At 39.0% G+C, this 60,948-nt stretch overlaps 1 protein-coding gene across 2 annotated transcripts; it reads left to right on the top strand.

Annotated features, from left to right (window-relative positions):
- The first annotated feature begins 9,111 nt into the window (after positions 1 to 9,111).
- Positions 9,112 to 42,663, top strand: Grasp65 (Golgi reassembly-stacking protein 2). 2 transcript variants are annotated; one of them, XM_083129805.1, is made up of 7 exons: positions 9,112 to 9,312; positions 9,837 to 9,917; positions 14,871 to 15,074; positions 20,409 to 20,626; positions 24,903 to 25,035; positions 34,012 to 34,277; positions 41,885 to 42,663. In XM_083129805.1, the coding sequence occupies exons 1-7, from the start codon at positions 9,250 to 9,252 to the stop codon at positions 42,081 to 42,083; spliced, it is 1,164 nt and encodes a 387-aa protein (XP_082985931.1). In that variant the 5' UTR covers positions 9,112 to 9,249; the 3' UTR covers positions 42,084 to 42,663. The 2 variants fall into 2 exon arrangements, with proteins under 2 accessions (XP_082985931.1, XP_082985922.1); XM_083129796.1 differs by having other exon boundaries at positions 9,114 to 9,312; positions 34,012 to 34,273; positions 41,881 to 42,663.
- Positions 42,664 to 60,948: the final 18,285 nt, after the last annotated feature.

Genomic DNA, 60,948 nt, shown 5'->3' with positions numbered 1-60,948 from the left:
GGAATACCTCTGTAGATTGTTATTGGCATTGCATTGCCTTTTGTTAAGCAATACAGTTACTGAAACGTTGAATTTCAATTGGACTTGTTTCCTTGCACTCGTTGTTTGTAAAGACTATTTCCCCTCTTTAAAAATGAGAAGTTGAGGGTCATGTAAGAATATTTCATGTGTTATTAGGAAGTCAAGACAAATTAAAATTGTTGAAATAAACAGGAGGTTAAAATTGAAGTCTTCTTTCCTTTATCTTTTGCTTTACCCGTTAGAGTTAAATTGAACACATTGAATGAAAAGCATTATATATGTACGTATAAATATGTTTTCTTGAATAGGAACCAGGATACTGTCCTCGAATGGTTAAAGTCATTTTTACATCTTTTTGACTGTTCTCTCTCTCTCCCCCTTTCCCCTCTTTATTCAATCTGTTGGTCAATTAGTATTAAGTGAATTAATAGTGAATAAGTATTTTTGACGTAATCATTTGTTACAGGAACATTGCTGTTGACAATATAAATAAGCATTGTAGTAATTGGAACGGAATCTTCGTGATTTTGACCGTTCCTCGGATTCCTGCGTTTAGCGGAACGCGACGTTGCCTTTCCGTTGTTGGTTTGCATATTTTGGAACTTGTTTACTCAACGGAAACGTAGCGTCGAAAAGTGTTTGTGACCCTTGTTTGGAATAGGCACTAACAGGGATATAATTACCACGCGCTTCCAAATAACTACCATTAACTTATCGGGTTTGTTAGTTGCCTTATCCACACGAGCGTCATAGATTACCTAGAATTAAGATCAGAGGAACATAGGTTAATATATGTGCAAAAAAGAAATGAGAGTAAATTGGCTGTAGAGGAGGCAAAGCGAAAATCATGGGAGAAGTTTGGAAATGATATTGAACAAAGTTTTGTAGAACATAGAAAGCAGTTCTGGAATATGGTCAAAAGCTTGAAAGGAAAATGGGGAAAAGCCGCAAGAGCTATAAGAAATAAGGAAAACGTACTAGTCATAGGAAGGGAGAATGTGATGGAGGAATGGAGAAAATACTATGAAGAAAAGTTTAAGGATAGGACAAATGAGCAAGAACAAGATGAGGAGCAGGAACAGGAACAGGAGGAGGATGAGAGAATAAGAAACAGTGAAGAGGGGGAGCATGTAGAAGAAGATATGATGATAACAGAGAATGAAGTGAGAGAAGCAATTAAACGGATACGAAATGGGAAAGCAGCAGGATGGGATGGAATAGCACCAGAACTTATAAAATATGGAGGACCAAGAATGGCTGAAATACTACTGAATATATTAAGGGAAGTATGGAGAACTAAGACTATACCAGAAGAGTGGAAAAGGAACATAATTGTGCTAGTACACAAGAAAGGGGGTAATAAGGAATGTGATAATTATAGAGCAATATGTCTATCATCAGTGGTATATAAGATGTATACGAATATATTGGAAAGGAGGCTGAGAAAAATCATAGAGGGAAAACTTGAAGAGGAACAAGCTCGATTTAGACCTGAGAGACAGACTCAAGATCACATTTTTATATTAAGAACAATGATGGGGAAAATGCTGGACAAAAATAAAAGAATATACTTAGCATTTCTAGACTTGAAAGCGGCATTTGACTCGGTACCTAGAAAATATCTATCGGAGGCATTAGAAAGTAAGAAAGTACCTAAGGAACTTATTAAAGCAATAAGAAGTGTATCTAAGGATGTAAAAGGAATAGTAAGAATAGAAGGAAACGAGTCTAAGGAATTTCAAATAGAAAAAGGAATTAAACAGGGAGATAGTCTCAGTCGGTTCAAATCCGGGAACTTTTCTAACGGTGGAAGCGGCCCCGGCGCCTACCCAGCGTCGAATAACATGGGTACCTGGGGGAAACCCTGGGGGGTAAAGGCGGTCAGGGGCGTGATGCTGATCACATCACCCCCACTCACGACCGGATCAAGAAAGTGTGGGGCGTTACCCCCACACCCCCTATACGCCTTCATGGCGTGGTGCTATGCACAGGGGAGCACTTTACCTTTTTTTTTTGATAGTCTCAGTCCTTTACTTTTCATTAATGTAATGGATGAAATAACTAAAATTTGCAAAAGAAGAACCCCAAGAGTACAAATAGGATATTGGAATATGAGAGTAGTACAACTGCAAGTACTGCTATATGCTGATGATATAGTCTTAATTGCTAGCAGTGAAGAGAATTTACAGAGGAGCGTAATAGAATGGGGAGAAGAACTTGCGAGAAAAGGGATGAAGATTAATATTAAGAAAAGTAAAGTTATGCAGGTGGCAAAAGGAGAAAAAGATCATGAAATAGCAATTAGATATGGAAACGAGAACTTGGAAGAAGTAGACGGATATGAATATTTAGGAACCATCATAACAAGTGATGGTAGGTGTGATGAAGAAATCCTAAATAGGAAAAGAAAAGCAAATACAGTATACTATCAGTTCAGTAAAACAATAATGGGAAAGAAAGAAGTGGCAGTAAAGACAAAAATGCAGCTATACAAATCAGTATTGGTCCCTACATTAACATATGGAATGGAAAGTTTAATACTTCAAGATAAACATCTGAGTAAAATACAGGCTAGTGAAATGAAATACCTGAGAAGAGCTGTTAATAAGACTAGGAGAGATAAAGTGAGGAATGAAAGAATAAGAAGAGAAGTGGAACAGGAGTCGCTAGAGAAAGTAATTGAAAAGAGACAGCTAAAGTGGTGGGGACATGTATTCAGAATGAATGAAGACAAAAAGGTAAATCAAATTCTAGAAGTAAAGGTGCAAGGTAGGAGAGGTAAAGGAAGACCAAGGATGGAAAAGATTGGAAGAGAAAGGAATAAGACAATAAATATGATGAAAAGAATGATGAGAAACAGACAGGAATGGAGGAGATGGATCGAGGCAACCAACCCTACGCTATGATGGCAGAAGGGGACTAGAGGAAGTAAAGTAAGTTCTCCTATATGTAGTAGTTACATTAGTTATTCTCTGGTAGCTTGGTTTGAGCAATCAAGCACTTGTAATGATCATATCGTTAGAAAACACTGAGTGGAATTTCGGCAACAGTGTACAGTATGTTAAAATTAGCACCACGACGATACAGCACTTCAAAAACCATGAACATAGCCACAACTTTCTGAAGAAACGAAACGTTTTCACCTTTTCACATAGTATTTCAGGTACTTGCGGCTGGCTAAACACTGGATTCCGTGTTTCACAACAGAATCTTGCTTACTGGTCATACAAGACAAAAATGCACCGGTCTTGACAAGAACAACCACTCCAACCAGCCCTGGCCCATATCCATAGTAACTGTTGAAGTTTTTGCGTGCGATGACGTGTAACCGGCCAAGTGAAGTCACGTGAAATGACAGAACGACAGTGCTGCAGTATGCAGATATTAAACACCAGAACAAGAACAATGTCTAGATGAGGATGTGTACTACAGGCTGTGGAAAAGGAGATATGATAGCCACTAACGCCGTCAAACGGTTGGGCGGGAACTTTACGTCACATACCATGAAGAAGTAATAGGATCTGAGCTGATTATGTCCTTTGCGATTAGTCCACTCAGAATTAGTTCACTTCATCAAATGATTTACTAAATCTCATCAATTTACATTGTCGAGTTCATTATTTGTGTTCTTTTTGGTTTAGGTTCAACATCTTCTCCGAAGAGAAAATTATGCTCATTTCTTTGTTTTCCTTGTCCCTGTACATCCAGGGTCAAGGAAGTCAGTAATAAGGTGTGTTATATACAGTGTACACCTATAGATTGAATTGTATCTTCTCCAAATATGATGCATAAAGAAATAAACTGCCGGAGAACTAAGTGAGGTGAGTGTACATTTTTATATTACTATTATAGTGGAACCACAAGCAAAGAAACCTGCGCAGACTCGCGACTCCTGTGCACGGTACTCCAGTGTGGAGGGGAGGGGAGAGTGGAACATGCTCTTTTATAGCCCGAGTTGAACGGAAGAGGAGGAAGGTGCGCGGGGACTTTTCGAGGAAGGTTCTTTTTCTTGTGGTCGCTCTTATAAGTAAGGGGAACTGTGATTGGTCATTCATCTATTTTATCACTTCTTCATCATCTCAATTGACTTAAATGGCCGGAAGAGCAAAGTAAATTTATCAAATATAAATGCAAACACGTGCAGTTTAATAAATAACCAAAAGAGAATGAAAAATTAGCAGTTTGTATTTTTATTGCTTTATGTGAATATGTAGGGAAAAGCGAGAGAGAATTGTACACCAATGGCAAAAGAAATGGTAGGCGAATTGCCCATCACCATTTTCCTCCAGTCTGTTTTCCCCAATCTGGTGATCACAAAGTGAAATAAGCAGAGGACAACATCTGCTTTCCATTATTTAAAACAACACAGGATGTAGAACAAAAAAATGAAAATAGCGATGAACAATTTGCCTACTATTATCTATCTCTTCAAGAATAAAAATACATCTAAATTTAGAAGCACAGTAAAGAGCTTGCTAATGTAACATTTGTTTTATAGAAGATTATTTGTGTCACATTTTCCATTAATGAACATTAACTTTAAAACTTTTTCTTATTGTTACAAAATACACTACATTACTTCTTAACTTTCTTAAAGTATTATTGTCTTTACTAATTTAATATATAACTAGACTATAGGTTAATTTCCTTGTATTCAAAATTAGACATTAATATTATTGGCATATCCCATATCAAACTTCGTGTATATTTTGTGCTTATAAAATATCGACACGAAAGTTGTCGTATTAATCATTTTACACATCGGTAAATTTCTACTGCAGAAATTAAAGACTACACATCGAAAGGTGTAAAAAATGTGCCCTTGCATGTTAACCTGAGACGGCAATGGGGATTGGCCACAAGATTTCACGGAGACTGTTTTGGTACCTCTGCAGAAGAAAAGCAATGCCAGAAAATGTTCTGAGTACAGGACAATCAGCTTGATATCTCACTCGGCAAAAATTCTTTTAAGAATTTTGAACAGACGCCTAAACTCGAAGGTCAGTGGCGAGTTAGAGGAAGAACAGTTTGGTTTCAGGAAAGGAAGAGGTACAAGGGATGCAATTGATTTACTGAGGACCATTAGGGAAAGATATTTAGAGAAAGGAAAGGAGGTGTTTGTAGTATTTGTAGACCTGGAGAAAGCCTTTGATAGAGTGAATTGGGTTAAACTTTCAGAAATTCTGAAGAAAATTGGTGTAGATTGGAAAGAGAAAAGACTTCTAAGCAACTTATACATGAATCAACGAGTTAAAGTGAGAACAGGAGACGAAATGACAGAAGGGTGTGAAATTGGAAGAGGAGTACGACAAGGATGCTGCCTATCGCCTACTTTGTTTAATATGTATTTAGAAGATAAAGTGAAAAATTGTTTCCAGGGCACAGGAGGTGTCAAATTGGGAGGAAGAAGAATAAACTGCATAAGATTTGCTGATGACATGGCATTATTCGCTGAGGATGAAATAACCATAAATAGTATGTTAGAAGAGTTAAACAGCAGCTGTGAGCAGTATGGGATGAAGATTAATGTGAGAGCAAACAGTGAAAGAATCCAGCAAGTGGATAGCTTCAAGTACCTCGGATGCACTATAAGCAGTGACATAAACTGCAAACAAGAAGTGAAAATGATAATCGCAATAGCAAAAGAAGCTTTCAATAGAAGAAAAAATGTTTTTTGTGGACCCATGGACATAGGTCCAAGGAAGAGATTAGTGAAATGTTTTGTGTGGAGTGTAGCACTATATGGTGCAGAAACCTGGACGTTGAGAAGAAATGAAGAGAAACGACTCGAAGCTTTTGAAATGTGGACATGGCGAAAAATGGAGCATGTAAAATGGACGGACAAGGTAAGAAACGAAGCCGTACTGAAAAGAGTTGGTGAAAAAAGATCTGTACTGGAGACCATCAAGAAGAGGAAAAGAAACTGGTTAGGACATTGTCTAAGAAGGAACTGCCTGCTAAGGGACGCCTTGGATGGAATGGTTGAAGGAGGAAAAGTCCGTGGAAGAAAGAGATATCAGCTTATGGATGATATTAAATTAACTGGGTCGTATGCTATTACGAAGCGTAAGGCAGAGAATAGGGAAAGCTGGAGATTACAGTGAAAAACCTGCCAATTAGGCAGAAAACAATGAATGAATGAATGAACAAGTGGTGTGCGTTATCTCGAAAAGTCGGGACCGGGATCGAAAAGAAAAATTCCGTCCCCATCCCGACTTCAGCAAATGACTACCCTACTTTTCTGGATCCCGAGCAGTCGGGAAATACCGAATGGTCATTTTAAAACGATATTAATTCTTCACGTTTTCTACATTGCAAGTGTCTGGAACTTATCGGAAATTGTTAGTTTTCATTCCAGAAATGCAAAGACAATCACTTAAGGTGAAAATGACGTGTAGAATTTGAGATTTTCAGAGCCTCGGGAAATTTCAGAAATTTCCCGACTAGTCGAGAAATTGCGAATATTTCCGTCCCGAATGTCGGGATTTAAAAAAATAACGTTCCGATCAATAATATTCTGTCCCGCATAACAATAAGTACCCATCGATATTTAAGCCCCTATCACACGGAACTGGATTTCTAGTTGGAATGCCCTAGTTGGCGATGAACTGACTTCCTGGGTAGTAATCATGGCCGCCTGGCTGACTGCTTGACTGGTTTTGAGGAATAGAACATGTTCTAATTGCTACTAACTTTTTCGACTAGATTCTGTGGAACAGCCAATCAGAGCAAAGTTTGGCCATGTGAAGATAATCTGTGAGTTTGTAAAGTAGCGTTTTTTTGCCATGGCTTCCGAGTGCATACAACACGAAAGGCATGTGTACAATTGAAAAAGCTAAAATATTCTTCCATACGTGTAGAGTAAACGTTGTAAAGTATGTATTTTATCAGCGCCGTTCTTCTCTACCTAGAGCCCCTATCACACGGAACTGGATTTCTAGTTGGAATGCCCTAGTTGGCGATGAACTGACTTTCTAGGTAGAAATTATGGCCGCCTGGCTAACTGCTTGACTGGTTTTGAGGAATAGGACATGTTCTAATTGCTACTAACTTCTTCGACTAGATTCTGTGGAACAGCCAATCAGAGCAAAGTTTGGCCATGTGAAGATAATCTGTGAGTTTTCAAAGTAGCCTTTTTTGTCTGTGGTTTCCGAGTGCATACAGCACGAAAGGCATGTTTACAATTGAAAAAGCTAAAATATTCTTCCATACATGTATGGTAAACGTTGTAAAGTATGTATTTTATCAGTGCCGTTCTTCTCTACCTAAAACCATTTAATACGAAGCGATATTCCTCTCGGTTGAATAGTTATCGTATTTTAAAAGTGTGAAGTGATACGTTGTTTACATCTCGCGCGGCCGCCATTATGGGAACGAAAGACTATCGACAAGTACGGTGTAACAAGTACCGTGTGAGGCGAAAACTAGCAAATGGGTAGCCAGTCCAGCGTCAACTAGAGCGTTCCTACTAGAAATCCAGTTCCGTGTGATAGGGGCTTAAAACCATTTAATGCGATGCGGTATTTTTCTCGGTTGGATAGTTATCCTATTTTAAAAGTGTGAAGTGATACGTTGTTTACATCTCGCGCGGCCGCCATTATGGGAACGAAAGACTATCGACAAGTACGGTATAACAAGTACCGTGTGAGTCGAAAACTAGCAAATGGGTAGCCAGTCCAGCGTCAACTAGAGCAATCCAACTAGAAATCCAGTTCCGTGTGATAGGGGCTTTATTTTCAATTTGTCTGAAGGCACAAAATGTAAATGGGTGCAAATGCTCATTTGTGTACTTGATTTCGTGTGTTCAGTTTCTGGCATGGTTTCCTATCTGCATAGTGCAACACTAGCGTATAGATTTGGAATTCATTTCATAGATAAATTCACCTCTTACCGTCGTTTCGTCATCACGCGTAAACAACGGATTGACCCAACCTATACTTCTAATAACCTTGACTCCAACGCCATCTGTAAGCAGCAGTTTGAACATGACGGAGACGTTATATTTTCTGTTATTTTCTTAAATACCTTTAATCTTAACAAAATTATAGATATTCCAGGTTCTTGTGAATAAAACAAACTTTCATATCGGAAATTTTCTTCCTTACCGAATCTATATTAGTGCTACGGATGTGTCTGGGAATTTGGGCCTATTCTATAACATGGCTTTAGAACCCCCTTAAACTTGCAATTTAATGTAATAACAGCACGTTCGGCATGAAATTCTCCATGTATTTAAATGGAAGAACCATTACCGATGAAAAGCGTGGGGACGCAACAGGGGTGCTGCCACCTACAATAGTTTGCTTTGACCAGGCCCAATGCGAGAACGCGCAGCAGGGGTGTGCGGGATCCCCAAAAGTCGAGACCGGGATCGGGAAAAATATTTCCCGTCCCGATCCTGACTTCGGGAAATGAATTCCCGACTTTTCGGGATCCAGAGTAGTCGGGAAATACGAATGGTCATTTTAAAAAGTCATTGTAAATGTCTGGAACTTATCGAAAATTGTTAGTTTTTGTACCAGAAATGCAAAAACAATCACTTAAAGTGAAAATGTCGTGTAGAATTCGAGATTTCCAGAGCTTGGGGAAATTTTGAACATATCCCGTCCCGAAAATTTCCGCACTTTTAGGGAAATTGCGAATTTTTCTCGTCCCGAATGTGGGGATTTAAAAAATTTCCCGTCCCGGCCCAGAAAATTCTGTCCCGCACACTCCTAACGTGCAGCATCGTTTTTGTATGGTGTCGTTTCTAAATTGTTGAAAAATATTAATTGGAAATCAAATATCCATTGCATTGTCCCTCCATAATTGTTATATAAACGCTAGGGAAACTATTAAAATGTTTATTTGTATGACGTGGAATTTTCTTTGCTTATTTCCATCAGAAGAGGACGGGCGGCGCCCTGGTGGCAACGCCAATGAATTTGAGTTGCTTTTCTTATTTCTGAATAACGTCACGATAACTTTTCAAAAGGTGCATTCATGTTTGAATAGGGATTAAGTAGGTAATGTAATAATTTTGTGTGCCAGCAAAAAATACGATGTAATATGAGCATAAGTTGTGCGGCTTACAACGTTGTATAAAATTGAAGAAACTGTAGTGTAGAGCCATCTAGGAGAACGTTCATCATATCATATTCATACAACAACTCCGTATGCCACGTAACGAAATGCCGAAGAAAACAGTATTGTGAATTCTTAAGTTTTCTTTTTTTATATAAAAAAAACATGGGTAGTGCTACTAGTGTAGAAATACCCGGTGGTGGCACAGAAGGCTATCACGTATTGCGTGTAAGTTACATTACTGCCAAAATCCATTGAACATGTATAAAAAATATTTCTTTCCAAGTTTAGATATAACTAACCTAGTATAAGATAATATACATGAATACATACTTTATTTTCTCTAATTCTGTATTTCATAACGAGAAACTTTTATTTCAGTAGCAAGAAAATAGTACAAGAAGCACTGCACGTACATTGTGAATCCTTTTGTCGGACATAAGTTTGATGATTATACGTTTTCTCTGCAATGAAGTGTAGATTATACCGATAATACTATAGGCTATGTTGTAATTAACTTCTTTTGTCTTCGTTATTAACAAATTCTGAAAGACAAAAAGGAAACTGCTTTTTATGTAGGCTCCTTCATAAAAAATAGATTAGGTGAAGTAATACCCAATGGTTTTGGACAGTTGCAAACATCAGTAACTGTCAACAGCTATGGGAAAATATTGTTAAACATGTTTTCATGATTCAAAGTAGGGTTGCATACTTAAATATGTAATGTTGTGATGCCCTTTGATTTGTTTTAGGTCCAGGATGGCTCGCCAGGAATGAAAGCTGGCCTGGAGGCCTTTTTTGACTTCATTGTAGCCATAGGTAACACAAGATTGGTGAGTAGTTAACTAAGTTAGTTAACATAAATCCGTGGTGTAGTAATTGTCAACAATGGTGCTTATCACCGAACAGACAGGTGTGAAATCGTTAGAAGTCAGTTTTTTGTCTTTTTAATAAACAATTGTCAGTAAAGTCGTTAGTTTTTGTTATGATGGTGTGCAATTTGTGATGCTGACTCTCGTGGCCAAGCAGTTTTTAATCTTGCCACAGAAATTCTCAGGTTTGAATCCCAGCATGGATGATCTTTGTGATTAGTGTTATTTCTGTTGTCATTACTGTATTTTAGAGGATACCAGAAGACTCCTAGTGAAAGTAATATTCCTTTGTTAGGGCCTCTCCGATAGCGCAGTGGTAGTATCATTGCCTTGTAATCAAGGAGTCCCAGGTTCAATACCCGATGGGGGCACATAGTGGTTCGGATCCCACTTTAAACTACCCCTTTCTACACCCTCGATTTCAGGGACATTTAGAATATTTTCGTGAAAATATTTAGTTCCTCATAACAGTGTTTGCAAATAGCACGGAAGTTATTTCTTTCTATCTACGTCCTACGAAACTTGCATTTTTTATGAAATTAAAATTCCTTGGGCTAGAGTCTAGTTTACGTCCTTCTTGCCCACTCCTTCTTACCCGTATACGTCTTTCTTGCGCATTCCTTCTTGCCCGTTTACAAAACCGTGCTAGCAGACAGCCGGCGCTCCGGTCCTTAGGGTAAGTAAGTTTTTCTTTTTTACACTTTCTGTCACTAACCATTTACGGGAACGAGGTATGCCTACAAGGTTAGGTTAGGCCTGTTAGGTTAGGTTCCATTAGCACTCATTTCACCCCTAAATATGTGCTTCATCATCGAAAAATGTCCTCAGTACGTTCAATCACTCATATCCGGACAACATCGGTTTTTCTCGATTTTCTCCTCCAGGAAATTTTTCCTCGCCTTGGGATTTACTTTGTTGAATTCCTTATAAAATAACCTTTCCAACGATATATGACACCAATTCCTTAGGAAAAGGACGTAAACTAGACTCTTACCATTCCTTGCGTAGCGTCAAAAAGGTTTTTCAGATCTTCTATGATGGCAAATGATGGATTCATGTCACAGATGCAAGTCTGAAGATTTCGGATCATCGATTCATGTCACAGGCGCACGTCTGTTTTTTTCTTTTTCTTCTTATGATTGACTTGTGCAATGGGAACATTTGCGATTGCGATATGTTATTTGTGTGATATATTGGCGGATTGGACATTTCAGACATTGGATTTCATTTATGCGACTTCAGAAATTGAAAATAATAATTTTCTTTTGGCAACTGCAGGCCGTAAAGGGGAGGGTTGTTTTTTCTAAATGACTTGTGGAAAGGGATAATTTGCGACTTCTTATTTTTATGATGGGAAGGGAGTGGAGGGTGGTATTCTGTGGAAAAGGACAACAAGGACTTTCAACGTAGGAGTTACTTCATTTATGGACTTACAAATTTAACTTCGACCCACAATTCAATACCTGGCCTTGGTAAAAAGAGTTAAGTTACCTTCTTAGGTTTAATTTTAGCCTTCATTTTTTGGTATCTTCATGTGTCAATGCAGAAAACAGTGAGAAATAGTGTTGGGGCAGGTGATTCCGGCCAGTTTCTAACATGCCTTTAAAAGGAACTCTACAGATAAAGGCGGGGCCGCAGTTGCGGTAGGGGAAGTAAGTCAATTACCCCAGGGACGGAGCCCGGAATCGGTGGGAAATTTGGACTCAAAAATTTCAAACAACAAAATCTCAACATTAAACGTCTGTACAGTCGTAAATACTTCTTTCCGCGCTCCAATTTTTTTATATTCACAATTAGGATCACATAATCTTCATAATGAAAGAAAAAAAAATTGAAAATTCAAGGGTGTAGAATAGGGTACCTGATCCTAGGTCCCATCTTGATTAGCCTTACTGTGCATAAAGTGGACTTAAAACTTCAATTCAATTCAATATTTCTTTGTTCAAACACAATACATAGCACAAAACAGAAACAACAAAGTAAAAGATGCACTGAAATTGATCTGTGCTTTCAACTCGTTCATTGACTGCAGTTTGTGATTGCAGATAATGTATAACTTTGCAAGAGTCAATGTGGCAAAACTTGTGCTAGGAGTAGAGATATCAATGGAATTACATGTTTTGTTTTTATAACAATTAAAATATATTTTAATCTTCACAGAAACATTAGTGTCATTTTCAATGAGAAATGTGTGAAGGCTGGCTATGGAGATCTGGAGGCCAAATAACATTTTTTTTAAAAAAATAAAATTCCTGTTTTTCTTTTGAAATGCTAATTTATCGGTAGGCTGTAATTAAATTAGTCAGTTTTTTGGTATTCAGTCAGAAATTTTGTTGCTTCGACTGTTTCCAAACCTAAGCAGATGAACAACTGCAATATTGTAATTTTCTATGTTGACAGTAGTAGTTTTGATAGTCTGTTATGCAATTCACTCACAGACTGCTTTATACAAGGTAACCAAAAAAGTTCTTGCCGTTTTTACATCCCATTAATCAGGAAACGAAATGATGCACGTGCCTGCCAAGCGATAGGGAGTTAGTCTGACCATTGACTATCAGTAAAACAGGCACGTTGCGCACACACAGCACTCATAGCTCCTCCAGTGTCGAAGAGAAATGGAGGTATCAAAGCAGCTTGTTCGCGTGTCTTTGTTGTATGACTTAGAAGTGGGCCTGTCAGCTGGTGCACCAAGTTGCCACATTTGCCAGGTATTTGGGGAGAATGCCGTGACCGAACGCACTGCCAGGCATTGGTTCCAGAAGTTCCGTTCGGGAGATGTGAGCCTTTTGGATGAACCTCGCAGTGGATGACCACATGTGTTGGATGACGATGCCCTGAAAGCAGCCATGGAGGAGGACAGTGGTCTAACGTGTGATGAACTTGAAGAAAGGTTCCATGTTTCCGCTGAAAGGGTCAGACTGCACCTGCATAGGATAGGGAAGTCATACAAGTTAAGCAAGTGGGTATCCCACACATTGTTGGCAGCCAACAAGGAACAACGAGTGACAGCCTGTTTGTCCTTGCTCACTCGGCACCTGAACACACCCATATTTGATCGCTTGCTCACTGGTGACGAAAAGTGGGTCCTCTATGACACTCCCAAGCATACCAGACATTGGTTGTCGCCACGTGACCCTGTTCCTGACACCTTAAGACCACCTCTGCACCCGTGAAAGGTTATGCTCTCTGTATGGTGGAATTGTCGGCAAGTGGTGCATTATGAGCTCCTTTCATCTGGTCAGACCATCACTGCTGACCTCTACTCTCAGCAGTTGCAAAGGGTGCAGCCGCAGAAGGAGCCGGCATTGGTGAATCGCAAGGGTGTGCTGTTCCTGCACGACAATGCCAAGCCACATGTGGCAAAGAGGGCCCAGGAGACCCTTCAGCAACTTGGCTGGGAGACACTTTGCTATCCACCATATTCACCAGACCTTGCACCAACAGATTACCACCTGTTTCATTCCCTCGACAACCACCTCCGTGGGAGATCCTTCGCAAATGAGGGAGACCTGCGGAACGCACTCACGAACTTCTTTGCATCCAAGCCAATCAATCAATCAAAGCCTTATGAGGTTGAGTTGCGAGGGTGAGGGCAAACCTCGCAGATGAGATATATAGCTAAAAGTGAGAGTCAAAATCTTCATCGGGGAACACTGAACCACATTTGCGTAATACCCTGCCATCTCTTCATCAGTTATATGTTCAGTTGTTGTACTTTGAACAGTCATACAGTTTTCACGATCCACAAGCATTGTGGAAGATGGGCAGATTGTGTACAAAATTTTCCATTTATTTTTCCTAGAATACCCAAGGTGTTCATCCTCATTCTCCAGAAGGCCTGTGAGGATGAGGGAAGTTGATACAAAATGAACAACTCTACTCTGGAGTGATCATTTTATTATGTAACAGGAATCTCACCCACGCTTTCAAGTGGCTGCACAAACCAATAAGCAATAGTTGTAAGACAGAAGCCATAAATTAAGCGATCATTGTGTTTTAAGAAAGCAAGATGCTGTTTGTACATTTTTCTTGTCCGAGGTACTGAGCAAAGGAGTGGGTTTCATGCCAGTTGCTCTATCCTGTATACATAATATTGAGCTTGGATAAGCCTGGAAATTAATTTAATATAATTTATTCCCATTGTGGTAAGGAATTTTATGGCTTTTATCTGTCCATACCGTTCGCCAACTCGCCATATCCTAAGATAAGAAAAGAACGGATGCTGTTTCCACCAGTACTGATATTGTTCAGGAGTTCTGTATCTCGTGTTATATATGTTTTCCAATACAACTGTGTCAGATCATGCATCCCCAGCCTCTCTGACTATGACCTGTATCAGAACTTATTAAGGCTGCATATTTATGGTGAATAAAAGATCAGAGTTTCTGTACAAAAAGTGAGGACATTTCAGGATAAAAAGTAGTATATAAAATGGCATTTCGGTGTTAAAATGGTGAATATAATTCTAAATTTGATTTGAAAACTATGCTTGTTTCACAAAATAAGTACTTAATTTGTAACAGCACATTTATGGAGTTACCAGAGTGTTAAGTTTATTCCTGTGTAAAGGAGTCCATTTTGCTTCTGAAATATTTGCAGCAGAATTAATCAATTTTCCATGATTTTGCGTAAGTCTCAGGATAATTCAGACTTTAGAAAGTGTTGTCAGTAAATAACTAAATTTCGCGTTTAAAAGTTTATTTCGCATTTTTCAGTTCATGCTGCATCATTTCATGAGAAAATATGGCAGGAAAACTTACGTCCCACCTTTCAAAACCATGAAAAATGAACATTACAGCATGCTATTTCACTTTTCGTATTTCCATCAAAAACAAAATATGCATGTGTCTGGTAATTATATTTGAGCATAACTTGCTGACACTGTGAGTTCTTTAATTTCCTTCCTTTTTGCAGGACCAAGACAATGACACATTGAAGGACCTCCTGAAGGCAAACATAGATAAAGAAGTGCGAATGACTGTTTACAGTAGTAAAACTCAGAGCGTTCGTGAAGTAACCATCGTGCCAAGTACTACATGGGGAGGACAAGGGTTGCTCGGAGTCAGTATCCGATTTTGCTCCTTTGAAGGAGCCAATGAAAATGTGTGGCACGTTCTTGTAAGTATGTGAATGGTATTTGCTGCTCTTTGTACTTCGATCGAGATTTGTGGTGGTGTTCAATACAAAAAGCTGGCTTGATAGCAGAAAATGGCCAAAGCTACATTAGTGAATTAATTTCATAGAAATATTGATCACCTTTCTTAGTTAACGAAATGCAGTAGTTGAAAAATTCGCTCGCTCAAGTCATTGACCTGTTACATGGTGATATCAGGTTGATGCAAAGATAGTGGTCAATTTTGAACGGCAACTTTGAAATGCTATAAATTAATTAAAGAAGCTTATTTTCATTGACCGAAATAAAAACCATTACAATCAACACAATTTTACCAATGGCGGAACAAGTTTATTTATTCCGGTAGCATAAATTTCTGGGTTTCTTGAGTCAATGAACTCTGAAGGCATTTTTGGCAACATCTTGGTTGTTGAAGCGATTCTCTCATAGGAAATTGTTGAGATGCTTGAAGAAGTAGTAGTCTGTTGACAAGAGGTCCGATGAGTATGGTGGGTGAGGCAGACTTGCTTTGTTCAATTTGTTCAGCTTCTACTGTGTTGGTTATGCAACATGTGGGCAAGCATTTTTCTGCAGAAGGATTGGTTCTTTTCTGTTGACTATGCCGGATGTTGAAGTTTTGGGTGCATTTCATTGATTTCTTGACAACAACTCTTCTGTGATAGTTTTGCTGGGCAGACCACCAAACAGTCACCATGATGCAATTTCAGCCTTGGGGAAATATTTCGGAGCTTTGTCTTGATCCAACCATTCACGTGCTGGGTTTTCCACCTTTCCACTTTGCTTCAAATGGCGTACAATGGTCTTCTGCAACTTCCCGTGTTGTTTTCAGCAGGTCAGCTTCGATTATCACCTTCAGTTGTTCGTTGTCACGTTCCGATGGATGCCCATGTCCCTTCTCACATTTGAGAGTCAAATCACCGGCACTCGAAAACACTTCCTTCACCCCAAGCTTTAGTGACATCAGGTTACTTCTACGGCACTGTGACCAAGTTGAACTCATGATGCAAAATGATGTGCATTTCTTGCTTTGACAGCGTCATTTCAAGTAGCATAGAATCAAGATAAATCAAGTGTTAGAAAAGTTGTTTTATGGGAGATAGATTAATCAATAAACAAGCTTTGAAATTATGTATCACAAGTGGTATAATCAATAAGATGTCTTGGAAAAAATATTTGCAAAGCACAAAGTGAAACAATTCAGCTATTATTTTTGCAGATAACACTAGCTACGTACTAGCTTACAGATATCACACATGTACACAACAATTCATAAATATATACATCAAATCAACCATCTGCATTTTGCAGACTACCAAAGCTGTTGTATCTGGACCCACAGCCAGTATAATCCTTTTGTGGGGTTCCTGTCGTTCATTTGTGTTTCGCAATTAGCCAAAGGTGGCAGAAAAGAGAAGTTAAAAGAGTGTAAATCAATCAAATCAAGACAGCCATACATTTATGTTTTACATTATATGAATTTGGTACATGCCTATGTGAAATAGGGCTCTAGAATGAAGTTTCAAGAAAAACCTTGAAAAATCGATTGCGCAAACAGGGATTTTGCAAAATTTTGTATTTTATTTTATTTTTAATAATGTGGAAAGTTAAAGGTTCATTTTTGTGTTTCCTCAATAAACTAATGGCTGGTACTAGTTAAAACAACCCAACCAGCAGTAGCGGCTCGTGCCTAAAATAACAGGTGAAGAAGTATATTTATAGGCAATGAAAAACAAATAGTAAATGCCAGTGCCCCCCCCCCCCCCAATTTAAAACGTCTTTTTTGTCTTCATCCGTCCATCTGGAAAATGGTGTCTGCAACAAATTACACACAGTCATTTACTGGGTTCATTGTAGAAACCACAGCTCAACACATGAACACAACACACGATAGGAAACGCGAAACACACACGCGGAACAAGATCTCGCGAGAACGCAAAGATTTTGCCACAACCACTGGATGCAATGTTTTCTCCGACGAGACAACTGCTTCATCTAGGAGGCGACACCCGTTCAAGGCCAACGCTAGGTGACGTCACCGTTGCCATGACAACCGGCTAAGTTTTCCGCAACCTGGCAGTGTTTGCTCTTGGGTTGGGACGAACTCTTCACGTGCGTAGCGCCGAGAGGCGTGTTGTTTGAGTATTATCATGTGCGTTCTGCTGGAAAATAGTTGAATTTAACAAGCAAATGAAAAATGTCAATATTAATTTGAAAATTAGGTGAAAACATCTGCACTTGTTGCACTTGGCCAGCCGCCACTGCCAACCAGTGGTGTATTCTGGAAATCATTGTACTGGTTTACCACAATTCTTATTTACTGTATATATTTATTACACATCTCATCTAGATTAATTAGATCTAATAAAAATTAAAACACCAATGCAGGCATGCAAGCAAAACAAAAACTGAAGTTCGACAGCTTCACATTTTTCTGGCAATTTCGTTCTACATCGCAGCCTTCTGTCATCAGAAGGATGCTTTGGAGAATGATAAGTGGCATACATAAACTAGTCTTTCAGTTATTTAAATAATTTTCTTAAATTCTGGTTTAGAAGCTGGTCTGCATAATATATAATGAGCAATTGCCCATATATTAAAGCTAAATCTATGTATGTATGTGTGTGTGTATGTTTGCTTTCCGGCATAACTGTGGAACGCCTGGAACAATTTCAACCAAACTTGATACACGTATCACTTGCAACCTAGAAAGAAATACTGTGGGGGTAAGACACCCCTGTCACCTCTAGGGTTGGGGGCTTGTGAAGGGGGTGACATGTAAAAATAATTGAAAATGACCAATGTTAGTGTGGAAACGATACTTTTCGAGGTCGCTAAGATGAATAGTGACACTACGAATGCCGTTCAACTCCAAGACACCTCTGGCACCCCAGGGGGTGGGTGGGAAGGGGGTGACATGTAAAAATATCTAAAACGACCGATATTAGTGTGCAATACATAGTTTTCGGGGTCGCTAAGATGAATAGTGAAACTACGAATGCTGTTCTACTTAAAGTTCATCACCTATCGACATGGGGGTGAAAAATAAAATTTCAAAAATGACCTACATTAGTGTCGAACCCATAGTTTTCGGAGTCTCTAAGCTAATTGGTGACATTCACGAAGACATTTGAGAGAGAGAGACACACTTGCTTTGTCAATCATGATCAACAAGTCACAGGGGCAGTTTATTAAGTACTGTGGAGTGGATTTATGATCATGTTTCTCCCACAGACAACTTTAATAGAAGATTGTAAAAGGTAAAGGGTTCCCCTGTGCTTAGCACCATGCCATGAATGCGTATAGGGAGTGTGAGGGTAACGTCCCACACTTTCGTGATTCGGTCGTGAGTGGGGGTGATGTGATCAGCATCACACCCCTGCCTGCTTTTATCCCTCAGGGCTTCCCCCAGGTACCCACGTCATTCGACGCTGGGTGGGCACCAGAGCCGCTTCCAATGTTAGAAAAGTTCCCGGATTTGAACCAGCCGGGGATCGAAACCGGGACCTTTAGCATGGTAGTCAGATGCGTTACCGACCGAGCCACCGTGGCCACTTGTAGAAGATTGGGATTAATAAATACCCAGACAACATCAGGTAATCAGCTAGTGTATATTAATACATGATAAATTTTGGTTTACTGTGGTAAATGCAGTAACATTGTGAAGTCAATTCATAGCTGGATTTGTCAATATCCCAAGAGGATATCTTAACTAGTATAATTTGTTGATGTGAATATCAGTGCGATAAACGGAAAAAAAGTGTAAGATAGCTGAACCAATGGGAATAAGTAATCCGTAGCACAACAACCCTAGAGCCCACCCACCTACTGCCAGTTTCACTCCCACATGCCTCAGCAGAGGTGGGCAATCATCCAAGTTGACGTGTGTTCAGCATGACAAATCCCCAGTCGTTGTTGTAGGTTTCCATGAGCATGTTACGCTACTCATTTGCAACTCTCCAATTTCCTCATGATGGTGGGTGGCCACTGGTTCCATACACTGGCTGAAATCTCTGGAGAAAAGTTGTTACGCTTCCGCCAGGAGACTCGAACTAGTGTGCATGCTGTAGCCCAATGCCTGACACCTCAGACTGCATAACCCATGGTGCAGGATGTACCAATGGGAATATGCAAGTGATAAGATGCAAATTGAAGTTCAAGGAACCTAGTTTCAACGTGTAATATTCTGCTCATCCTGAAGCTGGTGTCCTTTATATTCTTAAATGCTTGCAGATTGTCTGTGCAGTCATTTTCATAGTAGCACTGATCAAAACTAGACACTTTTCTTCTAGTTACTAAACATTTTGACCCAAAGACAATATGACATGATCTGTTTCAAGAATTATACAAAATTGCAATGTAATATCAGTAATATAAAAGAAATAATTCCTGATGTATCTATCCTTAGTAGCTTAGTGTGGAATAGAATAGCTTTTATTGAAAGAGCATGTTTTAGCCTTGGGGGTTTGAAGACAAATCCTTGTCAAAGTGGAAAGCACATAGTTCCTATTTCACATTACACTTTCTCAAGATATACAGGGGATGGACAAATATATGGAAAAACCACGACATAAAAATGGGTGATATCGACGTGATTTTTCAACTTAAAATTGGATGCGGTGCGACATTCTTTCGTTTTGCGCCGTGAGATAGGACCCTGTCGGACTGGCAGGAGTCGACAGTTGCACTGTAGCTAGCGTGCAGTGCAGTTGATACTGAATCATGTTGGAGCTGACAGTGTTTCAAAGAAGGCAAATTGTGGTGTCCACCTTGGAGGGACCTCTGTTACCAAAGTAGCCTATTTGGCGTATCGAGTGGGACTCTATCCAAGATCAGGATGACATAATAGTGTGTCCGGAAAGACATCATCAGATAAACACCTGCGTGGACGAAAATGTACACTGCGTGACCGAGACAGACGGACACTGAGAAGGATTATGACCATGTTTTGCATGAAGAATAGTGCAAGATCCCATTATCCACCATCCAGGTCTTGTATTTGTCCATTCCTCAGAGACTACAGGCTATTGTGGAAGCTAAAGGCGGTCTTGAACCTTATTAGCTACAGCATTCAGACTTTTCTTTGCAGGTGTTTCCATATTTTTGTCCATCCCCTGTATATGTGCTTATAAATAATTAATATGCTATTAAATGAGAGCTAAACTAAAACTCATATCTTATTCCTGTTCATTTCAACAATGCTAGGGATTTGTTTTGAAACCCACAAGGAAGGTGGGCAGATAAAATGCTGTTTAAAAAATTGCATGTCGCCATGAATAAGTTAGTAATAATGTCTTCATGTGTCCCAATCTTCTTTCTAGGAAATAAATCCACGGTCGCCAGCAGAGATTGCTGGCTTATACCCATTTGATGACTATATTATTGGTGCAGACTCTGTTCTGCACGAAAGTGAAGATTTGTTCACCTTAATTGAAGCCCACGAGGGACGTCCTCTTAAATTGTATGTGTATAACACAGAGAATGATTCGTGCCGGGAAGTTTCAATTACACCAAATTCATCCTGGGGAGGAGATGGAAGGTATGTTTGTCGTAAGAGTGTGTGTAACATGTATAAACTTAATCTAATCTCATAACAAATTACAAAATTGAAAATAGTATTTGTTCTCTATAAACTTGACTGTGTTGTGTTACGAAGCACCAATCACAATTGTTGACACATGATAGCTGTTATAAGTAGGGCCACATATGTATGGTGAATAGAAGATAAAGATATTTGTACAAATAAATAGGTACATTTCGGGACCAAAAGTAGCATGTAAAATGACATTTTGATGTTACAATGGTGAACATAATGCTAAATTGGATTTAGAAACTATACTTATGCAAAATAAATGCTTAATTTCTGACAGCACATTTATGGAGTTATCAGAGTATTAAGTTTGTTATTTCACATTTGGAGTTTATCAAAAACTAAATATACATGTCTTTTGTTATAAGGTATTTTCAAATCGTCCACTTCCCATGATGCATCCTGTATAATAAATACATGCAAACAAGTTACTTTTTCCACGAGACTTACTTTTAAAGGTTCCATTGATTTGGATAGCCCCTGCCTCCATCAACTTGTTTCTTCACTGCTCAGCTGGCTTCCAGTTACCCTCCTTGCCATTAGGAAAGTGGTGTTGTAGCCAGTTCGTGTGCTATGTTTGCTGCACAAGCTCGGTTTTAGTTTCTGCAGTAGCGGGAACCAAATGTGATGTGCCTGACTGCTGTCAGTGTTTAGTTCATGAAAGTGCGTAATTGCGAATGTTACTTTGATTTTGGTGTCAATTAGCATGTGCAGTGTATCCCTGACAAACTTTTTTGACCTAGTGTTTGTTGAACTTGAGGTGCCTTGCTAGGCTGGTAGTTGGCTGTGATTTTTTAGCATCTGACAAGTGCTGTTTGTTTATTGTGGCTTTGGTTGATCTTCCAATGTAATGCGTAGGGGCACACATATTTCGTTTTTGACAAAAAAACGAAATTTCAAAACACACATTGTAGTGTTAATTTTTTAGTTTTTGAAAGGTGCGAGATGCATTTTGCTACTATGTTTTGTCACGAAATAATGCGAAATGAACTGCAAAATGTGAAATAAACTCTTAAACACGAAATTTAGGGTTTATTTACCAACGCGACACCTTCTGAAGTCTGAATTATCCTGTGAGTTATGCAATTTTCGGAAAATTTATTAATTCCGCTGTTAATATTGCAGAAGCACAAATGGGCTCCTTTACACAGAAATAAACTTAATACCCTGAGAACTACATAAATGTGCTATTACAAGTGAAATGTTAATTTTGTGTAATAAGTGTAGTTTTTAAATCAAATTTAAGATTATTTCACAGTTTTAAAACCAAAATTTCTTTTTATATACCACTTTTCATCCGATTTTTCACTGCTATATCACCGAAATTTTATTTTATTTACCGCTTTAGAACCCGAAATTTTGCTTTTTTATTTACCAAAATTATGTGACTCTAGTAATGCGAATTGCACTCACACTGGGCATCATATACTCGTGGGTTGTCCAGGGGTGAGAGAAAATATATTTTGTGTTTAGAGCACTGGTGTGTGTGCTATCACCAGCAAGCAGGGAACAATAAAATAAAATGGATTGCCTTCCCATAAATTGAACCGCCTTGCCAAGACCCTGAAACAGTTTTGACAGCACACAGTACCATAAAAGTATTAGCCTGGTATTGGTAAATAAATTTCAGTCTACACTTTGCAGAAGCTATACATATAGGTATTGGCTCAGTTCTACTTGTGAGTGACACTTGCGTTACAAGATAACTGGTGTGAATCCTTTTAAGCATGCTCCCAGTCCACCTGGTCAAGTAATCACCACTAAATTTCATCGAATGCTGCTGTGCAACCATATAAAGTGCCATGTTGGACAACGCCAGTATTTTGAAAATAGGGAGCGATGCAATGCTTCAGAAAGTAACACTTACCCTTTCTTAAAAGATGTTAGCTTCTTTCTCTACATTTGTGAACACTCACCTGCAAAGAAAGGAACAGAATTGTGTGAAAAGATTAAGAAATAATTGTGAAGATCTGCTTAAGTCTCACTATTGAATTAATGCATAAAACATATAACTATTGTGAAACTGACAATATTCACCCAGTTTATTATTAAGAAATACACAATAATATTTTTAGTATTTGTTAATACTATCGGTTGCGATCTAACTTCTCACATGCATCACTTCCTTCTCGACTACATACAGACATTACAAAAGTTGATAGCAAATTTATTTCTCACCTTACACAGGTACAGTCATGGACACTTCTGGATTGTAACAATCGCATAGCAAATCAATGAGACCGTTACAAGGCAGATGTATCCATGACTGTGCAACATACACCATCAGCATCGGCAACTGTCCAAGTTTCTCATGCTTACTGGAAGGCTGCGGAGTCGGTTTCCAAGATGGCGTCACAGCAGAAGAAGGCTTTTTGTGTGCTCCATTTTGAGGAGTCCAGATCTGTGATTACAGTGCAGCACGAGTTTAGTGCATGGTTAAAAAAGGCACACTACACGAGAATGACAACCAGGTGTCAGCATCAGTTTGTGCAAACTGGATGCTTGTGTAAAAGGCAAGAGTCCTAGCCGACCTCGTGTTCTAATGACAACATTGAAAGAGTGTGTGAGGCGTTTCAGTGAAGTCCCTCCAAGTCAGTGACTAGACTTCAAACACTGTCGCAGGAATGTATGAGTGCTTCTCAGTGGTGTTCTTCCACAGCTCTGGATCGGATGTGCAGCAAAAACCTTCTCCCTTGGCCACCCCTTTTGCCTGATCTTACACCATATGATTTAATTCTTTGGGGGCTTGTTTAAGGTAGAGGTTATGTACCACCATTGCCAGTGTCCATCCATGAACTTCGTGATAGGATGACGCATGCACTGCAGGCCATTACAGTGGACATGCTACGCCGAGTCTGGGATGAGTTTGATTACCATGTGGATGTGTGTCATGTAAACCAGGGTGTAATTGACGCATAAGAAACTTTGACAATTTCCGCCGCTGACGGTGTATGTTGTGCCCGTGTAACATGAGAAATAACTTTTTTAGTAACTTTTGAAAACACACCATTATTTTGTGTATGCCCTGTGCAAGCACACAAGATGTGGTCAAAGCTACATCAAAAGAGCACAAGTCTGCATATAATTTGTCTTCATCATGTTATTAGTGAGTGTATTATTATCTACAATGGCTGAATGCAAAGCTGCCTCTGGCAGAGCATGTTGAGTGAATGACTCAAAAGTTCACTGGAGGTTTAGGGTTCTAAGATCTTGCTTGTGAGTATCTTCATCAATTTCATTGAAACATCTATGACCTCATGATTGTGATTAGACTAAAGAGTTTTTTTGAGTTTTTGTTTCAAGTCCACTGTATGCCCATATAGGCGAATCGAGACTGGGCCAACAGTTGAAAGTGGGATTTGAACAACTGTGTGCCTCCACCAGATTAGATTAAAGAGACAGATAAGTAATTCAAAATAAGGAAGATACAAATACAAATGATTGAATGTAGAAAATTTGAACCGGAAATGCAGGCTTGACCAGGACTAAAATCTGGGTCATACCGAGCTACTGATCCAACCCTGGTTTTGCCTGATTTTTTCCTGTTTTACCTGTGTGGAATTGTCTTTGTTTGATTCCTGGCCAAGCCTTCATTTTTCGCTGAAATTTCTCCTGTGCGTATAAAGATGTGATTACTAGAACTCTGACTGCATGCATGCACACTTTTGCAACCAGCTTACAAATTCTAATCTTGGTAACTAGATCCTAAATATATTTTTTTATTTTGTGTTGAAACTAAATTCTGTGGTGCTAACATCCTGTTGAGGATCGAGGCCTGCAAAGTGGCATTTTGTTGGGCGATATGTGGTCAGTGGATAGTGTCCCATTTCTGGCTTTTGAGGCAAGTCTGCCACTATTAATTTCAAGTAGCTTCCCAATTGTAGTAACAATGCTGGTATAACACCAAAATTGTGGAGCTCCCACAGGTAATCAAACCAACACTAACCATTAGGCTATCAGGTAGCTCTTTTTATTTCATATGAAACCACATCTTTTCCATTTTTTCATACATAAATACATATTTCTTAATGTTTGCTTGTAAGAGCATAAAACACAAATTTCGTCAAGATTAACACCAGAAAAATATTGAATTGCTGGTATTAGAATTTTAAATATACACCCATACTTAAAGGGTATGATAGCATTTCCTTGACAACCGAAACATGGTTTCAAGTATTTTAGCCTAACTTTCAATCTTGCCTAATGTTTTCATTCTTTTTTCCAGCTTAGGGTGTGGAATTGGCTATGGATATCTTCATAGAATCCCAGTACGGAAGCATGATTCAGTCCTTGAAATAAAGAAAATGACTATCCCACCTCCACCTCAAGCTACAGCAGCTAGTGAAGGATTTTCTTCAGTACGTATTGTTTATTGTTAGATGTCTGTGATGGATATACATCTTACACCTATGAGAGTATAAAATAGCATTGGTCTCACACATACAAACTGCAGCATTCTCTTAGTGTTCGTAAGTTGTATACAGAGTTGCATTTAGTGTCTTATTCTTATGTATTTCTAGTGCATTTTACAAGTTAACAAGTATGGAAGCACATTGGTGGCTGATTTTCGGTATCGTCACTGAAGTTTCTGCATTTGAGTCCCATTTTGAGTGTGTCTTCATCAATTTCATCTAATCATCACTATCTGTGAAGCCTGAAGCCTAGAAAGTAGAATACTGAAGAGAAATCTCTTAGAAACTGTGTGAATTAAGCTGATTTGAAATAGAAGATACTGGCGATTCTGAAGTTGGCAACCTGAATTTTTATAAGTTTGCAACCCGACTACCGTTGAGATGGCAACGTGGGTTCCTTGATGAGTCTAGTCTCCTCCCTTCCTCCATAGCCTAGGACCAGGTGTCATAGTGATATAGCCCAGATTTTAGACTCGGCATACGCCACTGTCTTCACTCATCCTCATGTTTGGTATTAGCCAAAAGTGGCAGAAAAGCAAATGCTAAATAAAAGTACAAATACAAAATACAAGATGACTACATTACACATTTTGGAATTATAATATGATAGGAGCAAGTTTAGGATTTATCCAGTAACATCTAACAATACTCAGTGGGAATGAGATATGCTAATTCTAAAATATGCATAAGGATGTTTAGATATCTGTTATCATTTAGCATCGTTTTTCTGTCACTTGGCTATGATGAAAGTGATAAAGGGACAGTAACAACATGCCCAGGCTGGGACATTTGGTGGCCTTAAAGTTGACTGTTTAATGTACTCGGCAAACAAGCCAACATGAGGATCATTGTGTTTTCTAATAGGTGAAATATCTCTGCACAGTTCTGGTTAATATAATGGTTCACTGTGAAATATACATTACAAGTTAAATATATAATTTTACTCTTTGTCAAATGGGTAAATAGAAAGATAAGATATTATTGAACTGAATATAAAACACTTGTAAAACTGTATTAACAAATGTTCATGTACACTTAATTTCAAAAATATTGTTACAGATAATATACGCTGTTTTTCCTCTGTATCCCTTGAACCCCAGCTTTGATTCCATCACTGATAGTCTAGTGTGGAGACTGTCAGTGACTACCAAACTCCTAAATCATGGAGCTACTTCTCACATTTGAAAATACATGCCAAGGAATGAAGGGTGGATTGGATTTTTTTATGATAACTTCTTGGTTCATGGAATGAAATTCTTCTTAACCCATGAAGTCCCAGAGAACTTTTTTTGCTTGGATTTTAATTTATTTTTGTATATATACTTCTGAAGATGGAATATGAGCTACCTAATCGAAATTTTTTGTTTGTCATGCGTTATTCCCTAGGGAGTAGGTGATCTCATATGAGATCACTGGGACTTCGGGGTTAAAGTTAAACATGAGAAATAGAAAATTTAACACAATATATATATATTGACATTTGATTTTTATGCATAATATACAGTGTGTGGGTATGTGTGTGCGCACGTGTAGGGGTGTGTGCGTGCGTTCGTGCGTGTGTGTGAGTATGCGCGCGCGCGCATGCGTGCTGTTACAAAAGGACAACTTAGATTAATTTTATTTTATGCATTTTAGAATTTTATTGTTTTTATTTTATTCAAATTAGTAGCACATTTATGGTATTAATAATTGGAATAGTAACAAAAGAATATTATAATGTTATTTTTCATACCTCATCTACCCAATATTTGATGTAATTTGAAGTCTTAAAATAATACAAGTCATACAATACAGTATATCTATGACAAAGTAAATTAACACATTAGATTCATTTTAGAAATAATATCAAATAAATTTTCCAGCTTCACTGAAACGTCTACAACTTGGTATGATATGGCACATTGCATTCCACGCATAGGGTAACATTACACTTCATGCAATAAGTACGAGGTCGTCCAGAACAACCTTGCCTCTGGCATCGTCGTTGTTGATCTCTTCTCGTCAGCAAATGGTCCTTCTTGTCGAAGCATATTTCTGCTAGAGAAACCAGCCTGGAAGTGACTCTTGATGACAGAGCGATTGGGCGGTGTTGCTTTATAAGAGCCAATGTCACTTGCCTGCGAAATTCCAAAAGCGAAATTTCTTTTTTGTTAACAGTTCTATATATAAGCCAGCTGTTTACCACTGCCATATCCAGAGCTCTAATCACGAGAGGCCAGTACCATTTTTTCCCTCGAACACTTACTGCATGTTTTGCACACAACCAGTCATGGAGGTCCACCCCTCCCATTCCCTTGTTGTAACTCCGGATTAGTTTTGGCTGGCGCACAGTAATCCTTTGCTTCTCTTTCCTGGAATATCGAACTACATTACCAAGTGGTTCCACTGTATCAAAGTTTGTGGCAACAGTAACTGGACTGTTGTCATTCCACCTGACAACCAAAATGTCATTGTTCTTGTCGAAACGATAATCAAAATCCCCACGTTTCATCTTCTTCATATCGTTAACATTTGTAATTGGGCACTTGTGCATCTGTTGCTCCCTAACTGTACAACTTGCTCGGAATCCTATTTCTTTTAACTCAATCAGAAGTGGAAATGTTGTAAAGAAATTATCAAAATAGACTTCATACCCTTCTGGTTCATCAATGGTAGTAAGCAAGAGTGACTCCACAACACTTGGTCCAAGAGGAGTTTTATCATAATTGTCTCTTCGTCCTTGGTAAAGTTCAAAGTTATAGCAGTACCCATTTCAACCACATATTGCCCACAATTTGTATCCAAAACGCACAGGTTTTCCTTTTATAAATTGCTTCAGCGTGTTGTGCCCAAAATATTTTACAATCATTTCGTCTATGGACAATTTAGCCTGAAAGACACCGAACTGCCTGAAATTTCGGTTCAGTATGTCTTGCAGGGGACGTATTTTAAAAGATTTGTCAACAGTTCTTTGATTTGTCAGTCTGTCATTATTTCTTTTATTTGTCTCTTCACTTAGTTTGCTGTTTTCATTGAAGTGCACAACAGATTTCAATTTCTGAAAACGATTACGAGTCGTGCTTTCCCTAATCAACGGAATGCCTAAGTCTTCTTTCTCACTCCAATAATGTTTCAAGTTTGGGAGCTTATGGTAGCCTGTAAATAACAAAATGCCAAAGAAGACCTTCATTTCTTCTACACTACACTCAAAACCGGTATCATTTTTAAACGTTGTTGCATATTTGACAGTCTCACGTACGATATGATCAAACAAGTCAGGAGAAAAAAAAAGTTCAAACATTTCTACAGGAGACAAATTCTTACACTGAGATACTAATGCAGCCTCCTTCTGTGATGCAATATCAGATTTACGTGGCAAATCATTATAATTGGGGCTGCACTTCCTCCACTTCGCACAGGTTAGGGTGTCAACGCATTTCCTCTTCTTCACTTGCACTGCGTCATTTTCAACAGTTGAGCCATCTAGGTATAATGATTGAACTGGATCCCCTAAAACTGCATTAGAACCATCTTCATTGACTTCCTCTTCTTCATTGCACGTACCAGCATGATCTCTGTTAACAGTATGGGTATAACACACTTCTAGTGGCCCTGGCACCTCACTGACATTAGCTGCACCAATCTCATCATCGTCACCTTCATCTTCATCAGTAAGACAATCTACTTTGTCCGGCGGAAGAACGACAACTTCGGTATCACTAACTGATTCGTTTTCACTAAGATCACTTAGGATAGCCCTTATTTCGTCAATTGTACATGCTTGTATGTGCGAAAAACACGACATTGTTCTTCGAACAATCACCAACAATAAATGCAACAGCTGGCTGTGTACATAAACGCAGCAGTACGTGTTGCTAATCGTTCGACGAAAACAACTGCGGAGTATGATAAACCAAACATCATTGTTGCCAGTTCCGAAATGTCGAAGTCCCAGTGATCTCATATGAGATCACCGTTTTCTTGGCGAGGAAATATCTAGGATGTTTTTAATATAGAATGACCAAAATTGCTTTATATATACTTCAAACTACTGATGATAAAATAAAAGCAGAAATACGTCAGTATACCACATTAACAATGAATAACAAAAATTCTCGGTAACCCTTCTGTGAAACTTAATAGAATGAAATTTTTGAACACTAAAAATCATTGTCTTAGTAGAAACTAGTAAATTATATTTACATTATACACAATTCATGGACCTTTGAAAAAGATATGAAAGAGCATTTATAAAAAATTATTGCAAAATATTTACTAAAATGTCAGTTTTGTTAGGTGATCTCATATGAGATCACTGGGACCTGATGGGTTAATAGATGAATGGAGCAATAAAAAAAAATGGCTTTCAACTAGTTCCAGACGTATTGAAAATTAAGTTACTTGTTGTCTCTTACAGTCAGATGAGTCAATTGAGTTAATTTTCATTGCATTAATTCTTTTTTTGGCCCACCAGTCTACCAAAATTTATCTTTATAGCTTTGGTATTTCTGAGACCATAAGGATCGACATGACTGGAAAATAACAGATGTTTTTTCCCCCTGACTTGTGCCATAAAATTCGTAATTTTTATGGGTAAGCGAGTGATCATCAATTCCAGCATTTAGATGCGTGTGATGCTGGGAATGCTTCTTGTGTGTTGGAGGATTCCCTTTATTTTTACTTCTAAAATTTTTACGGAGCTATCAGCTGCGTTTGGTGGAAGAGCTATCAATTTAAAGATGAGGCATAGCCGAAGTTTCTATCTGCACAGGCTACTGGTAGCTTGCGAATGACAGTTAGGCGATTCCAGATCTAATTTCTACAAAAATCACCAAGATCAGGCCTCTCACAACACCTCAATGCCACAAACCATTCAATCTCCTCCAAATCCATACTTCACCCAAATGACTCCCATCATCAAAGAGACACATGCCATCATCCAGCAGAAACCAAGGGCAAGGACACCCAACCTGACACCCCTACTTAGCAAAATCCCAGACAGCCAGAACACACACAGACCTCGCTTACAACCCCCTATTACTTGCCCAAGGGAAGCAGGCTGTGCTAAGTAGCACAACACAGTAATCAGTCCAGCATGCCAATCATCACCAGACTACAGAAATCTCAACTGCCTACAGAAAGCATAGCCAGAAGCACCCACCAGTCCTGAGAGGTTGGGAAGAATTTGAACCACCACCATCTGGGTGACACACTACCATCTCCATCGCAGATGCCAAAACCTTCATTAATTAACCTTTCTTCGAAATTAACCAATTAAATTTGCTACGCAGAAATACAGACCATCACCTATAAACTTTCCATGTTTCAAGTTTTTCTGGACCTCATAGTTCAGATATTTTCCTCAGTAAAACTGTAAAATATTACTTTGGTCCCACCTTAGTAACATAACAAGTCGCTAAAAGTCACATGCTTACAACATTCACACTTTCAGGATAAGCCACTTTGGTATAGAATGAGTTTTCATATCCTCTATTTTGCTCTACTGAACAAAGCTTGACATAACAAAGTGACCTTGATGTCTTTCATTTAGATACCTGTAAGAGACTAGCATTGTTCATTGTTCAGTATTATTATTAGTACAATAAAGTATTAGGATACTTGTTGACCAAATTTGAATCAATTTTTGCTGCACTTGATTAGTTTAAGTCCTGGGTCCTTCAACAGCACAGGATATTTAAACCCTTCGTCACCCATGTTCTTATATCACAAATGCCCCACGTGCTGCACTCGGTGCCACCCTATCAAAACCAACGGTATTTACAAGAATTACTGATGCAATTCAATGTTGAATTACACTAACATTTACTGGAAATCAGGTGAAATATATATGAACGCAAACATGCCCATTTCGGACATTTTTATTAGCTATTAAAGAGAATAAACTTTAAAAATAAAAGAAGTGTCTCAGAATTACAAGCTTAGACTCTTGAAGCAAATGCACAAAAATATTATTCTAAAAATAATTAAAACCTTACCATATAATGAAGGAACTAAAAAAAATGAACTCACCATTCACAAAATTTTTAACGTGTTTTTCAACAAGTTTCAACTTATTTTTCATAAATTTTCAACGTATTTTTCAAAACTAATTGAAATTGTACAACGTATATGGGCGTAGAAATGAAGCATTTGAGTGGTTTCTGAGCCAGGTGAATAAAAAGAAGTCACGGGGCTTGAGGAACCACAGGAATGCTTTTTTCTGCCAAAAATTCATTGATGGAGACTGCTGTGTGACATGGGTCATTGTTGCATCATCCAAGTGCTAAAATTTGATGGATGGTAAACCAGTTCAAATTTAACTACTGAACATTCTCAACGTCAATCGACAATCTGACCTAACATGAGACTTCACTCTTTCCACTTTGTCGTCCTTTTTGAGGTTGAAGGTCTTCTTGCACGAGGTTTGTCTTCCACTTGTTCTCAACCTCCTAAAAAGGACTTGTGCCATCTGAACACTTGTTCCCTCGATAGGGAATGTTCTCCATAAGCCTTTGGTATTTTTTTATAAGTGACAGTAGCAAAATAGCCAAGCTTTACACAAAATTTGAAAATGTTGCTCAAATTTTTTGCCAGTCCATTTTCGTAACACACCTCACAAACACAACTTCACTGCAGATGCTCTCAACAATCACATAGCAACTGTAGCAAGTTCAAACTTGTAATGAGTCAACGGCAGGGGTTAGCCTAACTGCCATATGAAGGGGAAGGCAGCAGCGTTGTCTATTTGTGTGCAGTGTTGCCAGTCTCATTACTTTTCTGCCACACCTTGTAAGAACCACTGATCTAAGATACATGGGAAGTTCTGTTTCATATTCTGTAGCATTTTGATAGAATTGAAATAAACGTGTACTAGAGCTGAGCTGATTGTGATGCCTATGTATCGTTATCGGAAAGTATCAGTTGGATTTATTTACTGATACTTTCGTGAAGTCTAATTATCCTGGAAATTATACAAAATTTGAAGTCTCCGTTAAATTTGTACTAATATTGTGTGGAAAAACTATTTTGTGATTACTTGGCAGTTTAATATATTCTTCAGAATGGTAAATTGATGCTTACAATTGTAGTGCAATGCTAACATTAATCAATATTTTGAACAACTTTTAATTATTACTGTTTTCAGGCATCGGTGCCAGTGGTAATCTGTAAGAGTCCCAGCATCAGTATAGTTATTGGCCTAGCCCTATATGCACACTTATTGTGAAATTGTTCCTCATGCCCTGAAATCCATTTAGTGAGTAGTAGTAGTTACTTAGAAATCAAAAATAGCTGTAAATCTATACTACAGTACCTGCCCAAATTATATCATATTCAGGTTTTCTGAGGATAACTTTTTGGGGACTTATCCGATCCGTATGAAATTTTCACAGCACTTTGAACTGTCTATTATGTTACCGTAGCCCAGCGTGGTGTGCAATGGTAAAAAGCAGAAGTGATTATTTCGGCGATTTTCTGTATTTTTTGAATCTTCATTTTAGAGATGTGTTTTTCTATCACAATCTGTAATTGTTTTGTTGAAATGTATTATAATAATCATTTCAGTGATGGATAAAACAAAGCAAGTGCTCGATCTCATCAAGGCGCAACAAGATGTGATTGTGGTAGGCCATCGCCAAGGGAGGACTCTGAAGAAGCTGGCAGAGCAGTTTTCGATCAGCCAGTCAGCTGTGAGCAAACTTCTGAAGTGGTGGCGGGTCCAGGGAGGATACTTGAAGAAGGAGAAGACTGGGAGACCACGCATCACAGACCATGTCACAGATAGGAATATACTGTGCTTGTCTTGGTAGAATCCCCGACTTACTGCAGTGGATATTGGACGGGAACTAGCGAGTCCAGAACATCGCCAGTCATCCATACAGACGATACAGAAGAGGCTGAATGCTGCCGGACTGATTGGACGTCGGCCAGTTAAGAAACCGCTTGTCTCCGAGAAGAATAACAAGGCACGTGTCGAGTGGGCCAAGGCACATCTGAACTGAACACGTCGTGAGTGGAATACCATCATCTGGAGTGACGAATCGAAGTATCTACTGTTCAGCACTGACGGCATACAGTGGGTACGGCATCATACAGGTACCAGATTGCACCATAAGTATCAGCTTCCTACAGTCAAGCACAGTGGTGGATCGGTCATGGTGTGGGGATGCTTCTCTTCACTCGGCACTGGCCCCCTGGAGCGCATCAATGGAATCATGGATCGGCATGTCTATAAGAACATCCTGGAAAATATCATGCTGCCGTGGGCACGTCCCAGCATGGGCAGAATATGGCCTAAGCACCGATCGAAGGATGACACGGGGTGGTTTGCACAGTGCAGAGTGCCAGTTATGGAGTGACCCAGCCAGAGTCCCAATCTGAACCCCATAGAACACCTCTGGAAGGAGCTCAGCCGACGTCTCCGAGGCACCAGAGCCACTTCTGTGGATGAGAAGTTCAGACAGCTGAAAGATGAGTGGGAGAAGATTGACCAGTCTGTCATCGATACTCTCCTCGATTCTATGCCACGTAGATGTCAGGCTGTGATTGATAGCAAGGGATTTCCTACGAAGTATTAACTAATTGTTCACGTTCAAGTTGTTAGAGCACAGCAGAGTAGACATAGTAGGCTAATTTTGAGTGTAATAATGATGACAAGTTTTTTTCTGCTTTGCCCAAAATGACAAAATAAATTCTGTAAAATTTGAAAATGAGTTTTGGATGCTGTATACCTGTTTCAACTGTGTGATATACCTCACTAATAATATGTCGAAATTAGCAGATGAATTGAAGTCTACTCAAATAAGTTATCCTCAAAAAACCAAAATATGATATAATTTGGGCTGTATGTTCCTGTATTACTTATTGCTATAAATACTCGCCTCTGAACACAGTGGTTCCATTAATAATTATATGAAGTAATGATTTACTTTTGTATTTTCACAGGTTCCTCTGACAAGCAACACTGTTAATGATATTACATCCAATATGGCAAATCTTAATCTCCATCCATCAGATGGTGGGGCCATCGCTCCACCTCATCCAGCAATGATGGGTGCAACGACTACAGTCTCTTCTACTGTCATGCCCCCTGTAGCTTCAGCACCGCTGGCAACACCCTTGCCTCCTAGGAGTGGAATTGAAACAATCGCCACCGCGACGGGAGTCGTTCCGTCTGTTGCTAATTCAGTGGCAGCAATCGCAGCAAGTAAGTGAGAGACATTTTGAACCAAGGTCTTACTATGCTAAACATGTCCCAAAAGACAGAAAATTCAAAAATCGCTCACTTACCTTCTTTTCAAGGGTGAAAATACCATGTTTTGACATCCCTAGCAATGTCTGTTTCCAGGAGCAAGAAAATCCTCACAGATTATTCTCACAGATCCATATCATACAGATGAAACAATTACTAGTTAGAAAACTTGCTTCAAAGAAAGTGACATCTACATAAGATTCAGTCCAGAGATTATGCAAGCATTTATATACAACTTAGTACTCAAAATATGACAATAGCTACATCCTGGCTATTGTAACAATACTTTCCTGTTTGCCATGTTTGATGTTGACAATGGAATCAGACATTGCTAGGGAACTTAAAAAAAGGTTATTTCCAGCCCAAAAACTATGGTAAGTGAATTATACTTGAATTTTTTTATTTCAAAATATGAGCGTCTGAATTTGTTGCGGAGAATGAAGGAAAGCAATTAATTATTTTTAAAAATGTAAGAATTACAAATCAAGTAAATCTTGTTTTTCCAATTTAGTTTGACTCTATTTAATTTGTGTATATAAAACATCGAACTATTTTGAAACAGACAGTACTTACCCAGTTTATTATTAAGAAAATATTTTCAGTATTTGTACACAATTAGAGCACGTACACACAAAACATAAAGCTAGGTTCTAAACTTTACAAATTAGGGAACGTACTCACTTGCTACCCTTCCTCCAATACTATGTTTTGCTCCTTTTTCCTTCTGTTCGACAGTAACCTATCTTGGCTCTACCAGTTACTTGTTCCGATACTGCCACAGGCGAATAAGATGCAAAAACATAAAAAAACTAACAATACGGTTCATTCGGAAAAAACACATCTTAGAATAACTACCATACATGTTTCTTGTTATTATTCTGTACCATGGATATAGGGGAATCTCAGTTCTTTCTTATTTTTCTTATAATAGATAGTCCAGATGTTCCGTTAAATATATGAAGGGCCAGGGTGAAAAACGATGAATGTTCATTCGAGACAATTTGCCAGGAAATGAAAAACAAAGTATTTCTTTCCATAAGAACGTTAATATATGCCAAAATAATAATGCGTTTTTCAGGCACTTCTCATCGTTTCCCAACCAAGGCCGTTCTCATTCTTATAGTACAGCTTCTGAACTATCAGATGGCGTTGCGATCTCAAAATGGGCGAAAATCGACATTCATCGTTTTTCCCCCTGGCCCTTCATATATGAACACTATTTATTTCTTGCTTAAATATGTATAGATGAATTACAAAGGCAACCCCCTCCACATGATCCAAATTAGTTGAAATGCGATATATAGAATAGAGATTCATTCGTTCGCCTAGACCATCAGAACTATCTCTATTTAAATATGGTTACCCAGTGACCGCTAGCCTTCTAGACTAGCCACAGCCACTACTAAAAATGCAGTTTCTTTAATACAAAATGAAAACTTGGGTGCAAACGAGATTTGTACATTGGTCGAGACCATCAGTACTATCTCCATGAAAATGGTTGACCCGTGACCGCTAGTCTTGTAGACTCGCCACAGCCACTACCGGCACCGAGAGAACTTTCCTACGTCTCTCCTCTTGCCCAAGCAACGAAAAAATGCCAACCCCCGCTACTCGATAGAATCCATTATATAGGTGATTCGAAAAGAGCCAGTAAAGGACTTCTTTTTTTTCACCCTTCCATGTTTTGAAAGGACAAGTTTTTAACTACCCGCCTTCTGAAGAAAACTGGCCTTCCCAGACACGTAGGCCAGCTCTATAGTTGCTTACATTAGAAACTGCACGCTGCACCAACCCATAAAAATAACATTAATGAACATATACCAACATTTAATAAAGAAAAGGGTCATGTACTGGTTCTACCATTACAACTACATGCTGACAATTTCAAAGACATTAAGCCGGCCCCTGTAGTGGAGTGGTTAGCACATCGTGCTACGATGCCATGGGTTCCAGGTTCTAATCCAGGCCTGGACATGGATGTTTGTTAATGTCCATTCATCAATTTCATCACATCATCACTCATCCCCATCTTCGCAAATTAACTAAAAGTGTCACAATGGGCGAAGTAAAATTAAGCAAATCAAATCATAGGCATTACGTAAAAGCATTGAGGAACCCCATCTTTACAACAGATTTGAACGATCGGTTACATGGATTCGGCCAGGAAAGTTAGGGGAATGTATAAGCCTAGAGCTCAACCTTTACTGCAACTGGTCTTGCTTACCCATTTCTCTTACGATGATCAGATCATAATTTCTACCTCTTCTACATGAGGGAAACAATTTATAGATTTTTAACATATTTAATTAATGAACAACTCAACCTAGCATACTTACATAAAAAGGATACACTTGTCACACATATAAACCGAAACTCACGCCAGTTTACAAGCCCTTCACACCTTAATAAAACTGCCACTTTTTACCACACACGCTTGTACAACTCCGGGATTTGAACTCTCTTGCACACACACTACCGTATAAGTTCCTGGCGCACTCTCGTGTTCTTGACGCATACTCTGTCCGGTAAAAAAATCTTGATGAGAACTGTTTATTTCGAGCCTTGTTGTACTGTCCTGTCTTCAAACAATTTCCAAAAGCTGTAGGTTTTGGAAGAACCCCTTGGCCCAATGAAATCATTGTTGTTTTGACCAAACTATGGGAAAAGCATATCATGGTCATTCTCTGGATCCTCCAGTTTCTGCCACATGTTACCTAAATTAGTTCAGTGGCGATGCACAGTGTCCAGTCGAAGGGATACAGGGCTCCTTTGTCACTTCTCGCATTCCTTTGTCCTGGTCCCTGGCTGGGGAGGGAAGAAGCGCAGCCCACATGGAAATAAACATAGTCCCCATATTTCCGAAGGAAGGTATTTTCAACATGAAGCAAAGCATTGCTATATCGTATAACATGAGAGTGCACATAACATGCCTAAAGATCACGTCAGCGAGTGCACAAGACGTGACCAAAGGCCTATATGTAGGGCTAATGTTCAGTAAAATAATTAGTCCATTTTATTAGATACTTCATGAGCAGAAAGAGCCAAACCAGATTGAGATTTATGTTGCCTGGTGTCAAAAAGTATTAATTTTTACTACATTGAATTTTTAATAATCTGATCTTCTGTATAAATCGATGCTGGAAGTGGAAAATGTTAGCTGGGGGGGTTAGTTGAGCCTTGAGAAGACACTTGACTCTTTCTTTAAAGTGCGAGTTCAGTATTGCTTAACTGTTCTTTTCCTTAACTGCAAGCGGTGACCCTTTCCAATACACCGAGTTGTCAACCTCCCTTCCACATAGTACAGCCTGGAATGCATTTTGCAGACTAGTGAGACACTGACGTCTGGACTCATGACCTCTGTGGGGCTCGTGTTGCATCATCCATATATGTTTGTGATCGTCCCTTCATCCTCATCTTTGTCTTAGAACTGGCTGGTACAAAAAATGCACTACCATTGACATGATTAGTGAAAAGATTTAATTCTCCACAAGTAGTTAATTCTCCACCTGTTCTCTTTTTTTTCATGTGAGAATTTTGGCAGGATTGAAATAAATGTGTACCTCAACCCACACAATAGCGAAAAAAGTGATGCTGATTGTTAACAGAAAAAGTGGTTACATATAGAAATTTTGAAAAAGTCATGACATTTTGTAAATAAAATCCTGGATTGTACATTATACACCCCTCATAAAAAGTTTGGAATGTTGTTACATTAGACAACAGGTGATAGACAAGGCCTTGGAATGCAACAACACATGGTATCTGTCTGCTGGACATGTGCCACGGTGCCTATCACTTATTGCCTAACATAATAATATTCCAAAGTTTTTGTGAGGAGTGTATTAGGTTGTCTCATAAGTAGCGTCAGAATTGTCGAGTCTTTTTTCATGGTCACATTTTTAGTGCTCATGCATACAAATTGAATACTCTATTTTAGTTTTTAACAGTAAAGAACCTTGTATCGCTACTTTTGCAAATTTTACAGGTAAATAGAAATGCTTGAAAAATTTGCAATATGGGATTTATTGCATTGTTGGGAAAAGGCCTTTCTGCACATGCAGAAAAACTCGTGCTGTGGATGGCCATGGTTAGGTTAGGCTGAAAGATGGCTAGAACATTTTAGAGATGGGAAGACCAACATCTAAGATGAGCCTTACTTGGGAAGACCCACACAATGGATCAAACCAGCCTGACCGGAAACATCTGCAGATTGTTGGGAACTGGTCAAGCTTTGCAAAGTCAATAGGAGCTGTCAAATGATACCCTATGAATTGATCTGTTCAGGTCAAGAGTTGAAACCTATTATCTTCTGCTAGAAAAGCAAATCAATCTAACAAGGAGAGGGCACAGCTTGGGCAACTGAGTTCGGGATGGGCCTTCTTGTAGTGGTAGGGTACCGTATACAGGGTGTCATTTTAATGGCAATCACGGAAACCTATAGAGGACATCAAAACAAACAACTTTTCTCAGTAACATTTTTCTCGTTGGTGCATCGATTCCACGCTAACAGCCGTTCAAAAAGACAGTTTTGCCACCTGGATGCTGGGAACCCAACACAACATTATTTGTATCTCTGACGTCATTTCCTGCAGGGAAAAAGCACACTGCAGGGTTGCAAGGAACACACAAATTTTGTGAAAATAACAAACTACCAACCACATTATTAGCTGTAAAACCAAGCGAGAAACGCGTCCAGTAGACCGAACATCATAGCCTACCAGCCAGAAGATCAGCAGCCATCTCAGGGAAAGGGGGAAATGAACCAACGATATGAGAAGTGGTAAAATCGTATTCAAAATGAAGTGTCAATATCGGATTTTAGCTCAGCCTACATGTCAAATATCAACAACAATAAATTTTAAAATCTCATTGCAAGGTTGATATCTACAGGTTTGTGTCCAGATGCCTTTTGGTACTTTTGTGCTGATAACGGAAGTATCCGAGGTTCGCGTTGTTACATTACGGCTAAAACACGTACAACCACAGTAACAATCTAATGATGAATCGGTAGCGAATATACTGCCCTGTTCACAGTTGCAAACTATTACGTGTGTATCCGGTGCATAGATAAACACAGTTATCACGTCGGAGAGTTTGTATTACTACTACTTATATCCCTGAATTTTCAACCATTTTTGCCACTCGCCTCATAACGTCCTGAATATACATTATATTATGTGTTGCTTACCTTTAGAATTTTGAATTCTTTCATTTCTATTTTGTCATGTGTTCAGTGTGTCACAGACAACTAGTATCAGAAGGTAGAAGTGGATAGACTAAATTGTAGATGCCAACTTGGTAACTAGATTTGCAATTATTTGACACATAAGCTGAGACAAAATTCGATATGACCACTTCCACTTGAATTCTATTTTCTTTCTACCCTTTTTCGTATGGTTTGTTTACTTCCTGTCAGGTTACAGAATGTGTTTTCTCGTTTTGTTTTACGGCACATAACGTGGCTGATTGTAGCTATACCATTTTTCACAGAATATGTGTGTTGCTGGCAACCCTGGAATGCATCGCTTTACGACGGGATATGACGTCACAAATGCAATCAAATGTTGTGTGTGGTTGCCAGCATTCAGGTGGCAAACCAGGCTTTTTTGAATGACTGTAGCACCAAAATGATGCACCAACGAGAAAAATGTTACTGAGGAAAGTTGTTTGTTTTGATGTCTTCTATACGTTTCTGTGGTCCGTGGGTGCCATTAAAATGACACCCTGTACATATTGATATGCCCAGGTACTAGCATGCACTAGCTAGCCATTTATGAGAAAAGGCACTTCAAACTTTTGAATCTTTCCAAGTGCGTCTCATGAGGCGATGATATTGTTTGCGTCCCAGTGGCCCCGTCGTAGCAAGTTTCACGTGCTGAAGGTTCTGGGTTTCATTCTCATTCAATTGACCCTACCTTTTCTGTTATCTCAAGTAACTATTTATTGCATTTTACTTCATAATTTAAAGAAATAAAGTTTTGTTGCATTTTTTGGAGAAATGGCCCTTTCCATGTTTTTACAATTTTATTTATGAAAATTATTCTTTCATGATACTTTTTTAAAATTTTCTCATCATTGTTCATAGATTTGCATATTTAATTATCCATGTGTTATATTAATTATCCACTTTTTATCAGGCCCGTAGCTAGAATTGATCTCCAGGGGGGCTCACGGATTATCAGGGGGGCTTTGTAAACCAAGTCCATTTTTTAAAAAAATTAATGAAGATGTGTGTGTGTGGGGAGGGGGGTCATTAACTTATATAAAATTTATAAATCCCGTACAGATACTACATTTTTTAAACCATCTCTTGAAGTCTTTATTGACTGATACTGAAATCATCCCACTCAAAACTAATTTAGATGATACAGATATGTACACACAAAAGAAAGCACAATATTCAATCGCATTGCCTACAGTACATTTCACCCATGTCCAAAGCAATGAAAATCCCCTTAGTTCCCAAAACTTGGGAGCTGTTGACCTTTGATGCAGATATGAAGGAAATTTGCATGATGAAATCAAAGTCACAGATTTGTGATGGAGGCCGCAACAGGGGCAGTGAAGGTACACATAAAGAAACTACCCTGTGAAAGAACTTACAAAGTTTAGATAATCTTCTAAATACTTGCAGCTACTAAGACTTCTGCTCATAAACAAGATGAGCAAATGTAATAGCTGCTGTTCACGTTCTGTGGATATATCCTTAAAGTTGTGAGCTGTCTACATTTTCACTCTTCACTGCAAACAAATTATTGAAAATAGTTTGACCTAATGTCAAGGAGGGCTGATGTCAGTGCTGGGGGGGGGGGGGGCTGAGTTACTGGCCTGCTTGTTATCTTCAACAAAAAATATGTGTAGCAAAGAGTTTGTTTATTAGAAAACATATACCCTTCCAGAAACAAAACACGAGAATACTATTCACAATTAATGCTTTTATTTACTTTTTTTTATTTTGTACTCAATCCAGACTGGTAATTATCGTTGAGAAAATTTTGTTTTCCATGTGGTGGCTCAGTCGGTAACGCGTCTGACTACCATGCTGAAGATCCCGGGTTCGATCCCCGGCCGGTTCAAATCCGGGAACTTTTCTAACGATGGAAGTGGCCCCGACGCCCACCCAGCGTCGAATAACATGGGTACCTGGGGGAAACCCTAGGGGGTAAAGGTGGTCAGGGGCGTGATGCTGATCACATCACCTCCACTCACGACCGGATCAAGAAAGTGTGGGGTGTTACCCCCACACCCCCTATACGCCTTCATGGCATGGTGCTATGCACCTTTACCTTTATGCTTTTACAATAATTACCAGTCTGGATAATTACCCATTCTGACGATATTGAAATAAATGAACACTTCATTGCTAGCACATCACTTGGTGCTAAACTGTCACTTTTAGTGTTAAGACAAGGGGAATAATTTCATAAGAGGTGAATTTGGTCAGTGCAAAATCCCATAAGTCCCCACCACATTTTGTATACTATTGACATAATTTATAAGTTGCGTAGCTGAAAACATTGAAGAAAATTTGAAAGTACTAATATTTTTTCTACTTCTTCCAGGTAGCCCCTCATCTTTTCCCATCCCTAACATACCAGGAATGCCGGTTACAACACCCATCTCCTTACCAGGCATGCCACCAATCACTGTGAGTGCTACGCTCCCACCTGGTGCTTTCGAGGGGCTTAACGTCGGCGGAAACAGCCCGGAACTTAATTCACCTCGATCAGCAGTTCCAGTGTCAGCAACAAATAACAGTGCCTAAATCATTTCACATTGTGCTATCTATAGCTCCATTACTTTTTCGTTTTGGAAATAGTCTTTGATTACACGTTACGGAAAGAGAGAAAAAAATATGTGACTAATTTTTAAAATGGTAACATAGGATATTGGCTAAGTGTGTGGTGTGCGTGTCAACTATGTTGTTATATGCTTTTGTTCTGTAAATATTCTCATCGAAATATTATTCTGTATTTATATAAGGTGGTAAAATCAAAGGAGCAGATAACCGTTACTATTCTTTTGTGTATGAAAGTTGTGTAAATAACTGGAGATTTTATTAGTTTTACATTATGTATGTGTACAACTGCAATCAGAGCTTTGACAGTTACTATCATTTAAGTACGATTCAAATGAATTTACTTCTCTTTTTTAATGAAATCAGAAAGACTATATTTCCTATGTTGTAATGCTGATGAGAGGAAAAGAAAACTACAAAGATACATATGTCCATTTGTTTGATTTAGTATCCCACAAATGTGATTTTTAAAGAAACAATGTCCCGTAAAAAGGTTTATACAATGTTATGTTACCAGTTTACTGCACATAAATCTGGATTGCTCTTCCATGGTTTTATTTTATCTACCTACTGAATTTTAGAATATTCCATACCACAATTAATTTTCCTATTGATGCTAGAAATGTTGAGATATATCAGTTGTATAGATACCGTATTTATTCATGTATAATTTGCACTTTTTTTTCCAAAATTTTTGTGACACTTGCATTGATTTTTCATGATTATTTAACCCTGTCATGTTATATATCATTGTAAAGCTTAAATCCTGTTTCTGAATATGGCAAGAATATTCCATTCAAGATGGTGACACTAATGTTGAAATAACTTCATCACAAAATGAAGGAACATTCTGATTTTTATGGTACTTTGGATGAAAGAAAAGATTAGGAAGAATAAAATAATAATTAAAATGTATTACTGGCCAAATAATATTATATACAGGGTGATTACAAATGATTCATCGGGTTTTGGATGAATGTATTGCACAAAGTATTACATAAAAAATAGTGAATGATACATTGTATGAAAAAGCACATTTTCAAGTTTCTTACACATCATTACAAATGTTCTATGTGCTCTCCTCGTGTTGCAAGACAAACATCTATGCGGTAGTCAAGTTAGACCTATACACGTTCGAGCATGTCCCTGTCAATGTTCACCAGCGCATCAGTGATGCGATCCTGGAGTTCAGGCAATGTTACGTATCCCCAAAGAAAAAAATCACAAACTGTAAGGTCAGGACACCTTGGGGGCCACCTGAAGAGTGCCAAATCATCCTGAGCGCAGCGCCCAGTCCACCGGTTTGGAAGTTCCTCGTTGAGATGGCGACGCACTTCTCTATACCAATGAGGCGGAGCTCCGTCTTGTTGGAATATGAAGTTGGGGATATCAGCTATCAGTTGAGGAAACAACCAGTCTTGCAACATGTGTAGGTAGAGTCCAGCGCAGATAATTCTGCCGTGCAATGCGCGACAGAACTAAAGAAGCAGTGTTGCTAATGGAGCAGATAGAAAAATCGCTGCGGTGCGCCGATGCACAGCTGTTACGTACAACAATAAAATTAGAGAATTCAGGTCTATCTAACGTTGAGTTTTAAACGTCATGCATTATACCAGGACTAGGATTAATATGTACTAACAAGTGACTATGTATGTAGCTACATACATATGGACTAAAAATTCGCAAAATATGAACTAACACATAAGTAAAATTACCAAAAATGCTGCAAAGAAGACTTCTTCATACGATTCCTTATTTGAGTGATTTCAAACAAAATAAAAAAATATATATATTATTTTTCATTGCATTAATGCACTGGTGGCGTTCTAACTTTTCACTCCCAAAACCCGTATACACTGGTATGGAACTGCAACGGCAGATAATAACATGCCAACGTGTTAAACCGCTACAATTGCACCATAACACTCCTCCTGAAGCAGTATTATTATTTCCTCTCTGAGATCGGCGACAGTCGGTTGCCTTTGTTGTACATTTACAAAGGATGCCGGCTTCCACAACAATAACAAGTACATATACTGCCACTAGACGATAAGCTGCGCGGCTTTTTCTTTTGTTATGAACCAGGGCCGGCGCTAGTAATTTTGCCTCTCTGGGAGGTGGCGGCAGATGCCGCTCTATTTCGACCCCCCCCCCCCCCCCGGTCATTACGCAGCAACAGAAAATTGAAAATCAATATATTCCTAACTAAAACATCAAAATATAAAATAAATAATGAGACTTCTTATGCTATTTCAATACTATTCAGCGCAAAAGAATATCTCGCTCGATCACAGTTTTCAATAGGCTTATTTTTTTCTTCTCTTCAAATTTTGCCGCTCTGGGCGATGGGACGGTTCGCCCTCCCCTTCCGCCGGCCCTGCTATGAACTTGGTCACCCATCAAAGCATGGCAATTTTAACACAGAAAACAATATGTATCGCATTAAGCAGCAAAAATGACAGCCTCCTCTATGCAATTTCTAGAAGAACACGTGCCGGAGCCATAGTTGAAATGATGTTGGAACCACATAATTTATTTATTTTGAATAATTCCAAAATTATGAAATATGAACAATTTGTTGCTGCTGTTCGCTGCTCTCTTGCCAAAATGCTTTATTGGGATGCTAACACCATGACTGGCTTCCTCCTTCATGAACTCGTGCACGTTGCTTAGAATTTTCCGAGCTTGGCTATGCAAGGTTTTTGATTTCAACTTCGACAGAACTGGAGGCATTATGGAATTTAACGTTCATTAGCAAACACACACTTTTACATACACACACGCAATACACGCACACAACGTCAAACCGGTCAAATACTTAGTATAAAATAAAAATATGGTGCTTCCAATCCAACAAAACTCACCGCCACTTTACCTGCCTTTTCCCCTTCCGTGACAGAAATAGTGCTTCATTATTACAGTTGGCAACACTAGTTACTAGCTAGCCAATGAACATGCACTGCATAAAAGAAGCAAGCACTACGCCGTGCTATATTGCCACATTAGCGTCCCTACCGAACGGTGGGAACCGCGAGCTGGAGAGCTATTCAATTGTTTTCAATGATGTTTGCGCGAGTGTGTCCAGGAATGGAATGACAATGTGGCAACAATAGCGAAGGTTTTCGAGCAGGGTAGAACACATGATGCTAAGAGAGAGGGAGACGAAACGAAAATTCGTTTCTACGCAACGGCAAATTTACGTGTGTGGCACTCTACTTTGCTACATGAAACAGCACAGAAGATATTCACCTTTGGAGAATCTCTTTCAATCTCCACTGTAAAATGGGGATTTGCCGTGCCCCATATGCGGACGTTGTGATGATACATGTGACCGTTTACGTGGAACGTCGCCTCATCACTGAACACGAGTCGGGGGGGGGGGGGGTATATTCGTCATCTTTCTTCCATTGCTTCCAGGAAAAGTTCACAAAAGTTGCATCTGATGGTGCGGTCTCTTGGCCGTAAACGTTGCAGCAGCTGTATGCGATATGGTTTCTGATGTAATCACTTGCGCAGAATCTTCCACAAAGTTGGCTGAGGAATGCCCAGTTCGCGACTTGCACGACGTGTAGATTTCTTTGGGTTACGAAGGAATACCTCTCGGTCACAACTCCACTGTTTCAACTGCAACACCTGGTCGTCCGGAGCTTTTTCCTTTACAGAGGCAACCTGTGTCCTTGAACTGTCGATAGCACGGCAGAATGCTTTGGTGGGTTGGTGGCTGTATGCTGTACTGTCTTCGGAATGCACGTTGCACGGTAGTGACAGATTCAGTCTTCTCATATTGCAACACACAAAATGCTTTCTGTTGATTAGTCGCCATTTGCAAACTGTTATCACCCTGCCGCAGGTGCATCACAGTGAAACCTGCAATGACATAAACAAAACTTTAAAATATGCTCTTTTCATTGGTTATTAGTACAAACGGATGGGCATTATATGTTTGAAGCTATAAGACCGCAAAAGCCGATGAATCATTTGTAATCACCCTGTATATCATAATGCAAAGTGTGTAAATGCTTTAATGGACGAAATCTTGTGCTGCTAACTGCTAATTTAAGGGTCCTGAATGTATCTCATATAAATGTTATGTTAGTCAGGAAAAAGTACATATTTTGAAGGTTTTTTTTATTTTAGAAAAAGTAAAAAAGGAATGAGCAAAACCTCATATAGAAGTTTGAAGGCCATTTCCCACAATTTTTTGCTTTGTAATGTAATGAATCTTCTGCGACCTCAAGAAAAGCCGTGCCATTCTGGCAGAATTCGAGAATGCACCTCCCGTCACATGGGATGTGTATCAGTGGTATTTGTTGGGCAAGAAATAATAGAAAACAACTTCCTGAGCACTGGAAATCCATAACATAACTTTGATCTTGCTGTCTACTATTACAGAATAAATAAGGTGGTTAAAGGGTGAAAGCTTTGGGATGCTAAACACAGTGGAGGGAGAGGGGGGGAAGTGGTGTGGGTTTATAACTCATGGCATACACAAATGATATTCTTCTCCTCTTGGTCCACATAGCAACAAGTGATTCGTTGAATAGGTGTGATGTCATTCACTCTTGATCAACATAACAATAACTTTACGACCTACAACTAAGAAAGCAATTTCTTGAAACTGGATTATACTGCACATTATATAACATTATAATTAATTGTTTGTCACTTTTCCCTTTCAAAAAACAGGGTGCAGATTATACACGCATAAATATGCTATTCAGCATAATTGCTAAGGAAATTGACATAAATCAAGTAATTTTTGTAATGTATCACTAAATATCAACATTTTTATTATTATTGAAGCACAACAATGAAAACTTTGGTTCCTTTACATGAATATGTTGCTTATAATCTCAGGCATAACATTCTTGGCTCAATTTTTGTGTTATAAGATCCATCAGGATTTCTCGTAATAATAAAAGGTGAGCATTTTTAAACAAGGGATTTTAATGTTATTTTCATGTTTATTAAAACATTGAAAATACATTGTTACCTAGGGAGTTTCCAATGTTTCTGTATTATTTTTGTTCATAAAAAGGTACACGGGAGGCAAAATTCACATTGTGGGCCTATAGCAGTCAAGGCTATACTACGTGAATGAAGGTTGACATTTAGATGCCCTTGAAAGAGGTCAACCATCACACCCCAAAATGCTGTTCGAGTATTAGATGTGACCAGGATCGCTATGGTAGTATTGCACTTAGATGTACAACTACAGAGTTGCAATATTATGGTCCATTTTAATAAAAAATATAAAATTCCACGAGAGAGATCCCTGCCTTGAGAATGAAAATGAAAAAAAAACGTTGCAGACAAAGGCTGTCATGTGGCATACAGCTTGGTGTGTATTGTTTACATTCCATTCTAGGAAGCATTCGAATAATACTGTATTCCATAAATTAACAATGTTTTCAAATTTCTTCTAATTTTCTTGCACCAGAATCATTGGACAGCGATGATAGTTCTACATTTATAATGTAACATATGTACAAATTAAATTATATGAATTAGCAATTATTCTTATAATGAAGAACATTTCTAAAAATGGGACATTTTTACATGACTGCATTCGAAAAAGTCTCAAGGCAGGGATTAAAATTAATGTGTGTCTGGTAGCCTTGCATTAATAGTTATAAAACTAAAATTACCAGATATTGCAGACTTCTGGAGTCTACACCTCTCTCCTCAAACAACTCATTCCTTTATGCAAGGACAAAATCGAAATTCTTGCAAAACCTGAAAAATCATCAATGTTACTTTTGTTTTTATAGATTCGCCTTAAAATTGTTCATGGTTCGATGGAGGAGGGTCCATTGTCTCCTTGTGGCTCCCCTTGGGTATAGGCCTGGGTCAATCACTTTGTTCTTAATGGCATGTCGAGGTTATCCGTTTCACTGTTAGGGAGTACTTTAATATTTACAATATCGAACATTTAAGTTAACACGCGTGCTGGGAGGAAGGGGCAAGTGCTGACAAATAGAAAGCGTGCATTAATACAAATTTTGGTAACCTATTGACTACATCTACTTTGTTTTAAAGCTGCATGGACTATACATAGGCGTGTGCACAAGGGGGCAGTTGCTCCCCCTAAACATGGACGCCCACAGATTTTTTCCACGGAGGGACAGTCAAAAAAAAAAAAACACTTGAATTTGAAATTATCGCATTAATGTAAATTACTATGACTGAAATCAAATTATACGTGTGAAACATATACTTTTTAGCTTGACATTCGGTTTCTAAGGGGGAGGTGTGACCATCCTTGCTCCTCCTTCCAGACGTCCACGACTTTAACCTAGAAATTTAGTGTAGAGGAATCTTATCGCTGTTATTGAACGATATTGTACTTGTAAAGATGATAAGGTATTTTCGAGCCAATTAAGTTCAAAGCAACCACAGGGAGGGGGGGGGGGCATCCCCAACCTTGGATGGAAATCAATTGTAGGGGTTCAGGAGGGGGCAAACATTGAGGTAACTGAAAGCAAGACTAGTAGAATATAAAGGTAGCAGGACAAAAGGATACTCAATATGGAATTAGTTTTCACGTCTTTCTTGCATTATTCCTTCCAGACGGCCAAGAGCACCTGCAGGGTGGCACAAAGGGAAATTGCCCCCCTCGATATCAAATTTTATACAAATAAAAATATATTTTGTTCAATGGGATTTGGCCCTGGGCGCTGAATGATCTAAATGAAAAAAAATTGTAAAAGAGAATGTCATGGCGCCCCATGAATTTTTTTGTGCCATATGAAATCAGTATTTTCAGTTTGAAAAAATTTGGATCTAAAAATTTTCTTGCTCTTAATTTTGTTCTTTTCTGTAATGCATTGTAAATTACCAGAGATGTTATAACTACTAAGTACTTCGGACTCTTGCTGCTAAACAGTTTTGTCTTAAATGCATGAACACAATTGTTTGGAGGAAAGGAAGCGTGGCACATTTCAGAGACAATTTATTTATTTGTTATGGTGCCTCTATGTTGCTGCAGTTTGTATATACCCATCAATGCAATGAAACTAAAACGGTGATACAATGAGGTTTTTCTTTCCCGACTGAACTTTCATCAAAGCTTTTGCCCCCCCCCCCTAATTAGAGGGTCTGAACATGCCTATGGGACTATAGTAATCAACAGGGGATGTTTGAACACTGGTTCTGAGTGCCATAGGAAGTTGAATTTTAGACAACTCATTTCTATTCCATATACTATTGTTCATTGGTAATGTGCATTTGTTTTACTTGGCATGTCCAGTATTCAACACAGGTGTCGAACTTTAGAGCACTCAGAATAGGTGGCTCAATGATTGAGGGAAAGGTCGCCATGTACGATCCTCCAAAAGACCCCATAAAGGCTCAATAATGTTCAGGGACTTTGACTGGACGGCCCATGGCAGATGTTCAATCTCACGTCCATGCTTATCAAACCATTCTGTAACCTGATTAGCAGTATGCATCAGTGCATTGTCATCCTGGAATACTGCACCACCATCCAGAACAATATCTGAACCATAGGGTGCAATGGTCCTCCAGGATGGCCCTATAGTCCTTGGCAGTGGCGGTCCCTCCATGGAACAGAGGGAACAGGCTGTTCCCTCCTACCTACTGCGCTTTTTGGCTATTTAAATTATTTATATTAACATAATAAGAACACTTCTTTCTCCCGAAATCAACGTTTCCAAAAGTAACACTGAAGAAAATCTTTCACCGTGGCTGGACGTTTGTTGACGTCACCTACCCCCAACGCATCATGGTTCTCACCCAAGGTTCTCACCCCATCCTCTACCATGGTCTCTTAGTATCATGCCCTCTACTGACCGACGCCGAGTATTTCGGACCACGCGCGAAGGTAAACGATCCCCACGGCACCACGGAAGCTGAACAATCTAGCTGTTCCCTCAGAGAGATATTGCGGATTCGGTTTTCTTCCAGTTTTTGCTATGTGCTGAAGTTTAATCGCGTCATAAGTGATACTTTTTAGTGTAGAAAGTCCATAAGTTCCTAATCTCGTTGAGAACTTGCGTCTGACATTCATAACGAACTGAAAAAATCTTCTACAGTCTAAGCGTCTGCTAAATGCCTTGGCTAAACGCTGCGAAATAGATTCCGAGGGAACAGCTCACATCCACCTGTTCCACCAACCCCAAGACCAAAGTTTCAAGGCACGCAGCGGCAGAACAAGAAAGCGAATGTTGCGAGTGTTGTATGATCGACCGGATGAGTACGAAAGCCTGTAGTTCATTGAACTTTGCAGAAAATACAACAAACCAACACACATCCTAACTGAATTAAAAACTAAAACGAAATCATACACAAGGCATTTTCAAACGAGTTACTACAACTCTGTAAAATGATTAACTGGATTTTCTTCCAGTGGCAAATTATATTGTTGTCCTTTTTTAATCCTGAGAAGGGAGTCCTGAACAGGTCGGGTTTTGTCACATTAACAACTTCTACTATACTGGAGCCCAAGTTAAGAGTTCAGTATGGGCCCTTATGGGCTTTTACTTTTGAGATCACCACCCCTAAACAAGTGTGTTTCTGTCAGAAACAAAAGTCGTTATCATTCGAAGAGAAAATAATAAACAGTGACGTGCACTGAGGAGTAGCTAGTCTAGCAGAGATAGATCAATCAATCTCACATCTCGAATTATATTCAAATCACAATATTTATTGTCTTGTTAAAGCCACCACAGCTCATACGCAACACTTTCTTTTCCACGCGCTTCTCGCCCATCGGTGTTCTCCGCGGGCAAAGCTGGCTGGATATAGTGGAACCACGAGCAAAACAACCTGCGCAGACCCGCGACTGCTGTGCACCGTACCCCCGCGAGTAGGGGTGGGGGAGAGTGGACATTGCTTCCTTATGACCGGAGGTGGAGGGAAGAAGGGAAAGCTGCGCGGGGACTTTTCGTCCCAAGGTTTTTTTCCTTGTGGTCGATAGCTCGCTCTTCTTCCGCCAGACCAGTTTCCAGGTAGAAACGGCCGGCCCAAGGAAAAGGAAGATTTCTCTCTACCTCCCTTGTCCCCTCGCCCCCCGCTGCAATGGTTGAAAGCCCAGTCTTTCAGGTCACCCAGTCTATCTCCTATAGGACAGATAGGGGATTGGTTTCTCATATTTTTTTTGTAAATCCTCTAAAGAACACAGGGTAAAATTTTCTGCAGTACTTGTGTTCTCTGTATTTACACAACCTTTTACACGTTGTACAGTGTCTCTCAAAAGTTTTAGGACAACGACATTTTAAACTAGGCAACCCAATTTACACAAGCCGTTGGTGGGTTGCGTGAAGAGTTAGGCTCAATTTCAGGGTTGCCACATTCACAATAGATATATATATAAAATACGCGAAAGAAATATAAACAAGTATTATTGTATAAAATTATTAAAAATATCACTATTATTTCGCAAATGACAAAATTCTTTCTGAAAGAAAAAAATAGGTTTTCTAGTATTTCATCGCTGATGAGTCTACAGTAAGGAAAAGAGGTGAGAGGAAACGAAAGTTTACAAAGGAGAGGAGAAAGAGAAAGCGAAAGGAGAAGAGGAAAAGTAGAGGAGAGAAGAAAGATAGGATAGACGAGGAGAGGAGACGTAGTGAGGAGAATGGAAAAAGATTCGAGGAGAGTTGAGGAAAAAAAGAACAAAGAAGAGAAAATAGTAGGAAAACGAGAGGAGAGGAGGAGACGAGCAGAGAGAAGTGGAGAGTAGAGTAAAGCAGAGAAAAAGAGAAGATCGAAAAAAGAGAGTGCAGTGGAGTCTGAAATCTAAGACAGGAAAGGAGATAAGAGGAGTGGAGAAGAGTGGGATGGAGATAAGATGCGAGAAAAGTAGGGAAGGCGATATGAGATAAAAGCAGAACAGAAATAGGGGAGAGAAGAAGGAGAAGGAACTGGAGAGAAGAGGTAGTTGCAGAAAATATCGTCTGAGCGTCAAGAATGGATGCATTGGTCAAATTATCGACATGAAACATTCAATAACATTTTGAAATGTATTGGAGAATATATTAGATCGGTACGAAATGCATTTTGGCTGAGTTCAGAGCAAATTAAAATCTTCCATGTAAGATCTTTGAATTTACCTGCGATTACACCACTAAAAAAATGAACGTAATTTTTAATATTTATAAGAATTATTCAATTTTTCTCCACTTCTCGGTTCGTTGAAATTGAGATTTTGTAATTCAATATTTCACCTCCCCCATCGTTAATTCCAAACTGAATCATTCCGTTTCACACGGCGTGGACAATGAACACAATGGGATATGTCTAAAACTTACGAAAATTTTCTGCCACCCGAAGGGTTTGAACCTACGACCATCAGACTGACAATCCTGAACGGTAGCCACTACCCTACAAGCTTTCGCTCCTTAACCCAGGTAGAAGGAGCTGACCAATGTGAAATGTAGATGTAACTCTCCTGCATGTAATGTGCAAACAAGTATTGTTTGTAACAAAGAAAACGAAGGTAGTACGACTCGGCGAAAACATTTAATGGAGAATTGCACATGGTGAGAACTTTTCATTCGATATTTGCGGAGGTATCCTTGCATTGAACTCAAGTGGGAAAAGGGGTCAAATTAGCATGTCCTGAATTGCCACACATATAAATAGTTATTTCATTAATATTTGTCAATGTTTTTGAAGCAGTACACAATTATCGTTAGAGTGTCATAATTCACGATCTTATATATAAAATATCCCGTTGAACGTGTGTCAGTTCATTTATTTCCATATGCAGAACAATGTAGCCACTATATACTGCTATTACAAATAATGTTACCATGCTCTTGTTTAATGGAAGGGACTCTTTTTTAAGGAACATCTAGTATGGAGGATCGAACATGGCACCGCAATGCTTTCAAGAACTCTAACCAATACACTACGCCCTTTGTTTTCTTGGAGCTACAGTTCCTAATTATTCTGTCGCCTCAATATTGTAAACGGTATCTGCAAAAAAAGTTAAATACTCAGATATAGCTCTGTACTTCTAGAATTACTTTATACACATGCATTTGAAATTTAACTCTGAATTTCTTTCTTCGTATTAGTATATCTAAGCTTGTGAATATATTTTATTTGTAATTTTATAACGGTTTCATGAACATCTACGAAATAGTTCCTTATAACTTGGAATATGGTGAATAGATATGAAATGTCTTGAAATTAATTTTCGACCACTAGATTTTGGCAAGATTTCCAGTCATTCATTGCTTAAACAAACGTTTTAAAACTATGTGGAATTTTCATTCTGGGATAAGTTTCTTTACTTGCTACATGTATGCGAACTACACTCTGTCCCACTTATCTCTGGAGCAGGTGAACGAAAACAAGTATCTGAGCAGCGATGAACACGTGAGAGGAATGGGATTGCGTGGAGTGAGGAAAACCACTGCAGTTACCAGCCTTCCCAGCAGCGTGCACTGATTGGCTCTGTCCACTCGATCCCCTCTCCCCTGTCTCTACTTCTCTTCCGCTATTTTTACGGCTTTGCTCCAGAGATGCTGGGACAGGGTACAGTTAATTGTTTCTCAAAAGGTATCATCTTTCTCTGTATGCCACACATTTAATTCTTACTCACATGGAAAAAAATGTCAATTTGTATTCAGGGGTAGTTTCACAGTTACACACTATTTTGGCCTTGATGAGAAGTTTAGTGTAAGTAGGCATTTTGTTTATAATTTTGAAATTGAGGTCGTCTAAAGTTGAAATCCTCATATTTAGGGCTTGAACTAGTCACCTAAGAGGTTGAAGATCGTCCTCTACTTTGTGAGTGACCTTCTTTATTTTTCTATTCATTATTCATCCTCATCGTCGCGATTAGCCAAAGGTAAAATAAGAAAAGTCCTCCTCCGTGACCGTGCTGTCTAAGGAGCTGTGCTTTGGACTCGGACTGCAGGACGGCATGGATTCGAGTCCGCCTATGCTCACTCTCTAGGTTCTCGGCCTGTGTATAGGACCGGTGGCAACCCACCATCGTGAAGAAATTGGGGAGCTACGACTGAGTAGCGTAACCCGGCCTCGGAAATCTCCTATGGGGCATGTTCCTGGGTAAACAAAAAATAATCGATCAGACAATTCGATTATCGAAGGCGATAAAATAACCTCCGGTTGACCAAGTTGCCAATATAAATAAATGGAATACAGATTGTCTTCGAGCTTACATTGTTAAAAAGGAGCGGATACACGTATTACTATCCCTATCCCAATAATTATTCAATACGGTTTTTTGTTTGTCAGGAATTATCACTTAAACTATTGCATGTTGAGCTGGTGCCTACCTAGCCGCCTCTGATGAAATCTACCATTGTTCAGATTCTCTTTAAAATTCGACTCTGGTCACTTGTAACGTGCTCGGTGCAGACACTGTGCATCGAAGCACAGGGTTTTGCGATAAGAAGCGGCCTTGAATAGCGTGAGTGAGTCACTTTGATCGCGAGCAAGCTAGACTACCAAGCTTGTCTGCCTTTGAAAACCAAGTCATTTTTTTCACGGTTTCCGAACGCGATTGCTATTGTAGAAGTATATATTCTCTCAAAAGAGCAAGAAAGGAAATTCGACAAATGTTCTCCCGTCGTCTAAAACCAAATATTATCTATTAAACGAAAAGTTCACGATTGTCAATAAACGGTTTAACCTATCTGAGCATAAGGTGAATGTAAATACTAAATTTAATAGAAAGGTTCTCCAAAATTTCTCTCCCACTGTCTACGTAAGGTCAGTACCCAGGGGAGGGGCCATGTGGGCCATGCTCCCCCCTCGAACCCTAAAATATTTAAATGTGAACCTATAAATAAATAAATACGAAAATAACATCGTGGATTTTTGAAATGTGTAAAAATTTCAATTTTGCTCTTGCATAAATGAATCTTTTTCTTGATCAAAAGTCTTCAAGCTGCAATATTGGGTGGTTTTAGTTTTATAATCATTGATGCAAGGCTACCAGACGTCCGATTCACCGATTTAGTCAGGACAGTGCGTTACTTTCAATCCCTGTCCCGACTTTCTCGAACTGCAATCGTGATGCGAAAATGTATCTTTATTATTGTTTTTTTTTGTTAACTCACAATTAGACATGTTCTTTATTGTATGAATAATTCTAAGTACGCAACATAGAATTATCATGACTTTTTAATGGCGCTCGCACTATTTGAACTATTTTGTAATATCTGTCTGTCTGTCTGTCTTTCTCTCTGGTCTACGTCAATGACAGAAATGCAAGCAATATTCTTATTTATTTTTAACCCAATTAAAGGAAAGTGTAAGCATTTAAAAGAAATAAGAAAGATCATCACTGTTGCTCTTCCTTAGAAATTGTTGTTCTTCGAGGAAGAAAAATTAGAAGGATTTAGTCCAGCACCTTAACACAGTGTCCCACGAGTCTCTCTTGACTAATACTGTCAAATGTGACATGATTTTATGAATAAAATTTTCCGCCGCACAGATTTGGTAGTTCTCACACGGTGTAATTATTTCGTGTTACCTTACGCAACAGCAAATACATTTCATAAGACTGTTCTGAACACAAGACTTGCATCAGTAAACAATCATTTTGTCTGTTACAGTATCACAGGAAAAGAACATCGTCCTGTAATGTTCAAGCCTCTAGATATTTTCCATTAGTAATGTCTAATCACAATAATAAGTTAGAAGAAATAACTCGCATTTTCACAACTACCGATATTCTCGTTTTTAATCACTTCGAAAATTATTTCTCGAAGATATCGGTTATACTACAAGAAAGCAAATCAAAATTAAAGTAAAAGTTCAACTACACGTATACCAAACGACATTTACAACATTGGAGGGACAGAATGCTTAAAAAAAATGTTGTTTCATTCGAAGGTAAAGGCGTGGTGTAGTGGTTCTTCTACCTGCTTTAAGGAGCTATAGCTTGTAGGGTAGTGGCTACCGTTCAGGATTGTCAATCTGATGGTCGTAGGTTCAAACCCTTCCGGTGGCAGATAATTTTCGTAAGTTTTGGACATATCCCATTGTGTTCATTATCCACGCCGTGTGAAACGGAATGATTCAGTTTGGAATTAACGATGGAGGGAGGGGAAATATTGAATTACAAAATCTCCACTTCAACGAACCGAGAAGTGGAGAAAAATTGAATAATTCTTATAAATATTAAAAATTACGTTCATTTTTTTTAGTGGTGTAATCGCAGGTAAAATCAAAGATCTTACATGGAAGATTTTAATTTGCTCTGAACTCAGCCAAAAGGTATTTCGCACCGATCTAATATATTTTGCAATACATTTCAAAATGTTATTGAATGTTTCATGTCGATAATTTGACCAATGCATCCATTCTTGACGTTCAGACGATATATCCTGCAACTACCTCTTCTCTCCAGTTCCTTCTCCTTCTTCTCTCTCCTCTTTCCGTTCTGCTTTTATCTCATATCGCCTTCCGTACTCTTCTCGCATCTTATCTCCATCCCATTCTTCTCCACTCCTCTTATCTCCTGTCCTGTCTTAGATGTCCGACTCCACTGCACTATTCTCTCTTTTTCGTTCTTCTCTTTTTCTCTCCTTTACTCTACTCTCCACTTCCCTTTTCTCGTCTCCTCCTCTCCTCTCGTTTTCCTCCTCTTTTCTCTTCTTTGTTCTTTTTTCCTCATCTCTCCTCGAATTTTTTTCCATTCTCCTCACTACATCTCCTCTCCTCGTCTATCCTATCTTTCTTCTCTCCTCTACTTTTCCTCTTCTCCTTTCGCTTTCTCTTTCTCCTCTCCTTTGTAAACTTTCGTTTCCTCTCACCTCTTTTCCTTACTGTAGACTCATCAGCGATGAAATACTAGAAAACCTATTTTGTTCTTTCAGAAAGAATTTTGTCATTTGCGATAAAATAGTGTTATTTTTAATAATTTTATACAATAATACTTGTTTATATTTCTTTCGCGTATTTTATAAATATCTATTGTGCATGTGGCAACCCTGAAATTGAGTCTAACTCTACATGCAACCCACCAGCGGCTTGTGTAAATTGGGTTGCCTAGTTTAAAATGTCGTTGTCCTAAAACTTTTGAGAGACACTGTACAATATGTGTGTATGTATGTATGGGAACGTGTTATGTGCAGACAATAATGTTATGCTTTCTTTCTTTTTTTTCTTTTTCAAATATGGAATATATAATGATTAAATTACAAATATGTGCTCAGGCTCTCTCTGACTCTCGTTTTAGTAGTGTTTTATTTAAATATACTACTCTTGGTCTCTAACAGTCATAAATACGGATGTATTTATTTGGGCAAGAGAACGCGTGTTCATATTGTTGTTGGTTTGGTTTATTTTACTTCGCTTTTCTGCCACATTTGGTTATCGCGAAAATGAGGATTTAGTGATGATATGATGAAATTGGTGAAGGGACCTCATATGAACAATCCAGGCCAGGATTCGAACCCGTGATGAGTGCGCATTCTTGTCCTATGTGTTGCAGTGAATAATGAAATAATTTGGAATGGAAAATGTATCTCAGAACTCAAAAAGTCAAATGAATATCATTGAAGAAACTACAAAAAAGTGTGTTGTGTTTTGTTACCTGTCACCAAATCAACCAAGCGTGGGGGAGTGGTTATCACAGCGCGCTACGACACCAGGAGTTCCGGTTCGAACCCCGACCCGGGCATGGGCGTTTCCTGTGCTCGTCCCTTCATCAATTTCATCGTATCGTCTTCGCAATTAACCAAATGTGACAGAAAAGCGACGATAAGTAACAAAAATGAAATCAAATCATTGATTGTTTGCTCAATTTGGTTTATTTTACTTCGCTTTTCCGCCACCTTTGGTACGACAAAATTGATGAAGGGACACACACAAAGAACACAAATGGCCAATCCGATATTCGAACCCAGGATCTCTGGCTTAGAGTCAAATCAAATAGTTTTTTATTTTCTAATGTAGGTGGGGGTTACGTGTACTTTTTTCTAGTATTCATTCATAATTTTGCAATCTTTTCCTGTTATTGACATTCTTTTTTTTTGTAGGAATAATGGCCCTAAAGGGAGGAGGGGTGTGACCCACACCAACCCCCCCCCCTTGAGCACGCCACTGACTGCTACCCCAAGTGTCGACGTCACCGCACGTTACTGATAATAAATAAGCAAAAACCAGAGGAAATGTAAGGCTTTGATGGTTTACGCCTTCTTTTGCAATTCGGACCATCAAAAAAATTCGGACCTTTCTTGTGTTTACCGCGATTTGGGGAGTTAAAACTAACAGCCGTCCGACGGTTGCCACTTGCTGCAAACACGTGTTGGGAAGAGGGAAGGGGGCGGGGAATGTTCAGGCAAAAGTTCGTGAATAGGCTTCTGTCGGGGGTCAAGTGGTTTATTGTTTGCGTACGCGCTTTCTGATTTTGGGTATTTCTTGAAGGAATTTATTATTATAATTATTCTACAACAGCAAAATGGCAAGGGGTGGTATTATCAAGCATAAAAGAGTCCAGAGTCTTACAAGTAAAGAGAGACAAGTTGTAATAAATATTATTGAATACTTAAATCAGAAAAATACTGGTAAAAGTGTTAGTTGGACTGCAAGCCAAAATGCTGAAACGACTGTAATTTCGTTCAAAACTGTTTACAAAATTAATAGCGAAGCGATTAAAGGTCCTCTTGCAACACCAAACGAGCAGAAGAACGTCAAGAAACAACAGGTACGCAAAATCCAATGACTTCGAATATAACTTTAATACGAGGCGATGTGCGGCGAAACTTCCCAGGCACATTGTGTATAATACATTGCCGGATTTTTCGGGGGGAGGTTCACTTGCCCCTCCCAAAATGATGACTAAGTATTATGAAAAGTATTGAGAGCGTTATATTAAAAGATAAAAAAATTATCGAGCCATTTTTCCTAGATAGTTAAAAGAATGTCAGTCTCCTTTCTGTAATTATCCTTCATATGAGTAAAAATACAATAGAACTCCTTTTATTTCACACCTCTACTAATAATTGATTGATTGAGTTTTAAGTCCAATTTTATGCGCAGATAGGTTAGTTGGGACTGGACCTACAGTTTTATGTGAGATACGAAGTACTATGTGCCTCCAGCAGGTATCGAACCCTGGATCACTTGATTATAATGCGACGACGGAAATTCTGCTAATGCTATCCCCTTATAATCGAAGGACCCTGGGTTCAGTTTCCTGGAGGAGGTACATTCTAGGATGAATTATACATTGAAGGTTCAGTTCCGATTAGTTCATCTGACCACAAATTACACCTAGAACGAACCCTTGCAATTATATTGATGTGAATGACGTGACATGTCCAATGGGCGTATATGCTGGTCATAACCCCCCCTTGGATAAGTATTCCTAAAAGAAGAGGGTCAACAGCAGGAGAAGATGGCATATGAGGACCAGCTACTAAAAAGTATACGTACTACCCCCATCCCCGTTCGAAAACACTGGGCACAACACTGATATAAGGGCACTCTTTGATGTGTCGAATAAGTTGCAAATCTGCACATTATATTTCCAATATTACGTAATACTTACAGCACGTCCCAGAAAAAAATAATCTAGACCCGCCTATGACTGCCGAGCTGCTGCTGTGCAAAACGAAAAGAGGGACAAAACAGTAAAGACACAACAAGACTTTCTGTGCGGTCTTACGAGTTGTTTGCGAGCACTTACAGGTCGGGGGGAGAGATTTGCTTTGGTGCATGCCGGTAATGAACACGGTTTTGTCTCAAACAAGACAGTGTGCCGATAATGTGAACCAGGCCTCCCCGATGGCAGAGTGGTAACGTCCTGGTTTGATACCCTTTGGAGGTATATAGTGGTTCGGATTCCAGTGTAAACTGTAGGTCCAGTCCCGATTAGCCTTTTTGTGCAAAAAGTGGACTTAAAGGGAAAAAACACGGCCAACGTACACGATGAAATGGACAGCAAGACGTATGACAAGTATATTCGGGAACAGTTATTTGCAAATCTCCCTCCATGGACCGTCATTACTCTGTACCACAGCCGCATGAAAGAACAGCTTCCCATCAAATCATGGCGAAAAGATTTGTATTCTTGTATTGAACAGTACCCGTTCCGTTAATCACTAACTTTTGTTGCGGCGTGTACTACAGCAGAAGTTCGATGCACGCCGGATCCTTCTTCCACTGCGCACCATGCGGCAACACTGTCCCCATAAGCCCCATACTGAACTCTTAAGTTGGGCTCACCAATAACAGGGTGGCTACTCACCGGGAATTCCTTGAATTCCGGGAATTATGCGTGAATTATTGGCTCCGGGAATTGTGCGTGAATTCTGCTTGAAATTTTCTCCGTAGACGTGAAAAATTGCAACTTTTTAAAATCCCAATTCCATTGAATTTATACATATTTATTAATGACCTGAAACAAGTTTTTCACAGTTTAGATTTTATTTTTATCAAGGAAGGAAAAGAAAGCTGCGTGGAAAATAAAACAGAATTCTCTCAATCCGTTTGCTTTGTTAGTGTTCTTTGCGGAACAATCCATCTGATGGACGGAAGATTATTGCAAGATAAAATATCTTGAAGTTGATTAGGTAAATTTAAAATTCTTATAGAATTAACAATTTTTCGTAGATTACTATTTCCCATAACATTTGTGACTTGTGTTTGTAGATGTATTTATAGTCCCGAGTAGCAGTGGCGTGCCCAGGATTTTTGTAAGGGAGGGGTTACCTATACTTTTTCTTGGTAGTCCGCCCTCGTTTTGTCATATTTTCCTAACATTGACATTCTTTTTTAGGAATATTGGGCGAAAGGGGGGTATAACCCCTACCAACCCCCCCTTGGGCACGCCACTGCCGAGTAGCTATGTGAAATGACAAATGTAAACTCCGGGCCTTAA

Source organism: Lepisma saccharinum, chromosome 1 (genome assembly GCF_977018435.1).
Source record: "Lepisma saccharinum chromosome 1, izLepSacc3.1, whole genome shotgun sequence".
Lineage (NCBI taxonomy): Eukaryota > Metazoa > Arthropoda > Insecta > Zygentoma > Lepismatidae > Lepisma > Lepisma saccharinum.
Note: the sequence above shows the minus strand (reverse complement) of the source record. Positions and strands in the feature narration are given on the sequence as shown.

Bases quoted from the DNA above. Each gene is read 5' to 3' on its own strand.
- Grasp65 (XM_083129805.1), top strand. From the start codon at position 9,250: ATGGGTAGTGCTACTAGTGTAGAAATACCCGGTGGTGGCACAGAAGGC. The intron at 20,627-24,902 runs GTATGTTTGTCG...TCTTTTTTCCAG, and splicing joins TCCTGGGGAGGAGATGGAAG to CTTAGGGTGTGGAATTGGCT. The intron at 34,278-41,884 runs GTGAGAGACATT...TCTTCCAGGTAG, and splicing joins GCAGCAATCGCAGCAAGTAA to CCCCTCATCTTTTCCCATCC.